Raw genomic sequence first — 72089 nt, 5'->3', positions numbered from 1 at the left:
CGATAAGATCCTGCTTCGGGATCAATTTAACTAGAATATATTCAAATAAATAAATTTGAAAGCAAAATTATTTCAAAACCAGCTTCAAATTTCGGTGTCTCCTTGTTATTCAGTCCAAACATTATCTAACTAAAACAAAAGTCATCTGAATTTCGATTAAACATACATTCTCAAAGTCAAACACATGCAAGAATTTGAACTAATTAAATATTCAATAAAATAAACATCGATAATCAGAAAATTAGAACCCTAATTTCATGTTCAATATTAAGGATGACCAATCACAAACCTTGAGATCAAGGAGAGAGGAGTAGGATTGCCTTCGAGCAAGCTTGAAGGCGCGGAGGAGAATCCCGATACCGACTCTGACGCCGTATGAGAGAAGGAAAGTCTGGCAGAGGTTGCCAATGGCGTGGGCGAAGCAGGACTCATCGGGACCGTGACCGCAGGGCGGGGAGTCAAGGTTGTTATGGTGGTGGAGGTTGTGGTAAGCATGAGCAGCGGCGCGTCGTTGGCGGCGTTGAAGCTCCTCGATAGCGTCTCGGAGACGGTCCTCCGCTTCGCGAAGGCGGTGCTCGGGATCGGTATTGTCGGCGACCGGAGGAGACGGGGGAGAGGAGGGTTCCATGAGGATTGAGTGACTGTCACACTCGAAAGATCATTTCTGAATCTATTCTGTTACGAAGTCAGTTTCATTCATCTTCGATGTCTTTGCATCTTATATTATATAAGCATAAATTGTTTGGAAGAAAAAAAGTTAATTTAATGTATTTAATTGATAAACATATTTTACACATTCAATAAATGGGTTAAAATTTTAAAATTATTTAATTTTTATTTTAATTATCTGTAAAATAATATTTGTTATTATATCATAAAAATTAGAAATTTAGGGTTATAATTTATGAAGGATTGTAATGAGTGGTGTAAAAATTTTATAATCTAAATGTTTACGTGTTATATTATAAAAATCAGAAATTTATAAGTTAGAGGCTAATATTTTTAAAAAAAATTACTACTTTAAGATAATTTAAGATGAGTTTAATGATGTTTTTGATAACATTTTAAAATCTAAATATATCTTTATTTATTGATATTTTTATAAAGAATCACGAATTTTAATTCATTTGAATGATTTAATTCGAAAAATTTTAAATGATATTTTTTTGTTAAATGTTTGAAAAAATATATTAATACTAAAAGATTTTTAATATAAAGATTCAAGATTTTTAATATAAAGATTTAAGAAAGGAAATGCAGCTTTGAGTTGGATATGTGAATTCTAAAGAAAAAAGAATGAAATGTGAATCCCTATTAAAGAATTAAAATCTATTTATATACTATATACATTAATAATTAATAACCGTCAAAAACGGCTATCTCTCTATAATTCGATATGTATCTTACTGCGTGGAGTTTTGTCTTCTGATGTTTTTTTGACGTGTGTTTTTTATCTTTGAATTGTTTGGAATAATTAATGTTGTTGGTACTGTCTTCAAATTACCTAATCATATTTGTCAAAAAAAGTCCATTTGTCAAATTTGTGAAAACTCGACATGTTGTCGGAAATATAACTTAACTATCTACAACTTAGTATTTATGCATATTTCATATCTCATATTCATATCAAATGTTGAACATAAAACTTCAATCTAACAACACTTTACATCATCGTCGAATAAAAATTCATCGTTTAGTTATCTTATAAAAATATTTGTATAATTTGATGAAATACACGGGAATCAGGATTATTAGTTGACAATAAAAAATTATTTTATAGTGCATTTTGTATTTTTCTCATTTAGGGTTAGTTGTGATATGTTGTTAGTTCTATTGTAGAAGAATTAAAATGATTTTAAAATTAATTTTATTTATTTTTTTCTTTAAAATAAAATTAACTTTATATTTATAACTAATTATATTTAAAATTATAAATTATAAATTTTAATTTTAAAACTGATTTTTACACAAAAATCTAGTTAACATTCTTCAATTTGTTATTTTATATTTTACAACTTTAAAATGAAAACAGCTATATAATTTTTTTATAATGTTGATATTTAATATTAGTAGTTTATATTCTATTTTTTTACTTTTAAAAATTGTAGTCAGCTCATTAAAAATAATTCACAATATGGTAGATCAATTCATTTGACTGTACCTAAATTTGATTTAATTCTTTTATATTTAGTTAATTCTTTACAAATAATAATTTGATTTTTTCACGTAATTATTCATCACACGCTTTAGTTCTAGTTGGATCGATCCAAACAATTAAATTATAATTCAGATCTCTTACTAGTTTGATGCCATTTCAATTTATAAAAAATATTTCATTCCATTATCTAATTATAAGCTATTATTTTTTCCTAAAAATACTACTATTGTATTAAAAGGTTATAATATAAATATAATTAAAGATGGTCTAAATTTTGTTTGAGTTCCTTTTAAATTTGATCAAATATTTTTTCTTGGTTAACTTTTTCATTTTCTATACTCTGACTTTTTTTCTAGCCATTCGAAGATTTCTTCATTTTCTATATTTTACTCCCATTCATTCAAAGACTTCTTTCATTTTCTATATGCCATTCAAAGACTTCTTTCATTTTCTATACTTTGCCATTCCAAGACTTCTTTCATTTTCTTTATTAGTATTGTTTTTGCCATTCCAAGACTTGTTTTATTTTCAATACGTTTTTTTTTTACAATTCCAAGACTTTCAAACAATATTTTAAAAATTGAATTGAATCGGTAATTTAATCGGTTAAATCAAAAATCAGAGTTGAATTTGACTCGATTAACTTTTTAAAATCGTTAGTGAGTCAAAATTCGAATAAAATTAAAAATAAATAAATTGTATCATTCAAAATCGTTCGAATCAAAGAATCGAGTCGATTTTGTAAAACCGACCCATTAAAAAAGTACATAAAATCATTTATTTTTTTAATTTTTTGGAAAAATTTTAATACGTTAATATTAAAACTTAAAATGTTTTTCAATTACAAAAAGAATTTCTTATTTATCGTCGTTCAACTTGAATTTGCTTATCGTTGTTAAATTAAGTATTTTGTATTGATTATTTTTATAATTCTATCTTATTTGATTTAGATATTTTTAATCATTTAAATTTTATTTTAATTATTATATTCTATTATTTTAATTTTGATTTGAATTAGTTTAACTTATTTTATTTATAATTAATTTATAAATACCACAACTTGTAAGTATTTCAAGAACTCCTCGATGAAATCAACCTATTGTGATATTTGTTTATTTTGTATTGTTCTGTTTTACTTTATGCATTTATTAGTGTAGTTTAAAAACCATGAAACTTCGTACTTATTCTTTAGAATAGCTAAAGAACTCGTATATAAGGAACATATGCTTTTTTTCAATGTAAACCATTGAAGAAAATAGAATCATAGTTGAGAGCAATCAACCAAATATGTAGCTAATTGTTGATATCATGTTTGATTTTCAAGTTATAACAACAAATTTGGCACACTTGGTGGGACTTTATGATCAAAATCATAGTAAAATTCACTTCGTCACTAGGTGAATGAACTAGCGTTTTGGTAAAAGTTTTAGCAACATAGATCAATTATTTTTGATGTTAAAGAGGTCTTGCCAAAATATACCTAATGACCCACCACAACGTTAGGAATGTCGCCTACTATGATCATGTCCACTGTTTTGAAGATACACTAGTTGATACATCGGAGGCTTCAATGGAAATGACCATTTTGAAAACATTTTACAAAAAGGTTGATTTTAGTTTGGTCAATTTAAAAAAAAATGAAGCAGTTATTTAAGCTTGGAAGAGTAATTTTAATAAAATAAAATAGAGAGATAGGAAAGTTCATACTAGGATTTATATTGAATTGACCTTAAACTGTACGACCTACTTCAACCCTTAAGAGTTTCTCCTTGATAGTTCCAATATCAATTTGAGTTTTTATCACTAGATCAGCTCGCAATCTCCTTACATCAAATTTTTACTCATGTTCAGCTTGCAACTTTTATAGCAACTAAAATGTTACAAGAAAATAAGAATCTTGATTTATAGTTATAACACGATCTGATTCAAATTATAAGCTTTTCTCTATCTCTGTACTAAAATAATGAAAAGTGTATAAAACTCTTTCTAAAAAGAAAGTGAGTAGTAAGATAGAAGAGTATAAATTAGATTTCTTGTGTTTAGAAATGAACACAAGATCTTCTCTATATAGGAGAGAAAATATGGCCAGAAAAGGAAAGAACCATGGATCAGAGCCGCTATCTAACCGACTAGATCTATCTAATTATGAAAGAAACTAGCCAAATTCAAAGTCCAATAGATTAAGAGAGTTCCTAATGGATATGTGTCGATTTTGCTCTATAATCCATTATATACATGTTCTAATTGATTATAGAGTGATTTTTCTCTTTTCTAATTGGTTAGGATGCTTTCTAATCAATTAGTAAATGGTCAGGAGTGATTGCTAAAGAAGTTTTGAAAGAGATGAAATTTGTAAAATTATTTTAAGTGTGCGTGAATTACTTTAGTATCTTGAAAAATATTCACGCTTTTTACACATTATTGATCTTAAACAGATAAAAATACACTAAGGTCAGGGATCATATGTGCTTTCAAAGACTTCAATTCCTTTTATGTTGATTTTAGTATTTTACCTTAATTGCTTTAAATATTTGAATCTTCTCAAATTTTCTATTTGATAAACTCCATTTTTTTCTTCATTGATGATGCTCATGATTATTTTGCTTTAGTCTTTTGTCATCATCAAATATTCAGTTGAATTCAAAGTTACACACACAATATATAGAACCCCATTCTCCCCCCTTTTTTTATTATGGCAACACATCTTTAGATGGTATAACAAAAATATTAAGATGAAAAAGATTGGATTTGTTAACTCCCTCTCACTGATAAAGGGAGTATAATTTATTCCTTCTAAGAGTATATTTCTATCCATTTGACATTATCAAGAAGAAGAAGAAGAAGAAGAAGTAAATAACACATATAACATATATTGCACATTGAGAATATGGAGAAGAAGAAAGAGAAGAAACATACATTAGATTAATCGATGCATGATTAATTAGAATTTCTAACTCGGTTCTTATAAAAAAAGATATTTTATTTAGGAAAATACTTATTAAAAATATTTGTCAATTGATTAGAAGAAGACATAAACTCAATTATACAATTTTATTCTCCGACATGATAATAAACTGGTGTATAATCTCACTGTGTTTCTTCTGATAGTGAAGTATAAGATTCTTAGTGAGGTATAATCGCATTGTGTTTTGTCCGACTTAATCGATATAGTTTAAAGATTAATTTATTAATCACTTAATTGTTGTTTATCCAGATTACTTGCACACAACAACTACTTGAAATAATATATTTTGCTTCAACTATATATAACACATCATTTGTTTCAGAAAATTGGTGTATTGAGTGTCGTTCTTTCTAGAAATAATTTTTTGATTTAATAACTTTAATGCGATCTCTCTTTCTTGTGACTCTCTGTCATTAAATATTATTCTCCATGCATTGCTACTTATTTGGTGTTGTTGGCTTCTCACACCAACTAATTGTTCATGTGTAGTTCAAAAAATTAATAATCTTATTTGGCATAAACTTGAAAATGAATGGTAAAAAAGGATGACATACCTATAAAAAAGTAGGGGTCAAACATTCATACCCATAAAAAAAATCAAAAGAAAATATGATAACTAGTTCTATTTTTTATTGTGAACTTTCAGTTTTACTTCTTAATGTATTTCTTTTAGCGTGAGAGTGGATGAACTTGTGAATGATTATGGATGATATTCTTGACCTTAGGCCTTAGCTTCTATCTTAGGACCAAAGCATTAAGTACAATAAGATGAAGATATATACAACGGTATCGTGTCGAGGAAATGACGTCAGAAGAGAAAAAACATTACGCCACTACTCTTTCCATACTTATTGGTGCTTCCACACCACCATGAAAAGACTTAAATGTCTCTAAAGTTCGAAGATGCATCTCCGGACGCACTTTTTTCACACACATCTCAACGAAATTGTTTAGAAACAATTGTTATGTTTAAATTTTGTCAGGAGATGCCCCTCCCCGTACGTACAAAAGTTTGATTCGACTGATATTTGAATCGTCACATCCACCTTCAATCGGACCTTTTATTGAGTAACGTTAACAGGTACTTCACATAACCTTCAAATCATCATCCGTCTTCAGTTCAAGCATGGTGAACAATATCTTCCATTAATTTTCAATTGAGGGTGAACGATACTCGAGCTTGACAACTTATAGTTTTTTGGATATCGCAATAGAGTATCCAGTTTGGATTTCAGATCAACGAGAAGTATGTCCTCAGAGACCCTAAACTAATGTGATACTTTTGCGCTATTAAAATACACAAATACAAGATGGGGATAAGGATTCATTCTGATTTTTGTAAATAAAATGGAATGATACACTATTTATAGAAGTTGTAAAGCAATAAGAACTGTATAAACTTTATCCTATCTTCAGGAAATAATTTGGAGATACATCTCTGAATCCGCTTTTTTTTTCAAAAAGTAAGAGTTTTCCCGTCTAGTCCCCTATTTTTTTTAAATTACAATGTGTGTTCGGACATCTCTAGAGCCACCCAAAAATTATGCAGAACAAAACCGGTTGATCATGCAGAGCAGAATCTCGAAACACAAAAATTGCCCTAAAAATATCATCCAACTTTATAACATTATGCAGTGCGTTACATACAAAAAACATGTTACATTTTTATATTATAATTAAAATGCATCAAAACATATGTCACTGCCTAAATATATTGGTGGCTTATTCTTCGATATTTTCTTATTTGCTTCTCTCCCAATGCCACTGAACTTGGTGAACTCTTCTATCCTTTCTAAAAAGTGATTCGACCATGTTTCACCGTCTTATGTGAAATGCTTCGTCCACTCCATTGATGTCGTTGGTATATAACATCACGATTTCAAATAAACCTGAACAAAATGTTATGTTTTTGATAGCTAACTTATACACATGATGTGTTTATATGGATTTTGAGGTGGCTTACTCCTAAGGGGAAAGAATGTTTCTGAGAAACCATATCGTGTTAAAGCAATACAAACCATATCATAAGCGCTTGTTATAACGTGTCCCATTTCCAAGAAGCACATCCATTTTTCAAACGGATCCGGACCTGTAAGACAAGGAACCAAAGAATTGATATTTTGCATTATAATTTTCTTTATTCCCATATATCTTTATGTTTTATTCTGTATGCATCTTCATCTCTTGTATAAGGTAGTGACTGACAAATTGGTAGTTATCCTCTTTGTCGTATCTCAAAAAATACGATCCTTCGAGAAGTCGCGGAAAAATGATTTAAGTAGAGTCGCCATCGAACTTTATTTATTCCAAGAAGGAAATGGAAAATATCGATAAAACCCTTAAAAATTGAATATGGTCGTCGCAACCAAATTCGGATTCGGAAGTCGATTATGCATGAGGAAGGTATTAGCACATCTCACGTCCGTTATACTTAACTGGAACCTTTTAGTTAAATTTGGGATTAGATGTTAGCTTGTGTTAATTGTTTTCTTTGAATGATTAAAAGTGCAAAAGAAAAAGAAAAAGGGTCGCAAAAATGTTTCTATTAGGGTGCTTGACGAGATTGCTGGTCTCGCTCCTACGTATCCTCAGGTACAATGAGAAACTCAAAGCTTTATAGTCTGGAGAAAGGTTACGGTTTGTTGGTTTTTGTTTTTTAATGAACAAGTGTTTAGATCGCATTCTAATGGTTAAACATTGGTTTATTTGCTCGCGATGGAGACTTAAGCGCTAGTTTGTACTCACATTAGAATGGGCTAAACAATGTTCTTTTGCAAAAATGTGTTTGATCGCACGGGAGCGAGTAATTAGGTTTGATTGGTTAAATATCTTTTAGGCAGAAGACGATTATTCAAACAGGGAACTCTACAACAATGTCTAAATAATCAGACATTGAGGAAGTTCTAAACCCAATCAATTTTTATTCTCAAATAATATTAAAGAATGTGTGGCGAATTAAGTTATGATTCACTAACGAAAGACGATTATTCGCACAGGGAGCCCAACAGTAATGGCCAAATAATCGGAGACTGGGGAAGGTCTAAACCCAATCAGTCTTTTTCCTTCTATAAGAGAACTAAACTTAATTCTAATAATTAAAATGTTTTAGAATGGAAGACGAATATTCAGACATATTGCTCTACAACATTGCCCAACACATTCGGGGAAAGAGAAAGTTTACACATATCTTTCCTTTTTCGTCCAAGTTATTGCAAAAAAAAAGAGTTTAGTTTATGTTTAATCGGGAAAATATTTGAAATTGTGTTGATGATGAAATTCATCGAGAGAAACGAGTTTGGAAAATTGACTTGGCGTTGGACCAAGGGATTTGATGTGTTTGAAAATACTCCTTAACTATTTATCTATATTTAATATTATTATTATCTATTTATTTAATTAATTGTAGCAATTAAAGAAATAAATAAATAAAAACTAATAATAATAAAATAAATAAAATCAATGGGTTTTGAAAATCCACTTGACGTTGGTGGACGAATGATTTTTACACTTATAAAATATTTTTAACATTGATATAATCATTCATTTAATTTTCAATTTAAACAAATACACCAATAATAATAAATATAAGTCTAAATGAACAAAAATGACAAAGATGAGTGCATGAGTATGAAAGACATAATAATTAAACAATAAGATATAATTAACTAACTAAATATGATTTAAATTAATTACTTATTATAATAATATTAAAAGATTAAAATTAAAAAAATAAATAATAATAATTAAAAAAGTATGAACAAAATAAGTGGCGTTGAAGAAAAATAAAGGAGATATGAGTTTAGCAAACAAAATACAAAATAATAATATAACAAAAAATGGTCAAGACCCAATTAAGCAAACAAAAAAATAGTAAAAAAAGAAACAAGGCAAAATGGGGGAGAAAGCATATTGGACCCATAGCATCAAGTGGTCCGCTCAACATGCATCAGAAAAAAGAGGAATCGATGACTATGATTAATTCTGAATTTCTTCAAGAAAAATAACATTTATCCCTTATTTTGGTCATAACTTACTCAATTTTTCATGAAATTAAGCAAATGAATAATGAAAATTCATCTAATCGATCTCAAGAACAACGTGAAATACTTAAAATTAAAAATAAGTCACACGAAAAACACGAAAATTAAATTTCATTTAATCACTTTTACTCATGGAGGTTCAATGACACTTTAAACTCTTGATTTTGAATCATTGGAGTTTTCATGCAAAATAGTGATGATTAAGGTACTAAATAAATAAAGCAAGAATAAAAATGCAACAGAATTAAATAAATGACAAACATAAGAGTCTATCTAAAATAAAATTCAATAAATAACGAAAGAAATGACTTGAAGAAAAATGAAGAGAGTTTTGACATAGTTTTTGTGAATGATTGGTGGTGTCATTTTTTAATGAAATAAGGTTGATTTATAGGATGTAGAATTAGGTTAAGGGGTAGTTATGAATTATGCAAATAATGTGAGTGTCTTTTAGAAACTTATTTAATTAAATAGTGAATAATTATATAATATATGCATGGAATAATGATGTAATAAATGAGAAATATTTTGAACCTTCTAGAAACATTGATTTTTATTTTATGATGCATGAAAATGATTAATAAAATTCAAATGGATATTTTGATGATAAATCAAATGATCATCAATTTATTTTTCAAAATGCATAATGGAAAAAAACACAATTTTAGTTAATTTTTTCAACATGTAAAGTATTGACTTTATGTTGACTTTTTAACTATATATGCATATATGCATGATTATGGTAACTTTATTTGATGATAAAAATGCATATGACAAAAAATACAAAACTTGACAAATAGACACATATTAGATGAATATAAAATATTGTGACAAAATTGAGGTATACCAATTGCCCCTATTTAAATATCTTCAACCAGAGAATATGAAGAAGGTCACTCTTCATATGATCGCAATGGTAGATAATTAAATACTAAATGACCCAAACTTTGTCCTTCGAAATGTAGAGATGAAATGCAAAGATAAAATATAATGATGAAATACAGGGATGAAATGCAGTGATGAAATGCATTGATGAAATGCAGGGATGAAATGCAGAGACGAAATGCAATAAAGTTAAGAAAAGAAGTTTATGGGATAGGATATCAGATCAATATCAACCCTCGAGTTAATACTAATAAAACTTCACAAACTTCCATCACCAAAAGGATTAGGGTAACATAACCATGAGAAAGATCATCATCACCAAAAGGATGATGGCTAATTCACAATAAAAAACATCACCACCACCAAAAGGATGATGGTTAAACACAATAACAAAGATCGCCATCACCAAAAGGATGATGGTAACAAACCTCAACGATCGTTATCACCAAAAGGATGATGGTAACAAACCTCAACGATCGTTATCACCAAAAGGATGATGATTAGATCAAACTTCAAAGATCACCATCATCAAAAGGATGATGGTAACATAATAATGACAAACATCGCCATCACCAAAAAGATGATGGTAAGATCAAACTTCTAAGATTACCATCACCAAAAGGATGATGGTTAGATCCAAATTACTTCAAAGATCATCATAATTAAAAAGACGTCTGACATCACCAAAAGGATGATGATTATCATAATAAAACTCGCCATCACCAAAAGGACAATGGTTACATTAACAACAAAACTTGTTATCTCTAAAAGGATGACATTTACTCATTAACTTCAACGATCGCCATCACCAAAAGGATGAAGGTTAAATCATAATGACAAATATCTCCATCACCAAAAGGATGACGGTAAAATCAACCACAAGATCTCTAACACCAAAAGAATAACGATAAGATCAACAACAAAGATTTTCCATCACCAAAAGGATGGTGGTTAATTTTAAGGACCGTCGTCACCAAAAGGATGATGGTTAGATCACAACTTCAAGGATTGCTGACACCAAAACGATGACAGTAGTACCACCAACAAATATTTTCCATCACCAAAAGGATTATGGTTATTTTCAAGGACCACCATCACCAATATGATGATGGTTAGATCATAACTTCAAGAATTGCTGACTCTAAAAGGATGAAGGTAATATCAGCAACAAAGATTTTCTATCACCAAAAGGATGATAGCCATCACAAAATGATGATGGCAGCATAATAATGACAAATATTTCCATCACCAAAAGGATGATAATTAGATCGAACTGATTTCAAAGATCGCCATCACCAAAAGGATGATGGTTAGATTAACAACAAAGCTTGATATAATCAAAAGGATGATAGTAAGACCATAATTTTAAAGATCACCATCACCAAAACGATGATAGTTAACTCATAATTTTCAAGATCATTGGCACCAAAAGAATGACGGTAAGATCAAACTGATAAAGGTTTGTCATCATAAAAAGGATGATGGTAACATAATAATGACAAAGATCACCATCACCAAAAGGATTATAGCTAGATCAAAACTTCAAAAAATGTCATCACCAAAAGAATAATGGTAAGATCAAAATGACTTAAAAGATCGTCATCACCAAAAGGAGGATGGTAAGATCAAAAACAACATTGCCATCACCAAAATGATGATGGTAAGATCAAAAACAACATCGCCATCTCTTAAAGGATGATTGTTAAACAAACTTTAAAGATTGCCATTACAAAAAGGATAATGGCCATCACCAAAAGGATGATGTTAATTCACAATGACTTCAACAATTGTTGGCACCAAAAGGATAACGGTAAGATCAAACAACAAAACTTGTTATCACCAAAAGGATGATAGTAAGTGCACAACTTCAATGATCACCATCACCAAAAGGATGAAGGTAAGATCAACAACAAAGCTTGTTATCACCAAAAGAATGATATTAAGACTACAACTTCAATGATCAACATCACCAAAAAGATGAAGGTAAAATCAAACAATAAAAGTTGTTATCACAAAAAGGACGATAGTAAGCACACAACTTCAATGATCACCATCACCAAAAGGATGAAAGTAATACCAAATAATAAAACTTGATATCACCAAAAGTATGATAGTAAGTACGCAACTCCAATGATCATCATCACCAAAAGGGTGAAGGTAAGATCAATCAACAAAACTTTCTATCACTAAAAGGGTGATAGTAAGACCAAAATGATTGCAAAGATCGCCATCACCAAAAGGGTAATGGTTAGACCAAAGCTTCAAGGATCGTCGGCACTAAAAAGATGACGGTAAGATCAAACAGCAAAACTTGTTATCTCCAAAAGGATGATAGTAAGTACATAACTTCAATGATCACCATAACCAAAAGGGTGAAGGTACGATCAACAATAAAGCTTGATATCACCAAAAGGATGATAGTAATACCACAAATTCAACGATCATCATCACCAAAAGGATGAAGGTATGATCAATAAGAAATACTTGATATCGCCAAAAGGATGATAGTAAGACCACAACTTTAACGATTTCCATCACCAAAAGGATGATGGTTGGATAATACAGACAAATATTTACCATCACCAAAAGGATGATGGTGAAACCAAACTTCAAGAATCTCCATCACCAAATGGATGATGGTTAAATTACAATGACACGTATCACCATCACCAAAAGGATGATGGTTAAAACATGACTTCAAAGATCACCATCACCAAAAGGATGATGGTTATCACAATAAAGCTTGCCATTGGATAATGGTAAGCCACAAAGATTTCAAAGACCTCCATCACCAATAGAATGATGGTTAGATCATAACTTCAAAGGTCATCAAAAGAATGATAGGAAATACAAATTCTCAAAAATTTGCCACCATAAAAAAATGATGATTAGATTAATGATTAATGGACTATCATCTAAAGGATTATAGTAAAAGACTTGTTAGGGAATGAGGCTAACAACAAAAGGCCAATAGAACGAACTTATTGGGCTAATATTGAAACATCAATGGGTAAGACTTGCTTTGGGATATCATCAACAAAAGGTTGAAGAAAAATATTTTTACGAAGCACCATCCTTATCAACAAAAGGTTGAAGGGAAATATTCACTGAAAGATATAATTTCCATCAACAAAAGGTTGAAGGAAATAACTCACTAGGGAACGCTCAATGAGAAAACAAGAAAGGTGGGAAATCACTCAGAAAAATATCAATGACTTAGCTGAGGAAAACATAATCAACAACAAAAGGTTGAATGAAGTAACTCAATGGGGAACGTCCAATAAGAAAACAACACAGGGTAGGAACTCACTCAGAGAAAATACCGCTGACTTAATTGAGGATTGACCTGGATACTTATGAGTAACCTTAGATCCTGATTCGTGTTATGTGCGTTTGATTATTATATGGTATTCCACCTTAGTAGAAATATTCTGCATGCAATGAGATACATGTAGGGATACAACTGCTAGGGATATTTTTAAGGCTCATGTAAGAATGCAAATGGTTGACATAATTTTGTATAACGTCTCATCTTAGCATAAATGTTATGTATGCAGTGATGCATGCCATATTTTTTATTTTTTTGAAACTTCCCATTTTGGCGGGAATGTTATGCATGAAGTGATGCATGTGATGCATGTTTGAATGCAAAATAGGTATGTTTGAGATTGGTCTCCCTTTTTTGAAGATGAGATCTTTTCTGGATACCAATGTCAATTGGATTTGGTTTAATGAGGATGCTAACAATGTGGGCTTTAGTTTTTTGGTAGTTGCCAATATGAATTGGACTTTTGTTGGTGAAAGGATTTGACTTCCTGACACTCAGTCTTTGACGATGCGATGATCAAAGGATAGATGAGGATGCTCTTGATGCCCCAAGTTTTGATCCTTTATTGATAAATTATATGTTTGTTCCTCAGAACTTTAACTTTTACGCCTGAGGGCTAGGCTAGTCTGCAAGTGAGCATAGTAACATGATCAATGTATGTTGATTGTGCTCTTGTTCTGCCCTAAGGCTTCTGGTCAAGATATGATATGGTACTAGCGTGATCTTTCGACACTTTCTTAGAAGTCAACAATTACTAGCATCAAGCACAAACTGTTTTGACCAACTTAACAGTATGGGATGAACCGAACCTTTTCAACTTGTCTTGTCCCAGTCTGTAGGGTTTTTGGAGGAATTATCCTCAGAAGGAAGCTTTAAGAGTGATTATATCATGACATGGTCTGAGATGATTTTCCATAGTGTCTTAATCTTGCAGTGGTATACCCCTTATTAACTAGTTTTCGAAAGTGTTCACTTCAGATCGACTAATGTTTGGAAGTTAGGTTTTACTGTACTCTTGGGATGACTTGCCCCTGATTGAGCCTTTAAGGGACTTGTGCCAGATTTTGAAGATAATTGTCTTTAGATAACTGACTCTTTGAGTGGTTGATTTTGTTGTGTTCTCAAAATGAATTTGCCCCTGTTTGACTGAATATTTTAAAATGATTTGTCTCCCTGATCAACTGATGCTTGGGGGTTTGTCTTAGGCTGACCAATTCTTAGGTCAAAATTGTCATCGGATTCCATGTCCTTGATCCATAGGGTAATGAGATAGTCTTCATTTAGGTCAGCACCGATGAACGATCAAGTTCCTCTCCGATTGCCCTTTGTTGGAATTTCCCTGATGTCAAGTACGGACTTGCAGTTAAAATTGTTCATTAAAAATGGTAATTTTAATGTGATGTTCATGTAGGTTTTGGAAAAATCATTTATTGGAATGATATGGTTGTGTGTAACGAGTGGAACATGAGTCCAAATGCGGTGCTGATTTAGCTAGTGTGTGAATGATACAATGAGAATATGATATTAATACAGAAGATTAGAAAATCTCTAGAAGTCAGTTTACGCAAGCTTACTGTAGTATGCTTTCAGAATAAACACTACTTCAATTAAGTCTTTTGAGGGTTGTAACATGGCTTGGTTCACGGTTTCTGAAACAAAGAATATAAGGCTCAAATTTGTTTTAACCCGCCCATTCTCCTTGATGATCTCCAGTTCTACATTCAGTTAATTCCACACACGCATATGTCTTCAAGAGAGTTTGACGGTGTAAAAGTGAAGGTGATGATTCAAGATTTTATTGAAATGGCAGTCACCTTATTTTGCTTTTGTCATGGGTGTTAGTGGCCATTTGATTTTGATATGGTGGTCATCGAATCTTGTTTTACCAGGACCGCTTTTTCAAAGCTTTTAGTCCACCGGGATTGCCCTAATTTTTTTCCTAAGTCTCCTTTTTTGGGTGTTCGACTTAGCGAGATTTTTTCTTTATTATTTTGATTTTACTGAAGGGTTGTGACAACCAAGTCATTGGTCATTGAAGAACAACCGACATAAATTTTGGATTTTATATGATTCTTTTGCCACATTAGGACGTGTACGAATAATGGTACGTGGTTGATCCCCAAATGGGATGTTTTTCATAGTGAGATTAACTGAACATTACTCTGCCCCCGATTAAGCGTAAGGGTTTTTTTAGATCCGAAAGAAACATCTACTTCTAGGCTCGAAGTGGTTAACTAGGGATTAACTCCTTATCTCTCTAGTGTTTAGGGATTTGAAATAATGCATGTACATCATCAGCAGGATCTTATCCAAAAGCATACCGTTAGCAATTATGGGCATTTTGTTTTTGTCATTCTCCATCCACTCTTTGCTAAAACAATAGTATGATAAAGAAAGTGAAGTGGAGAAGTATGTGTTTGTGTTTTGCAATAAATGAGAAAAGATGAGTGGATATGAAAAGAATGATTCAAAACATGCATAATTATTTCATTAATAAGACCAATTATAAATGATAATGCCTAAACCAATCAAGACAAACAAGAAGAAAATACAAGAATGCAAAATGGTAATATGGCCTAATGATTTCCTTCATTGGGGAACTGAGCTTTCCTTTCTTTATTCACTATCGAACTAACTTTGTTGGAAGTCGTTCTGCTTGTTTAAACCTGGTATAATGCTTATCTTTAGCAACCCCTTCAATGGAATTCACTAACGACCCCCATGCACCGACATGGGGTTTATGGCAACATTTGGGCTTGTTGGTGTGAAGGAGATTGCCTTACAATAAATTAGGTCTTGAACTTTGTGTTTCAAAGCCTTGCAATTCTCCACTGTGTGACCTGGGGCACCCATGTGATACTCATAGTGATCATTGGCACCAAATCCTGGTGGATAAGGAAGAATTGTAGAAGGTAATTCCTTTAAGGTAATTGATCCACCTCTTACCAGATAAGGAAGGATCTGGCTATATGGGAGTGGTAGAGGATCAAAATATCTTTCTGGCTTCATCACCCTTTGTTGGTTAAGTTGATGCTGTTGTGGAGCATGTTGCTATTGATTTCGGTGCTGGTGTTGATTCTCGTATGGTTGATATGGTTTTAGATGTTGGTAAGCCGACTATTGATATGGCACTGGCGCAATGGCATCAACTTGATGGTAAGGAACAAAACATATGAATGAGCTTTATTCCCCACATCTCATTATGGCATTGGTCCGGCCTTCTGGCTTCTTCATGAAGTTAGAGTATGGTTTCTTCCCTCCACTTGAGGCATTGGAAGCACGGGGAAACTTTCCCTTCTTCATCTGGATCTCAATTTGTTCCCCAACAAAAATAACCTCGGAGAATGTTAGGAAGCTGGATCCTACCATCTTGTCCATATATTGGGCACGGAGAGTCCCCATAAACATATCAATCAACTCTTTGTTAGGGAGAGGAGGCTGGGCACGAGCTGCAATATCTCTCCACTGTTAGGCATATTCCTTGAATGACTCGTTGTTGTGTTGAGTCATATCTTGCAGTTGAGTGTGATTGGGTGCCAAATCAGTATTATACTGATAATGCCTGAGAAAGGCTTCTACAAGGTCTCTTCATGACTAAACTTGCCTTCTCTATAACTGCATATACAACTCCAAGGATGACCCACTGAGGCTATCCTAGAAATAATGGATTAAGAGTTTATCGTTATTGATATGGGTTACCATCTTGTGACAATAAGCTTTGAGGTGGGTTCTAGAATAGATGATCCCTTTGTACTTGTCAAGATCTAGAACTTTAAATTTCTGAGGAATCACTAGACCTGACACTAGGCACATATCAACAACATCTAATCCAGGAGTAGTATGAACCTCCAAAGACTTGAATTTATCTTCCAAAGCATGGAGTCTGAAAATAATTAGGTCTGGAAGAACTCCAATAACAAGCCTTGTGAGTTGTGGCATGAAGAAAGCATCATATTGATCTTCGTCATCAGTCATAGGTCCATGTTGAGCAGACGCGACAGAATGATTCAAGGTGTCATCGTTGACCACTGGTATATGGATAGGAACTCCTTCAGGACGAACAAAAAGTCCTTCAAGGTTAGTCACCACTGGGATATTGAGCGGAGATGAGTCAAACTGAGCAACAACTCTTCTGGCTTTGGCGTTAGTTTCAACCTCTCTTTCCTTATGGTCTAAGGCTAGCATAGTCTCAAGCAAGAGATTCATCTTCGCCTGCATATAGTCGATGTCTATTCTCATTCTAACCTGGTTGGCCTTAACTTGTTAGAGTGTTATTCTGTAGTCGTGGTGTGTCTCGTACTGGTGTCGAGTAGTCTATTTTTCTGAATGAAAGGGTAGAGTGTGTATAAGTTTTTTGTTTTTGTTTTGGAAAATGATATGCATGCATGCTGATGAAATACGAATGCATGGATTTTTTGCCATTTTTTATGTGCATAGAAAATGAAATGCAATAATCAGGATCACAGGTATATCATGTTCTCAGGGTAATAACAGGAGGAAAGTATAGGTGTCTCTGATTATTGAAATTCCCAAGGGTAGGCTCTATGGTGGTAGATTCCCATAGTTATGGATTCTTCTTATAAGTATATCCATCTTAACGAATAATCGTTAGACAATCATATTTCCAAGAGAATTTACTCCGAGCGAGGTATTCGTATCAACCCAATGAGTCTTAAGTCTCGCAAGCACATACTACTCAACCATCGACTCCAAGGCTCTAAAAGATCCTTAGAATCATGGATCGAGGTTGAAAATATTACCTCCAAAATGACTAATTATAAGACAGTAATACTTCCAAGGGATCTCATCTGAGTGGGGTTCTCGTGTCAACCCATACGAGTCCTAAGTCTCGCAGATCGAACACTACACAACCATTGTCTTAATCACATGGTTTTCCTCATACTTGGGTATAAAGATTATCTCCCATGTTGGCAATAATCAAAGAGCCCCAAGAATATCATAAGAACCAACAACAAATAAGTAATGGCACAAATAATAAAGATAAGAAGATAGGAGAAAACAAATAAACAAAGTTAACTTTCATCGCGAATTGAACTAAGTTAGGCTTGACTCTCTCTTGCTTAGAGCATGTCCCCAACAGAGTCGACAGCTGTCACATCTCGAAAAATACGATCCTTCGTAAAGTCGCAGAAAAAATGAAAGGGAAAATATATTAATTCTAAGAAGGAAAGGGAAAATATCAATAAAACCCTTAAAAACGAAGATGGTTGTCGCAACCAAATTTGGGTTTGGGAGTCGATTATGCAAGAGAAATGTGTTAGCACCCCTTACGTCCATTGTACTCAATGAGAACCTTTTAGTTAAATTTGCGATTGAATATTAGCTTGTGTTAATTGTTTTCTTCGAATGACTAAAAGTGCAAAAGGAAAAGAAAAAGGGTCACAAAAATGTTTTTATGTGCTTGACGAGATTTCGGGTCTCGCTCCTACGTATCCCCGGGTACAATGAGGAACTTAAAGCTTCATAGTTTGGGGGAAGGCTACGGTTTGTTGGTTTGTGTTTTTTAATGAACATGTATTTAGATCACATTCTAACGGTTAAACATTGGTTTGTTTGCTCACTGTGGAGACTTAAGCGCTAGTTTGTATTCACATTAGAAAAGACTAAACAATGTTCTTTTGCAAAAAGGTGTTTGATCGCACGAGGGCGAGTAATTAGGTTTGATTGATTTCGATCACACAAAAGGCGAGAAAATACAGGTTTGATTGATTTAGATCGCACGGGGGCGAGAAAATATATGTTTGATTGGTTGAATATCTTTTAGGAGGAAAACGATTATTTAAACAGGGAGCTCTACAACAGTGTTCAAACAATCGGAGATTGAGGAAGGTCTAAACCTAATCAATCTTTTTTCTTCACAAATATTATTAAAGAATATGTGGCGAATTAAGTCATGATTCATTAACAAAAGATGATTATTCGCACAGGGAGCCCAACAGTAGTGCCCAAATAATCGGAGGCTGAGGAAGGTCTAAACCCAATCAGTCTTTTTCCTTCTATAAGAGAACCAAACTTAATTCTAATGATTAAAGTGTTTTAGAATGGAAGACGAATGTTCAGACATAGAGCTTTACAGCATTGCCCAAACATTCGGGGAAAGAGAAAGTCTACACCCGTCTTTCCTTTTTCGTCCAAGTTATTGCAAAAAAAAAAAAGAGTTTTAGTGTTATGTTTAATCGGGAATATATTTGAAATTGTGTTAATGATGAAATTAATCGAGGAAAACGAGTTTGGAAATTCACTTGGCGTTGGACCAAGAGTTTTGATGTGTTTGAAAACACTCCCTTAATTACTTGTCTGTATTTATTATTATTATCTATTTATTTAATTAATTGTATTAAAGAAATAAACAAATAAAAACCAATAATTATAAAATTAACAAAATCATGATTTTTTGAAAATCCACTTGGCGTTGGACCAATGGTTTTTGCACTTATAAAATATTTTTAACACTGATATAATCATTCATTTAATTTTCAATTTAAACAAATAAACCAATAATAATAAATATAAATCTAAATGAGCAAAAAGGACAAAGATGAGTGCATGAGTGTGATGAGCGTGGTAATTAAATAATACGATATAATTAATTAATTAAACATGATTTAAATTAATTACTTATTATAATAATAATATAAAATTTTAAAAAAAAAAAATAATAATAATAATAGTAATAATAATTAAAAAAACTATGAACAAACTAAACGGGGTGCAAGAGAAATAAATGAGATATGAGTTTAGCAAAAATAAATAAAAAAATAATGGCTTAATTGCAACTATGGTCCCCCTATTTTGCATTTTTTGGGGTTTTGATCCCCTCATTTTAAAAACCATTACTTTGGTTCCTTTTTTAGCTTTTGAGTTTGATTTTAGTCCCCCCTTCCAATTTGAGACCTTTTTTCATGATGTGGCACTATCCAAGATGATGTGGCAATGTCAGGTCAATTTAAAATTAATCATATTCACTAAATATACTTCCACGTATTTCTTGTCCCTTTTAACATCATTTCAATCATCTATTAAAATTTAATTTCAATTAAAAATCAGAGTAATTAAAACGTTTTAGCCACTCACTTAGTCTCTCATAGATACAAACACATGAGCATGAATGAACTTTCTTCCTCTCTCAGTTACGAACACGAACCCTAAGAACGGAATCTGAAATCATTGTTCCAAATCAACTCGTGTTGGTTGCTTTAGGTTGCTCATCTCTGAAATGACAAATCCTACTTACATTTTGAGGTATGTGATTTTCTTTAGGGTTGTTAAATGCGTTAATTTTGTGCCTTGATTTGACAAAATACATAGACACATTAATTCATTTGCCAATACATAGAGAAATTACATCATTTGAAATTACATCATTTGAGTATATGTGTTGCAACTAACAACACAAACATCATAGACAAACTCATAAAATAAGACATAAACTTAATTTTCATCTTCAACAAATCTTTATTTTTCTTGATATCCTTAATCACATCCATAAGCTCTTCATTCTTGTTTTTCAAATATCTAATCACATCTTTTGCACGATTGCTCATGTCTTCACCAAACCATTGAAAATAGTTACATCATTTTTTCCTCATCACCTTAAAATTACCACAACCATGAGATCTTCTTCCGAGATTCTCGTATGTCCATGATGTCATCAATGGTGACTCAAGCTCACACCAACATATATTCCCTCTTCTTCTTATATCGGACTAGTTTGTTAAGGCAAATGAAAAACTTGTTTCAGACATGGGATAATGAAGGACGACAGACTGTTAGGTAACAACGGACTGGATTTGTGAAGAAGGGGATAAACAAAATGAAAGATGAGGTTGGGTTGGGAAAGAAGGCGTCGCCGAAGAAAACGAAAAGGAGGCAGTGATGCAAAAGGATATGTTAGGGTTTGATAACATTGCAATTTTTATATAATGATATTAAATTTTTATTTCTGAAAATTTATCAAAATAAGTTATGTATATATCACATTAAAAAAATGAATAAAATTAATTTTAAATTGACTTGGCATTGCCACATCATCTTGGATAGTGCCACATCATAAAAAAAAGGCCTCAAATTGGAGGGAGGACTAAAATTAAACTCAAAAGTTAAAAAAAAAAGAACCAAAATAGTGGTTTTTAAAATGGGGGAATCAAAACTAAAAAAAATGCAAAATAGGGGGACCATAGTTGCAATTAAACCAAAAATAATATAACAAAAAATCGTTTAATGTCCAACTTAAGCAAACAAAAGGAATATAGTAAAAAAAAACAAATCAAATTGGGGGGAAGTAAACTAGACCCAATTAGGAGCTCATTAGTGCTAGTAACACAACGCCACGTGGCGCACTCAACATACATCAGAAAAAAGAGGAATGAATGACTGTGATTAATTATGTGTTTCTTCAAGAAGAACAACATGCATCCTTATTTTGACCATAACTTGCTCAATTTTTCATGAAATTAAGCATATGAATAATGAAAATTCATCTACTCGATGTTACAAACAACATGGAATGCTCAGAATTAAAAAATAAGCCACGAAATTAAATCTTATTTAATCACTTTTGCTCATGGAGATTCAAGAACACTTTATTTTCTTAATTTTGAATCAATTGAGTTTCCATGCAAAATGGTGATGATTAAGGTACTAAATAAATTAAGCAAGAATAAGAATTCAATAGAATTAAATAAATGACAAGCATAAGAGTCTGCCTAAAATAAAATTCAATAAAGAAATAAAGAAAAGACTTAAAGAAAAATGAAGAGAGTTTTGACTTAGTTTTTTGTGAATGATTGGAGGTATCATTTTTGAATGAAAAAAAGTTGATTTATATGCTCTAGAATTAGGTTAATGGGTGGTTTAAGAATTATGCAAATAGTGTGAGCGTCTTCTAGAAACTTATTTAATTAAATACTCTCTCATTTCTCTTTTATAAGAAAATTTTGGCTTTTAGGTTCACTCAATAAATGATGTATTTTGACTATATATAGACCAGATACATTCACTATTCAATGAACCTAAAAGTCAAAATTTGTTTATAAAATAGAATGGAGGAAGTAGTGAATAATGATGTAATATATGCATAGAATAATGATGTAATATATGAATGTAATAATGATATAATAAATGAGAGATATCTTGGACCTTCTAGAAATATTGATTTTTGTTTTATGATGCATGAAAATGATTAATAAAATTCAAATGAATAATTTGATGATAAATCAAATGATCATGAATTTATTTTTCAAAATGCATACTGAAAAAAATACAATTTTAGTCAATTTCTTCAACATGTAAAATATTGACTTCATGTTGATTTTTTTAAACTATATATGCATGATTATGGTGACTTTATTTGATGATAAAAATGCATATGGATAAAAATGCAAAACTTGATAAATGGATATATATCAAATGAATTTAAAATGGTCGAGCAAAATTGGGGTATGACACTCTCCCTTTGCGAGTAAACCCGAAACAATCAAAAAACACAGTTGTCATCACTTCTAACATTTACAATCTGCTCAATGTATTTGTGCATAAATAAAGACATTTCTTCAATATGGATGATTTTTGGTAATAATGGTGAGGGAGATGGTTTGCTAATGCGAGCACCATTGAAAAATACTCTTTTGGGATTTTGGAGTCGTAGAATCTGGAAAGTGTGAGTCAACATGTTCAAAGTATGAAGGAGACCGTCTTGTGGAGTTCTCACTTTGTGTCGGTTTGACCTTTTTAGGGGCACTCTTTATTTTAACTGGTTCCGAATGTGGTTTCAAATCCATTGTTTCTGGGTAGGAAATCTTCATCAATTACTCTTTGATGTACAATTTCATTATGTCATCAGCTTTCATGAATCTCTCTTGGACCACTTCTCACACGGTCATGATAGAAATGTTTAATTTATCATCCTTCATAACACCATCATCATCAAAACGAAGTCTTTTCTAATGAGTGCAAACTTCACCCATACGTATTGGTTTTTCAAGCTTCATCTTATTTGAAACTAAACAAGCAAATGGAAGATCATAAGTCTTCCTAAGTGTACATCCATACTTTGAGCTATTTGAACCTGTTTTATCCATTCGCTTGGATTCGTGAAAAATAAAATTCAATGCCGCTAGAGATATGTTGCCAACCAACTATGAATAAGGAATGTTGTCTTTGAATCGGTGTTTTAACACAGTAATGCTTCGACCGAAAGTTGTATGTATCTTATTGTGTTGGTTTTGGAGCATTTGGTTAACCGCATCCCAATATCGACAAAAATCACCTTTATTGGTTTCCAATCAATTCTTCAACCTAGCATGCACATATTAAGCTCAGTCAGTTGTTGTATTGCCAAAGTGTCGAACCTGGTTGATCCATCCACAAACAATCTTCTCTTTAATCTGATATAGAATCGTACCCTCAACATATTTTAGAAATTTTGGATATATCGTACACACACTCCTGAAATGTAGAACAAGTTCAGCATATAATTCTTTCGTGGAAGAACTTATTATACCATTTCATGTATCCATTATCTTTTCCACCATCACACCAGGTTTGACCATTTTTCCATCTTCACCCTTGACATGTTTGGTGCCAACCGCAAGTTTTACTCGGCTTCTCACAGTTTTGGTTATATGATACTTACAAATTAATGGTGATGATGTAGGAAACACCATTGCAACCGAATTCATCAACGCGGTATCATGGTCGGTGATTATGAGCGTATTTTCTTAGTTCTTCAACATAGTCTTGCACATTTACAAAGCCCATGTAACGTTGCCCTCTTTTTCGAATTCCAAAAATATAAAACCGACTAAATAAGTCATCTCCATAGAAGTAACACCAACAATTTCCAAGAGTGAAAGTCTATACTTATTTATTTTGTATGTTGAGTGAATTATGAGCGCAGGGGGAAAGGTATTGAACAACTTCACGGAATCGTGATGACTCCAAAATATATCTCAAACGGTGACTTTATCCTCACAAACTCTGTATCTCGAAACTTAGTATTCTTCTTCCAAAAGCTTTAACAGTTGTTGCATCTCAGATTTTGGTCCTCTTACCACTTTGTTGTCTCGAGAACGCTCCTTTTATATTTGCTTGATATTTGAAACATTTAGAGAACTTTTCCATTTCAAAGATGCGAGTATGTTTTTCGGTGCCACCATGTTTAATGTCATGTCTGAACAAATTCTCTTTCCTCCGAAACAATATGACATACAATGGAATGACCGAATAGCTTGTCAAGCAAGACATGATTATGTATACCTAAAATCACATTGAATTTCTATGTCTCATTTGCCATACTGTATCCACTCACTTTAAACAGACACTCACATTTCCTCGATCTCGTATCATCTTGTTTCAAGTTCCTAATCATTGGTTGGCACATGCCACTTCTTTCGAATATCATTGTTACAAATGCTTGTCTTCTTTCCGAATCATTATTGGACCTTTTGATTACAACACCAAACCCCAATTTTCCGACCTCCCTACGGACCCATTGTAGCATATATTCATGAATAATATAGACTTCTTTATTTGTAAATTGTGCACAAATATCTATCTCGACAACAACCGGTCGAGCATCCGGTTTAACATCATCATTCGCTTCATTCAGTTAAACATCATCATTCACTTTATCCGATTTAACATCATGCATCACTTCGATCTGTTTAACATCCACACTCACAATAACTTTGAGAAATATATCCGGGTGCACCATATCTATTACCACCAATAACAGAAAATCAGTGTTACATTTCAAACTATCTGGACAATCCAGAGATGCACATCCGGACCACACCTAACTTCGTCCGGAAATGCATCTTCGGACTCAACATTCATTTTTTCAGCTTAAAACTGAGATTAATGCAAGGAATAAAAGATGAAAATAATTATTGCTCCCTTTGAAGTGATGAAATACAAGATTGATGTTTTGGTGTTGAAAAGTTAATTGAGAATGAGAGAGAAAATTTCAAGGATTTTGGAATAGTTTCTTGTTTTAGCACGAAGAAGAAGCTCATGCAAGGTGGTGTTTTATCAACTTTCCCAGTGGATATTTTCGGAGTTGAATCTCCGGAAATATCACTGAATTGTCATTTAAATCATTTGCGTGAATAACAAAATCACATAAATGAGTATAGGAGTATTTCAGAGATGCGTCTTCGGATCCACTCAAACAGCATACGGCAATGCATCTCTGTACCATATTTTTTTTATTTGGGGTGAAACTCAGAAAAAAGAAGGTTGACGTGATTTTTGGTGCATTCGAAATTACATCTTTATACGTATAAAAGAACAATATTATGCACATATAAGAGTGGAAAGAATCATGCCAAAATCTTTATCCTTTGTCTTATTCATTCAATAACTTAGGCATATGCAGAAACCACCTCTTTCATCTCTTCAAATCAAGAAGAAATCTTAGAAAACAAAATGCCACTGGACATTGGACATTGTCATTTTATCGATCTCTAACCTACCTCTGAAATATTTTGGTCCAGACAAGATCACATTCAATTGTAAAAGTTGGTCAAAATGCAAGTCAATTCACCGGATCAACATAACTTTCCAGTTTAAAAATGAAACTATTTATTTCATTGGTTAAAAAAATTATTTTTCAATAAAGATATTACCTATTTAAAATTATTAATAGAAATTGATTTCATAATGCTGGCCATGACTATTGCCTAGCATAGTTAGAACTACACATAACAGCACAAACTTGAAATAAGTTGAAAATCTCTCTTCCTCTACTACTTTTCTCATATACATTGGACTTCTGTATAAAACAAAAAAGGAAAATGTCTTCCTTAAAAATCAAATCTACTTTCTACCAAGCCCATGAAGTAAAACTATATCAACCACATGGTTATATGTTAAAACATTTAAATCACCTATTTTCACCTATCGCAAGACAGACCCATTAAATCACCTATGCTACAAAATTCTACCAAATTTCCAACGATTCAGACTTCCAATTTTCTGATTCTCAAAGCCTTCCACACTCTTTCTTTCTTATTCTTCTTTGAATTTATTTTTTTCTGAAGCTTCCAATTTCTGTATTTTTTGCGGTTATTCAACCATCTGGAATAATCTTTTCCCTCGCTGCAGTCATGAAAATCTGCAAGTTCAGCATAATCAGGTTCTTTTTTGCCTAACATGCAATCAAGAAACTTTTCTCCATTATAGGTCTTCTCTGATCCATCCGCAACTACGGGATTTGATCTGAAAAACATAAGATGGTTCAGAGTTGTCAGACCACAAGATAGCATCAAAGAGCAATGGCGTTAAAATTCAACATTGAACAGTTTTTCGAGAGTTCTATTTACACAACACTACTGTACTTTATTACAAAAATTTGGATCATGGCCGCTTATTTCCTCGTGGCATTAAAATTCAATATTCAAGGCCTTTTTTAATACAATGAGATGGGTCTAGGCAGCAAGTGAGTTCCTTTCTATGAAGCCGGACTCGGACTCAGACACGAGGATCCCGCTAATGTAAAAATATATATATTTTATATATTAATATAATAATGCAATTTATGGACAAAATTTGTAGAGTTTAAAATGAGAAGTAAAATTTATGTTTATTTAAGATAAAACAATAAAAAATTCAACACTTTCAAACAGGATAATTGATATTCATATATACCTTGTGAAAACCGAAACAATGGTGTACAAAGATAAAAATAACCGAAGAAGATAAAAGGATTTTGTGGAGACAAAGACAGTGAAATATAAAAAAATAAGAAATCCTAATTATGTTGTTTTTATAGTAAAATGGAATATGAAAGCTAAAACACCTATTTATTTTTTAAATTTTGAAAAATTTTGAATTGTTTTTTTTTTATAAAAAAAAATTCTTGGAATTTTTTGAATGAGACCGTGTCCTTTATTTGAAATAAGGTGTCGTATCCGTGTCCGTAGCAATTAATTTTTTTTTCGTTGAACACTTCAAAAACGTGTCGGTGTCCGGCACTGCAACACGCAGTGTGAATGGCGTGTCGGAACTTGATAGGTTCCTTTCTTCTAGGAGAGGTAATATTTCTCGCCACTCTGAATCTACGAGAAGAATGCAAAAATTAAAATTAAAAAGCAGTCTGCTTTGTTTCTATTGCTGCAGCTGCTAGCCTATACCAACTAGGAGAAAGCCAATTCCTGTCTCTCTTTACTATTTCTCATTCCAAATATGCATAAATACCCCATTTTTCAATAACAAAATTCTATTTAAAATTCTTTAACAAGTGTATGCCCCTTTATCATAACAAGGTTTATGTAATTTATATGATTGGTAGCATAATGATGCTTTTCTGCAGGGTAGATAGAAGTTAGGGAATGGAGGTTGCCTTGTTAAGAAGTTACAGCGGTTGCATCAAAGGGACAACTAACAGAAATCAAACTCTAGACCGTCTGTCCAGTTTGATCTTGCTGGAGCTAGCCTCATTAGTTAGTTGTATAATGCTAGTTATGGCAAGCAAATGAGAAAATCTCAAAATCATGGACGACACGGCATAAAAAAGAGATGTAAGTAATTTCAAAATTTAAACATTTCCAGAAGTTCCAAAATTAGTGAATATGATATAATTCAATAAAAAAAAAGTTATACTTCGAATTTCTAAATATATTGTAACTTCATGAAAGAACAAGACTTCAAATTTTAATTAATAGAAGAAAAGAAAATCCAAACCCACAATTGCGTTCCCTTACCACTTACCAGTACCATTTGAGCAAGCCCGAGGGGCTGGAGGGAATTGATGATATGTAGATAGAAAATTAAGAATATGCAACTCACTTAAGACATCATTTGTCAAGGTCATAAAGAGTTAAGACACAACACATACCTTAAATTACATTTTCGGATTTTATGAAACTCTGATGCAATTTTATATATAATTTCTTTACTTCTAGCCCCCTCCTGCAACAATGCATCAATGATTTAGACACGAAATATAACTAAAATTTAATTTAAGTAGTGCATGAGAATTGAAGGCACAACTGACCTTTCCACTTTCATGCAACAAAATTTCAGATGAACAAGAATGCAATGGCGGACCCACAAATGACCCTAAATCAACTAAATCTCCCTCTTCAAAAATAAACATAGACATCAGTGCCATAATTATAGATATACACCCCTTTGCTAACACATCAAAACCATTGTAAAAACTTAGAGATAGTAAGCCTGAAAAGTGCACAAACATTGACTTGGAGACTTGGTAATTTGTTTGCTGATTTTTCATCATATTGTGCAAGAAGTTCTGAATGGGTAAACAAAACTTAAATTGTTGAAAAGGGTTGATGATGCTGATCAAGGAATCATATTCATCATGCACAGAGGAACTTCCTGTGGTTTTCAGACAACCTGAATCACCATTATTACTTAGACACTTAATTGCTTGTAGCAGTGAAATACTCATTAACTTCAATATGGATGCAAGAAGATAAATATCTTGAGTACTAGTGTTTTTCTTTACATGCAACGCATCTCCAACAGCATCGTGAGAGAAAGCTTGATGAATTATGTAATCCAATATTGAGACAGCCTTATCTCGGCATGAATCAACAAATATGTACTGCCTCTCTTTCATATATTTGATGAACTCAGTCAAAATGTCAGCTTTTGTTTTAGATGACATTTCGCAACTGCAAGAGTCCAGTGAACTATTTGATTTTGATAAGAATTGACTTAGTCTGGTACGTGTTCCTTCCTGAATACAAGATTCAAAAGTTGGATGACCTCTCTCAAACATGGTTCTATTAAAGGCACAACTTAATTCAATGCAAAAACTATCCATTTGCAAGCTAGACACATGCCTAGAGTACAAGCTGACAGATTTTTGAAATGCCGTTAAGTAGCAGCTCATATCTAGAGTCAAATTCTCTGAAGATAAGCCCGAATCAATGACTTCAGAAACCAATGAAATTACATGTGCCTGGAACATCTTTGGTGCAGAATACACAACATGGTCAAGCAGCAATGCCACTGCACTAGCAAGTCCAAGTTCATGAAATCTAAAATCTCCATTCCAATGCAAACATAATCTGCTGATGAAATTCTCAAATGCTTTCTCATTAGAAACTGACAGGATAAAATGTGCAGATATCACCTCTAGAACAACAACAATATCTCTATGGTTAAATTGGCACACAAAAGTCTTTTCACAGTCGGAAGATTCTGAATCAGCCAACATAAGATACTCTCTCAATGGTCGATGTCTTAAAAGTTCATCTGCAAATACCTTGAATAACATTTGAGTTTAGAATCATGAATACAAATGAATCCTATACACAGTTCTACCTGGAAGATTATATAAAATACATAAAACTAACTTCTTATTTTCTCACATTTCCCAACTTCTCTCACATTCATTGTAGCTCCAAAAACTAAAAGACTTCAGCAACATAATTCCTCATACATAATGTACTACTTAAACAAACCTAAATCCTAATTGCAAGCTAATAAAATTAATTGAAGCATAATACTCAGAGCACCAACAAAAGAAAGATGATAAACAATACCTCAAGTACCGCACAGAGAAATGGACGGCAAGAATCAGAGAATTCCATTTGAACATCAGAGAGAAAGTTACGACAGAGCAGGACCGTAGTTCCATCATGGAGTTGAGTGACATCGACGAATAGGAACGATTTGAGGATGCGAAGAATGCAGCGGCGCTTGTTGGTGAAGAAATTCTGGTCGGAGTAGGGAAATGTCAGAACAACGAGGGAGCAGCGAAGAATGAGAGAAAGATGTTCAACAAGTGGCCATAACTGTGAATTCGGAGATGGAAGGAATTCAGTCACGGGCACATTGTTGAGCAGAGGGAGCGCGGAGAAGAATTCGTGGAACTTGGCGTTGAGTTGGTCGAAGAGGGTTTCGCAAAGAGTGGCGGTGTCTTTCAGAATTGGGTCTTGAGCGGTGGTGGTGGTTGCGGTGGAGAGGGAGTGGTATAATCTTTTAGTGTCATCCATTAGGGTTCCGTCACCGAAGAGAGAGTGGTGGTTGCACCAGTTGTTTTTTCTTTGACGTTGTTAGGTTGAGTTCAAATCAATGTTTTCAAAACAAAACTGAAGGTATAATTGATTCAACGGACTAAATAATCTAAATTAATTAAGAAAGATAACATCTATAAGGTAATGTAATAGAATGACGATGAATTTACCGTGTGAATGACACTGACATGAATGACACTGAACAATATATATTAATTAATCTTATTAATTAATTAACTAAACTTCATAAATAAATTAGTAGAAGTGTTATTCCTACAATAATTTTTAAATATATATATATATATATATATATATATATAATATATTTTTTAAATAAAAATATATTTATGAGTGCGTGAACAATATCATGAATAATAGTATCGGTTAATATTGACTTTAAGTTGTTAAACAAAGTTGTTTAATAAAAAATAAAAAATGAATTAACTACATATAATAAAGTTGTGTAATAATCGTTCAGATATTATAAATAATTTTTTAATAAAACAAAATTAGCTAATAAAGTATGAAATTGGTTAATAAATATCTTGATAATAAAAATATTTTTTACAACTAAATAAAATTGATTAATAAAGTCTAAAATATTAAATTATAAAGTTGATTCATCACATAATTTTATATTAGTATTCTTTAATATAAAAGTAAAAAATAATAATAATAATAATAATAAATATTTATATATTTTAAAAAGTATTATTATAATATTTTATTAAGTACGGTGTATATGTATGTTTATGGTGTAGGAATATTATTTTTAATAAATTATACACAAAATGATGTTATTTTACACCAATGTGTTTGGGTAAAACAAGGAATGTAGTAATATTTTAAAGAATTTAATTGATATACACTGACAGTGTAAAAGAATTTTACACCGTATGTTAATCATAGACGTTAGATATTGAAACAAGTTCGATTTTTATTTTAAAAACCTATAAAGTAATGCAAACGGGTGATGGTGATGAATTGACAGTGTAAAATTTTTTATACTAACAGTGTATAGTAATTAATCTCTATTTTAAAAGAATTTAAAATGATTTAAATAAATAATATAAAAAATAAATTATTAAAATAATAGAAGTTTATGAAATATTTAATCCAAATTTAATTAGTGATTTTAAAATGACATTTAAATTAAAAATTTTGAAATTTTCTCCTATAAAATAGAATAGAATGTGAATGTCAAATTAAATATTTTATTATTTTAAATTCGTAAGTTGGTTTCTATATTTTCTAAAATTTATAATTTAATCCTTAATATTTTCAAATAAATTGTAAATTGGTCCTTATTAATTTTTAAATTTTACAAATTAGTTTTTTAAAAATTGGTCCTTATTAGTAATGTTATTCCTACACTAATTTTTGACACCAAATATTTATACGATATATACTTTTCATCGTATTTATACGGTGAATAATATATTTTTTAAATAAAAAATATATATTTATGAACAGTCGATGAATAGTATCATGAACAATATGTGAACACTGTCCGTGAATAATACATATGAATAGTAACTTTAAATAGTGAAACAATGTTGGTCAATAAAATATAAAAAGTTGATTAACGAAATAATGAAATTGATTAATAAACAATCCGATATTAAAAATAATTTTTTGTATTAAAACAAAGTTGGTTAATTAAAAGTAAAAAATTGATTAATGAAATTAGGAAATTGGTTAATAAATGTTCAGATATTAAAAATAAATTTTAGCAGTAAATAAAGTTGATTAATAAAATATTAAATGTTGGTTTATCAGTATCATTTAACCTAAAAATAAAAATAAATAAAATTAAAATTAAAATAATTTTTTTAATATTATTATAATATTTTTTATTATTTACCGCGTTGATGAACAGTAAAATACAACATATGTGTATGTTTGTTGTGTATGTGTATGTTTGCTGTGTATGAATATTATTTTTGATAAGTTATACATGAAATGAAATGATGTTATTTTCTACAAATGTGTTTGGATACAACAAGGAATGTAGTAATATTTTGAGATAATTTAAAATAATTTGGATAAAATTTATTTTTGGATAAAGAATATAAAAAATTAATTCTTAAAATAATAGAAATTTGTAAAACGTTTTGTTATTATTATTTAATGAGTGATTTTAAAATGACATTTAAAATTAAAAAATTTGAATTTTTTCTCATTCACTGCATAGAATGTGAATGTCAAATTAAATACTTTATTATTTTAAAATCTGTAAGTTGGTTCCTATATTTTCTAAAATTTATAATTTAACCCTTAATATTTTCAAACAAATTACAAATTGGTCTTTACTAATTTTTAAATTTTTTAAATTAGTTTATTAAAATTTTAAAAATTGCAACCTGATCTCTATTTTTTAAATTTGACCCCAAAATTTTAAAATTTATGAAAATGAGTTTCAAAATTTAATAATGAATAATTGAATACTCTATCCAAAGAAAAAAATTAAAAATGAATAAATTTCAATCCATTTTTTATGGAATTTTTAGTGCACAAAATCAATGAGTTTTATAAATTAAAGTGTGGTGGTGGCTTAGCTTTTAAGACCATTGGTCTTACACACCAAAAAGTTCATGGTTAAAATCTTATTGACTATTCTTTAAAAAAAATCACGACTTTGTCTTTTAAAAAAGACATTCTGTTGGATTAAGGTGTTTGAGTGTTATATATAAATTACATTTATCCTCAATTTTTAAGAAATGTGAAACTATTTTGACAAGTTCATGATAATAATTAAAGAGAAACATATAATAAAGCTATTTTAGGATATCAACCTATGAATAATGATAAATCCTTTTTAAAAAATTGACATGGTAATAAGATCAATAATTGCAATATGCCTAAATTTACTAATTATGGTAAAAATGTCCATGTCTCAATACCTTATTTATAAAATGAAATCATAAGTTTAATATAAAATGGACTTCTTCTTCTTCATATTGCTTCTATAAGAAGATTCATGAACATGGTTCAAATTGGACTCTTAGAAATACCTTGCATTTCACTTACGCTAGGGACCCATAATGATTTAGATACATACAATAAAAAATTTAAGTTTATAATGCAGGTATGCTTTACAATCTCAGATGATAAATGATATCTTACTACGGGTTGTTCAAAGTTTATGACCGAAGACAAAAGTGTTTTTCTCTTCTCTATTCTTAAAAAGAGAGTTTTTGTTCCATATGATGATAATAATAAAGGAAGAATCATAAGTTCTCATACAGTTGGTAACTATCTGTATCCAACGATTATGAATGATTTATTAGAAATACCTTGCATTTCACTTACGCTAGGGACCCATAATGATTTAGATACATACAATAAAAAATTTAAGTTTATAATGCAGGTATGCTTTACAATCTCAAATGATAAATGATATCTTACTATGGGTTGTTCAAAGTTTATGACCGAAGACAAAAGTGTTTTCTCTTTCTCTATTCTTAAAAAGAGAGTTTTTGTTCCATATGATGATAATAACAAAGGAAGAATCATAAGTTCTCATACAGTTTGGTAACTATCTGTATCCAACGATTATGAATGATTTATTAGTTTAAAGTTTAAAGCATAATTTGCTTGGTATTAGCCAGTTATGCGAACTTATGCGAGTTTATTAGCCAGTTTAAAGCATACAGTTTTGTTCCATATGATGATAATAATAAAGGAAGAATCATAAGTTCTCATAAGTTCTCATATAGTGTTCTCATAAGTTCTCATACAGTGGGGGTGTAAAAACTGAAACCCAAACTATATTTACCAGCCAAAGAAGTGAGAACACTTATTTTGTTAGTTTTAATAAATTACATTCAAATGATATATGTATAATAAGTGAAGAGGATGATTTGTCGCTACAACGTGTGAGAATAACATGTATATGCATGAATCATTTAAACATTTTTGTCTGCGAGAAAATACCAAACGGTCTTTCAAACTTGTGTTTTAAAAAGATTCAATCATGTAATGTATGTCAAAAAGGTAACTAAGTAAAAGTCTCGTTTAAATATAAAAAATGTTATTTCTACAAATAAGTCTTTATAATATTTACACATGAATTTTTTCAGTGCATCCAAAATCGTGAGTTTTAGTGGTAATTATTAGATTTTTTTAAAAAATCACTTTTTTTCAATTTAAATACCAAAATAACCAATTTTTTAAATAAATTACCAAAATAACCATTTTCCCTATTGATGTGCTAGTTGAACTGACGCATCCAATAAATATTCAAAGGAGGAGCCACTGGAGTTGGTGCATGCTTGCAATGGCATTGAACTTAGGCGCCATTGGAGATGACGCATGCATGTGTGGTTGAGTGTGTGCGCCCATGCATATGGCGCATGCATGTGTGCTTGTGTCATATGTGTGTGGTGCCTATGACATTGACGCATGCATGCATGAGTTCGTCTATAAATACCATGCGCATCTTCCATATTTTTTCAGACAACTTCTTACCCTCCTTCCATTTTCCTTTAATCTCCTTCAATTTTGTGTTCTTTAACCATATCTGAATACATTCACAAGAGAAATATCGATTTAATCTTTTCAGCAGTGCAACCTCCGATAAAGATTCGACTTTGGAATATAGAATCGTTTGAACGTCTTAATAGGACGTTGAACCGTTGGTTAGATGGAGAAATTGCAGAGGGTGAAAGGATTAGAAGAACTCAATGGCTTGAGTCCATGTTCAACCAAAATGGAGAAGTGCGTGTATGGGTGGATATTAAGACTGACAAATACGTTTACAGGATCATGTATAATATGTTCAAAGTTGTTTTGATGGTTGTAATCGCGTAGTTATAGTAATGGTATTTTATTTGTTGTAGTCTGTTGTGTTGTTGTTTATGTGTTACTTGTGTGTTGAATGTGTTGTATTTGTTTGTGATGGTATTTTCTTACAAAGTTATCATATAAAATAAATGTTGTTTTTAATATAAAGCAAAAGAGGTACAATTAAAATTATCTTGTTGTACTTGTTCCAACACTGGGACAGTTAGTACGACTGTGATCGGGATGGTAACATGAACTACATAATCGAACCATTTTGTTCGATGTATCCATTTGGGTTCGAATACGAGTGATGTTTGGGTGACCCTTTTTCTTTCTTCATATTACTCCAATGTGCCAGAGAATGTGCCCTTGATATTCAAGTCAATATTGTAAACATCGGATAGTAAGTAGGATGGATTCCGTCGAACCTTTGAACATGCCGTTATGACATGGGAGCAGGGCATAAGAAAGGCTTGTAGCTTTTCGCAGTCGCACCAACCTCTATCTAGTTCCACTTTATATTGTCCCCTTGGCATGCCTTCATTGTGATCCATGGACTCAACAACATTGTACCAACCTTTAGTACGGTCAAACACCGTGACCACATGTGTGTTAGCTTTGGTAGCTTCGTGTCTAATGAATTTCATTAAAGCATCACTGAACAACTCTCCAGATTGCAACACTGAACTCCATTTGGAATGTCTAGTCTCAAACAGCGCCCCTAAAGCGGTTATAGGTAGGTTTCAGATGCCTTTGAAGACAAAGTTCATTGATTCCACAAGATTTGTTGTCATGTGGCCCCAATGTTGACCGTTGTCATATGCCCTAGTCCACTTCTCTAATGGAATATTGTCGATCCACCGTACTGCATCTGTGTTTGATAATCTTATGTCTTTGCGGTAGTGTTTGAAAGAAGGTTCAGTTAATGCAAAACCTACATTGACAACCTTCTTCCGCAACGTTTTGTCTTTGATCTCCCGCATAAAATTTCGAGCGATATGTCTAATGTAATAGACATGCGTCGACGGAGGATCTTTCTAACCATTATCAATGTTTTTGTAGGCACTCACTATTGAAGGGTGTCGATCAGAGATCAAACATAAGTTAGGTTGAGGAGCAATGTGCAATCGAAGATTTTTTAGGAAAAAACTTCATCCCTCAGCAATCTCCCCTTCAACTAGGGCAAAGGTGACTGGAAAAATGTTGTTGTTGCCATCTTGTGCCACTACCATTAGTAGCATTCCTTTATATTTCCCGTACAACCATGTACCATCAATTTGTATAACAGGTTTACAGAAAGCAAAACCTTTGATGCATGGTTGATACGCCCAAAAGAGACGGTGAGTGTACCGTCACACTTGAGGACGTCTATATGTTGTTAGGTCAACGTATCAATGGTAAGATCGTAAATGGTAGAGTTAACCAAGATAACTTTATATGTAATGAATTTTTGGGTGCCCTTTTGTGTGACGACACAACCACAGGAGAGACTTCTGGTCAAGTTAGGGGTCAAGATATTAACTCAAAATATCTCAAACAATATTATGCAAGTATAACATTAACCGAAGAATCTACCGAGTATGAAAAAATAATTAAAGCTTGATGTTATATTATGATTCTATATAGTATTTTTTTTTTATTTCTTGAAAGTACTGGTAATACGGTAAATATTATGTATTTGTCGTTGTCACGAAACATAAATAAGGTAAGCACATATAGTTGGGGTCCAGCTGTTTTGGCTCATCTATATAGTGCATTGTGTAAAAATGCCCAAAAAAATACTTGTACGTTTTATTCATGCGCGTATTTGCCACAAGTATGGGGTTGGTCAAGAATGTCGTCACTCGTCCCAGTAAACGAGAAGCCATTCATACTCCCCTTTGCAACAAAGTAAGTTTACAACTTTACCATCTAATTTATTAGACATTATATTACAACTAACTGTAAATAATATTTTTCAAATCTTTTCGATCTAGGTGGTCAGTTGAAGGGATAAACTACAACAAGAGTCTGAAACACGTTGTAGTAGTCTATCGCAATCTATTGGACCACATTGGACCAGGCGATGTACTACTACTACTACACAACTCTATATTTGATTTAAAAAACATTATCCAATTACATATCATTTAATCACGTCATATTCTTGTACAATTTATATGGAGGCCATATTTGGGTCTTGATCATCAGGTTAACCATGATGATGTTGTAGTTTGGACAACAAAAACACCAATTACCTGGTTCAATATTGTGGAGATGCATCAGAGTGACCGTATAAAATTGCAGTTCGGCATGCAGCAACAAATTCAATAACCTTCGACGTGTTTGGGAGATTGGCATCAACAAAGAGTCGATGCCTAATGGGATTATTCCAACTGGAGAGACTTTGGAAAAGATATGTGTCATCATTGGAGGAATCAACGATAACACATCTTAAACGAACCAGTCATACAGGATACTAGACCAACTCAACATTATATGGCAGGGTTTAGGTCGGTTACAACGCCACAATTTGTGTATGAGTCATAGTAGTTGATTGATCCACACCAACTAGCTTCGTCATCATACGTCCAACAACAAATCCCCGTCCAAGAACAATGTCAACCCACCCAAACCCAACGACCAACCTCACACCATGACCCTACCATATACACCCAACAACCAAACATTCAACCTCGCAACCCATTCATGCCACACATCCAAACTCAAAACCAAGAATCAAACTCTAACCACCAACAACCATACGCAGCTACCACAACAGTCTATAGCCCAGATTCATACGATTCAGCATCATGCCATCGTAGCCCCCCACCAATGACCACCCAAACATCTCATCGCCACAACACCCAACCATTGTTTGACTATAGTACACCCCAAGAACCATTGATTCGTTTCCGAACCGATTCAATGTCCAATTCGGTTAACCATACCGTCCATAATTCACCCAACCACAATGACCCAACTACGACAACATGGGCACTGAACTCAATTACGGAAGCGTCGTTGGCGACAACCCCCCAAGCTATTAGGGACAAATGATGACACATTTATCAAATACCGTTAGACCTCTCACTGGACCTTCACACCAGCCATTATTGGATCATGTCAACACTCAAAGACCCCAAACACCTTAGGAAAATCATGGGAGACCTCGCAGACAGGCTAAAGCACCTAGATGGGGAACATGGAGCGTTTCAATCGGACGGGTCATTGAATTTCTTATCAATTCTATATAATTTTTCATTATAATGTAATATAATTTTTATTTTCAATATTTCATTTAATTAATTATAAATTTTATATTTAAATTTTTTATAAAAAAAGTGAAAGGAGCATGCGCCACATGCATTGCGCATACACTACATAGTGTATGCATGCGCCAATGCATGTGGCATAATGGTATGCATGCGCCAATGCATTGGCTTTGCATGCATGCGCCATGACTCTGGGCGCCTCCTCTATAGGTTAGCTTGTACTGGCGCATCAGTAGAAAAAAATGGTTATTTTGGTATATTTTTTGAAATTTTGGTTATTTTAGGATTTTATTTGAAAATATTGGTTATTTTTAAAAAATCTAATTATTATTGTGCCTTTGTTATAATGGATAATTATTATCGCTATACGAGAACACTTTTTTTTTTAATTTATAAAAAGGACAATTTTTGTTGCCTTTCAAAAGTTATTCAAAATGAAATGTTGTATTTCATCTATCTGAAGTAATCACGATGATGAATTTCAAAATGTAGAATTCAAAAAAATTGTATTAGGAGTGACATATTGCACACTTTTTTTGCTGTAGGAACTCCATAACAAAACAAGGTAGTGGAACAGAAAAGTATATCCCTTGAAGAGATAGCAAGGTGATGCTCAATGAAACCAATTTTTCTAAGTATTTCTGGCCTGATGCAGTAAGCAATATTTGTTTTGTTATGAATAGTATCTTGATAAGATCAATTCTAAAGTTAACGTCATATGAAATATATAAAGGAAGGAAGCCAAACAAATTTTCACCTTCATGTATCTTTCTTTGATATTTTACTTACAAACAAATTTGGCCTGATGCAGTAAGCAAATGCGTTTTCCTTAGTAACAAGAAGGATGCCCTTCATAGATTTGACGTTAAAGTTGATGAAGGTATCTTTCTTTGATATTTTACTTCTAGTAAAGCTTTTTCGTATTTTTAACAAACAAATCCTAACTACATAAGAATACATATATGTTACATTTGATGAAACTAATCTCAAGTATGTGGATGTATAAGTATTTGATTGTGTAGATATTTTAGAGAAAAATATTTTAAAAGACAAAGATTCAAGGAAATAAATAAAGATAATTATCATTAGCTACCTAAGGAATTAAGTACAACTAGAGACCATCCAATTCAAATTATAATATGAGACATCTCAAAACGGTAACTACTCGTTACTCCATTTTGAAGAGTAATATAATTCTGCAGAGTTTCTCTCTGCCCACAAACTGTGGAAAACTTCTTATTCACTTTGCAACTGCAAAATACTGTGAATACAATGTTATGAATTCTCTATTCACTTTTGTTACAAAATAAGGGTTACTCCCTCTATTTATAGATTTAGGTTAACTTGGACCTCAAGTCAAAGCCCAAAACTATAAAAGCCCAAAATTATAAAAGCCCGAAATAGCTAACACTACTCAACACACTAGGTGGTTCAACACTTCCTTGCTTTTGTCGAGCAATATGCTTCGACATAAGGAATTACAATTCAACACATCACCTAATCCATTGTGTCTAAGCTATCTACATTCATCATAGCTCTTAGTCTTCTGAACACTTCGACCTGCACTCCCTTCGTCATGATGTTTTCAATCTGATTCTCAGTTCTGCAGTGTTCCACATTAATCTTCCCATCTGCTACCTGCTCTCGAAGATAATGGAACCTTATCTCGATGTGCTTGCTTCGACCATGTTTCACAAACCCAGCTGGTTGTGCAACATAAACTTTTTCTTCTAAAGGATCATTCAGAAATGCATATTTCACGTCCATCTGAGACATATGCCGGTTGTTCATGTTTGCTAGACCAACAACCAACCTGATTGTTTCGATCCTAGCAACATGTATAAAGACTTCATCGAAGACGATTCCTCCTTTCTGAAGAAATCCTTTCGCCATAAGTCTCGCCTTGTGTCGAGTCACTTCTCCTTTGGGATTCAACTTCACCTTGTATACCCACTTAACATCGATTGCCTTCTTGTCTTGAGGCAATTCGACAAGTGACCAAGTGTTGTTGACTTCGATTGACTTCAGTTCTTCGTCCATTACTTTCATCCACTTCGAATCTTTCAATGCCTCAACTGCATTGACAGGTTCGACATCTGCGTAGAAAGCATAATGTACCAGCTCACCTTCTTCATCGACCATATCATCTGATGTAATCACACATTCTTGCAACCTTGTAGGCATGTGTCTTGTTCTTTGAGGTCTTTTTGTGCTTGCTTCACCTCTAACTTCTTCCCGTCGAACTTCTATTTCGACTCCACTAGCCGGTTCATCATAAAAGATTCTCACTGAATCTTTCTTGACATTCTCAATCCAATCCCACTCCTTAAGCTCATCTATGGTCACGTCCCTGCTGATCACCACTTGCTTATTCACTAGGTCGAACAACTTGTATCCTTCAGTCGAATGATATCCTATTAGAATCACCTGACTCAACTTGTCATCAAGTTTTCTTCTCAACTGATCTGGCACATGTCTATGTGCTATAGATCCAAACACCCTCAGATGACTCAAGCTAGGCTTGACACCAGATCAACATCTTTTGGCGTGATTCCTTCTAGCTTCTTCGTCGGACATCTGTTCAGGATATATGTCGCAGTTGACACAACTTCTCCCCATAATTCTTTGGGAAGATGCTTTCCTTTCAACATAATTTTAACCATATTCATAATGGTTCTATTCTTCCTTTCTGCGACTCCATTCTACTGTGGAGTTTAGAGTGACACCACCTCATGCACAATCCCTTCTTTCACGCGTAATGCATCAAAGTATTTCGACACATATTCTCCACCACCAACAGTCCTCAAAATCTTAATCTTTTGATTGCTCTGTCTTTCGACCATATATTTAAACTTGGCAAATATCTTGATCACTTCACTTTTCTTCTAGATCAAGTAAGACCATAATTTTCGACTAAAATCATCTATGAATGTAACAAAGTATTTGTTACCTCCAATCGAATCCACCTGTAGAGGGCCACATACATCAGAGTATATGGCTTCAAGAATTGCCTTCGACCTACTTCCTGCATCCTTACTGAAGTTGTTCTTATGTTGCTTCTCATGCATGCATTCTTCACACACTTCGTTTGAGGGCTTTATGGTAATCCTGAAACTATATTTCTTCTCTTCAAATATATGATGTCTTTGAAATTGAGATGACCAAGACTATAATGCCATATCCATTCATCTTTGTTGGTTGCTGTTGCAAGGCACTTATGCTCCATCACATTAAGCTCAATCTTGAAGGTTATATTCTGAGACATTGGAGCCTTCAAGATCAACCTTCCATTTGAGTCGAGAACTCTCATCATCTTGTCTTTGATTGACACTTTGTAGTTCTTTTCGACTAACTGCCATATGCTGAGAAAATTACTCTTCATGCCTGGTATGTACAACACATTTGAAATTACTGACCTCTTGCCATCTTTCCTCATAATCAGAACATCACCAACACCTTCAGCTGCTAAAGTGTTGTCATTTGCAATTTTCACCATGTTCTTCATTGAGGGCTTTATGTTGACAAACCAATCTTTCCTTCCAGACATGTGTGATGAGCATCCTGAGTCCAAGTACCATTGGTCCTTGAATCTCTCTTCTTCTCTTGTTGTAACCATCAGTAACATCTCTTCTTCTTCTTCATGTTTCGCCAGTTTTGCATAAGTTTCTTGATTCTTCTGCTTTTCTGGACAATCACTAGAATAGTGACCATACCTTTGACAATTGTAACACTAAATGTGACTATTGTCTAACTATTGACCACCACCTCTTCCTCTAATTGGAACACCACCTCTTTGGCTGCCTTGGTTCCAGAGTTTTCTCTGATTCGACTAGTTTCCTTCTTGCTGATTTCGACCAGTCGAATTGTTATAACCTCCTCTTCCTTTGTTGCCATTCCAGTTTCCTTTGCCTTTTCTTTCTTTTGCTGATTGAGCCTGCAAAGCGATATCACTCTTCGACTTTCTTGTAGCTCTTTCAGCCATTCTTTGTTCACGAGATTCAAGCGTCCCTTGAAGCTCTTCCTTTGTCAATTTTGACAAATCTTTCGAATTTTCTATGGATACTACCACGTGGTTGAACTTTGGAGCCAACGACCTCAAGATCTTTCCAACAATAGCTCTTGATGTCAACACTTCTTCACATACCTTAATTTGATTCACCAGTTTCGTAACCTTCGTGAAAAAATCAATTATGCTTTCATTGTCTTCCATCTGAAGCAATTCATACGTTCTTTTGTGAGTTTGTAACCTCACCTCTTTCACCTTCTCCGCGCCTTCAAACGATTTCTCCAAAATTTCTCATGCTTCTTTCACCGACTCTGCATCACTAACCTTTTTAAAGTTATCTGCATCAACACATTGATGGATTATAAAGATAGCTTTATAATCTTTCTTTTTCAATTCTTTATGTGCAGCCTTTTCTTGATCTGTCGCGGCTTCTGCAAGCATTACTACTCATTCCTTCACAAGATCCTAAAGATCTTGATAACAGAATACAACATTTATCTGCTTGCACTAATTCTCATAATTGTTATTCTTGAGAATCAGAAGATTTGTTGGAAAATGCCCGTTTGGATGATTCGTTGCCATGGTGATTTTCTTCCCACGAATCGATTAAATCGGAGCTCTGATACCAGATGTTGGAAATTCCCCAAAATCTATGGAGAATTTCAATCAATCTTGATGAACAAGATTATTATCACCCACACAATAACAACGAAAAGAAAGGAACAATGGAGAAAGAGAGAATGTATAAAACGATAAAGGAGAAGAGTAATATAATTCTGCAGAGTTTCTCTCTGCCCACAAACTGTGGAAAACTTCTTATTCACTTCGCAACTGCAAAATACTGTGAATACAATGTTATGAATGCTCTATTCACTTCTGTTACAAAATAAGAGTTACTCCCTTTATTTATAGATTTAGGTTAACTTGGACCTCAAGTCAAAGTCCAAAAATATAAAAGCCCAAAATAGTTAACACTACTCAACACACTAGGTGGTTCGACACTTCCTTGCTTCTGTCGAGCAACCTGCTTCGACACAAGAAATTACAATTCAACATAAAATTTGCAAAGATATATTCATATTTTGCTTTTCCTTAAAAGGGAAATACGAACATACATCTTCCATTGGTTGAATTTTAGCCATTTATATGATGAGAAGAGATGAGATATATAATGAGCTGGTTAGAATCACACTGGTCTCTATTTTGGATGAACTCTAAATTTTTAACTCTCCATGTTAAAATCGGCGTTAGGTTAAAGAGATAGTGTGTGTTGTTATTTATGTGTAAAATAAGTTTAAAATGATTATGTGGTCACTTTTATGTGTTTGTATTTTTTTTACAATGTTTAACTCATTTGTTAGTTTTGTTTGACATTTTTAAAATTACAAGTTTCAGTTTGTCATTTGGTGATCAATGCTCTAATAGGTGATACCATATGAGATTTTTTTTAATATCGTGTAGAATCTTTAACTGATTTATACCTTGTATCATTATTGGCTTAAAGTATGATTTTTAATTCATTATTTTTTCTAAAAGACGAAATTCAATTGTCTCTAAATTTTGTTAAAGTCTTCATCAGTGTTTAATAAATGTTTTTATTAAAATTTTAAGAGATTTTAGAATGAGCATATTTGTACAAGTGTTATGTGAAATGCTAGAATGTTACATATCTAATCCTTATATTTAAAAAAGTACTTTTCATATTTTACTTTAAATCATTGCAAATTTTAGTTAAAATTAATGTATTTTGTTTATATTTTAAATTGGAATTTAGGGCGAATAACAACACCTTTGGAGTTGCTTTCCTATAACCAGTTTAGGCTTCTATAAATTTAACCTCTCAACAATCAATTTGCCCTTTCACCACCCTGAGTTATCACTACATTTTCTTTCTCTAAGTTTGAAAAAAAATTCTTTTTCAAGACCATCACATTGTTACTTGATTTTTCAATGTTCATCTTTGATTTCGAAGGAACGACTAGGTTAATTTCCTACTATGTTGTGTGTTTCCTTTTGCAAATGAAGTGTTTCAATGACTTAACAAATTATATTTTAAAATTAAATTTCATTATTATCAATACAACCATAGAAAACTCATATTAATCTATTTGATTAGGGATTCAATGGAAGTTTTAGGAGAGGGTGATACATAATTTACCTCTATCGCTCTTGTTATTATTTTTCTTTCAATTATTTTCGCTGCATCTTTCATTGGGTTGAATGGTTCCTTAATTACTCTCCTTTTTGTTTTTCCTATGTTATTTTCAGTCCTATTTATTCTACACAATTCTTGTGTGACACTTAGGTATCAAATCTAAAGACTTTCAATTTGAAATTGTCATCAAGGTCTTAAAATTCATGTACTAAACTAACCACATTTGAAATTGGTCACTATTCAATTTCCATTTCTATTTAAAATCCTTGTTATTGTTTTTGTTTGGATCGACTATATTATAAATAAATTTGGTCGAATTCTAAATTGAATATGTTTTTTCAATTTTATTTCTCTACATTTAATTTTTTACCGACACTTTTGAATATTGGAGCACTTGGAAGATTTTTTTATGAGCTTAATTATATTTTTAGTCCCCATAGTTATGTTGATTTTTAAATTTTAGTCCCCCATTTTAAAAACCGCTTTTTGGTTCTTCAACTTTACATCACTTGAGATTTCGTTGGTTCCCATTCAGTTTTGTATGTGTTATTGATGATTAGTAAAAATTATATATTTTTTAATGACGTGACATTGATGAGCGAGAAACAATATTTCATTAATATTTTTATAAATTTAATTAACTAATATCTTTACTTGAATTTTTTTAAAATTTATTCTTAAATATTTTATTTATTAAAAGAATTTTTTTAGGCTTAAGGTCCAAATTCTTACAAGATCCTTTCAATCCAAGACATTTGTTTTCATTTGAATGAGCTATATAAAGATTAAAATTAGTCATTAGAAAGCGACCTGGGACAAATAAAACTTACTTCTTGTGTATTTAGCTAAAGCTTTTTTTTTTTTTACATTCTGAAGTCTCAGACTACCTATAATCTCATTATATGTTTCAATTCATTTTGAAAACACCATCATGTTCTCTATTATCACCGTCAAGGGTGAATCTTGCAATTGGTTGTCATTGTGTTGATGTGCAAAGCTAAAGTTCACAGCAACTTATTAGATGAGGACAATGATCTAGAAGAGGATGAATAGACCGCAAATAAAAAAAAATTGATTAAAAAATTGATTTTAAATTTTTTTTTACTATAGCAAGTGGAAGCAATTCCGAATCGACACTCTTCTATATCGAACCGTTATTGGAAGAATAAGATATACGTATAAACCGTAACAAAACGTAAAATAATGATGAGAACCAAATCAATATGTTTTTCAAAATAAAATTTGAACAAATGACACTTTGTAATTAATTTTCAATGAAATGGGAAGCAAAAGTTAACTAAGAAAAAAATATCAAATACATTGTGCGCAATAAACATCAAGCTGATTTTCCTTTATGTTGATGATATGAAAAATCAATTGCAATTGTTTAGATTGCAATTATCTTACAAAATAATTTGAATTACTTCAACACAAACAAAATTATCAGTTTATCAAATTGCAAACTAAGTGTATTATCAAATTCTAGAGAGAGAGAGAGATTTGTTTAGGCAATTCTCTAATTGTCCTCGTTATGGGTACGTCTACCCCTAATTCTAAATAGAATTGAGATATGTAATTAACCTTCGCAAGAGTTATTTACAAGAGAAAAAGTAGCAATCCAAAACCCCAAATCCTATATTTGATGTTGATTCAAACTTCTTCTCTCCCCTTGATCTTAAGCAAGATCAATTGACTCAAGATTTCCAATTTGATCATCGGTTACCGCTACTCCTTTGACATAAACTTCATTCTTCAAAGCTTTCACTCGGTTGAATCCTTGTTGCTACCTTGTATAAAAAAAACCAAATCAACCTTAATATTGGAGGGAAAATCCTACATGGTTATCAATGAACCCCCCAAAGAATACTCAATCCAATTTGATTACAAAAATTATAAATTTGACCTTATCAATCTTACCTAGATGACACCTAATAAAAATGATCATGTGTAATTGTTGTGTGTAAGCATAGAAGAAGATTGAAAATGATGAGCAATGCTTTGTATGTTCTTGGTTTATATATATATATATATATATATATATATATATATATATATATATATATATATATATATATATATATATATATATATATATATATATATATATATATATATATATATATATATATATATATATATATATATATGTGTGTGTGTTGTGCGCGCGCGCGTGTGCGAGAGAGAGAGAAGGAAAGTATCAGAAAAACATATTTTTTGAAATTTACAAGTTTGGAAATTTAAAAATAAATAATGTATTAGTCTTAATAATGTTGGAGTCGACCCATAGAAGTATTTCATCTTATATGTGTCAACCCATGCAGCCTAGAAGTTGACCCAAACAAGGTAGAGCCATTTGCCTTGCCAATGCTTCAGCTGGAGTAAACCTCAACTAATCACGTGTCGACTCACCATGTTAGTCATTTAGTTCTGTCAGTTAAATTTTGTCAAATTCTGTTAATTTATGTATGTGTGACATTCCAACTAATATTATATTAGATGATGTGACATTATTTTATTTTATATTGATTTAAATTTAAAATTTAAAAACAAAAGAAGTTAAACATATTTGTTTCTTGTGTTTTCATTTTAATAGAGAAGGAAAAAAATCCTAGTGGCCACCACTTCTTTCTCTCCTCAATCTCTATTTCTCTCTTCTCCTTCTTTTTGTATTTTATCTCTTCAGTTAACTCTTCTTATCTAATCCCTTTCACATTCTCTTTCCCTCTCTCTTCAACCCTAATAACAACCTCAAATCCCTAGATATAGTTGAAACAGTTCAACAACCTAATGAAACTGTTCAGGAAGAACTGCCGAGCAAGATCTGTAACATTTCATCTTCTCCTTAGGACATAATCTCTAAATTGAAGGAACGAGTTCGACAACTGAAGAAGAAACCATCTAGTTTCGATCCGAGTGAAGTTGCTTGCTGGGAGAAAGATAAGCTTACGTTGTTTTTGTTACTATGTTTGTCATTTGACGTGATTGCAGTAGAGAGACCAAGTCATATGTGAATTTGATGTGATGTTCTCAGGGTTTACGAGAAACAATAAAAAATGGTGATTGTTGTTGTAAAAAAACTTCTTAAAAATGTATTATTCTTTCAAATGATGCACCTATATAATTTCCTTTTTTGAAAGAAGTATTATTCATGAATTATATATGTGTAGGATATGGATACAAATTACAGAGATAAATCAGGTTTGTCTGTATTGTAACTGGTATCTTTCTCATTCTCTAGTGTGTTTATGTTCATACCTGAATGTAATGTAATTCTGTTCATACCTGCAATTTTCAATCAAACTGATATAGTTTTCATTCTCATGGATCTGGGGACAAACCTGGCGTATAAGAATGCACAAGGTAATACTTTCCCTTCCTATAATTTATCCAGATTAAATTTGTTTATGTATGACATATTGCACATTTTTTTAACAAAGTTTGAATTAAAAGTGATTTTGTGTGTATATCCTCAGTATTTGGAAGTAACGCTAAATTTGAGTCAGAGTCAGATGTAAACAAAGCTTTTAGAATTCTCATTTTCTCTATTTACAACAAGTAAATTCTAGATCTCATTTAAGGAAAACCAATTTTTGCATACGCTGATAATAAAAAGTGAGTTTGAAAACTTGGAGGTTTTTGATGCTTTTTTTTTTGCAAAGTTCAACAATTGAAGAGATTGTTCAGGATCAGTAATAGAAGAGTTCGACAATTGAAGAAATTATTCATTCAATAGAGATTGAGCCAACCAAGATCAGCTGAATGAGGTCCAGGATGAATGAGATTTTTGTGATTTTTTAGACATTAGAAAATAATAGATTGTGCACGATGTATTTTAGACATTAGAGCTTGTGACTGAAGTTATTTCATTCTAGTTATTTTGCTATATGTTTTTATATTCATTATTCATGTGTTTCTCTTAAGGAAGAAAAACAAATATTTTTTTTATACATTATTAACATTTTGTGTGAATTTTTAATCTCTGAAAAACAAACTCCTCTGACTTAAACAAGATATTATTTTTTTAATATATATCTTGACTCAATTTTTTGACAATTGTTTTGTTGTCATTTCACATAATCAGTTAACGTTTTTTTTTCACAATTTAAGGAAAAATATTAAGTTGATTAACGAACCTGTTTTTAAGGGATTAAAATGCAATTTTTATTAGATAAGAGACTAAAGTGAAATCTGAAATTAAGTTAAAAGACTTCTACATTAATTAAACCATGTTTAAATTATTATAATCTAATCTCAACAAAAAAAAATTTGTAACCCAGATCTCAAATGTTGAAAGAAATTTGTCTTGTCGTACACTATCTATTTTAATTTTCATTGAACATAAGGTGTTCGAAAAAATATCATAGTTAAAATGTAAAGTTGGAGAAAGACAAAAAAAAAAAAAAAAAAAAAAAAAGTGTTTTGTCGGATGATGGGGTTTGGCAGTAAATAGAGATATTTGCAAGGTTGTGCATATGATGATGATTGATGATGGTGGATGAATGATGAGTATGTGCGCAAACCTCTAAGACTGTTGGGTGGTTGTTGGAGTTGGGAAGGTGATGATGTGTGTTCAGTACATGGTATGGTATTGTTGTATGGGTGTCAATCTAACAACAAATAATGATATTTCTATATTATATACTATTTTTCAGTCAATATTATGTAGTAATTTATAAATTGAATATGTTTTTTTTAATTAAAATGCTAAATGCCGAACTGAAAAAATCATATGTGAAACTTTCTTCTTATATCAAATGTTATCAAATATTTGGATGTGTATATGTGTGAGGATGTTTATCAAAGTCCACCTAAAGAAATTAAACTCAATAATTCTTTTGGCATGATTAGGGATGATATGGTATTCTATAAGTGCTCTTAAATCTAGCACATCTTCTATAATAGTGTATATAATACAAATATTAATGCCACCTAGGAATCCATATGTGTTTCTCTTTCTCACTTATCATGGTACTAGACTCTCGGTTCTAAAATTTATAGGAGGATTCAATATTAAGAATAATAAATTGAGTGTGAGTTGGAGTCTCAAATTGATTATAAATATGAAGATTTGAATATTTATAAGTGGAAGAATCCACACACCTATTATCTTAAGGTTTTGGATTGATATGTTGTGTCTATCTCACTTGTGTGTTGCTCTTACCTCAATGTTGATGCTTCTCCTCATGATCCAACAAATGGTATCATGAGTCTTTGGTTTGAATAAAGGGATCAAGTTACTTGTATCGAAATACTCATCTCAGGAAAATGTGTCTCATTAAAATCGAAATGTCCAGAAAGAGGTGTCAACGGCGATACAAGTATGTACGGATAAAAAAGTTGTCACTTGAGATAGAGCATTGTGGATTTATACTTGAGAGAAAGTGTTAAGAATAATAAGTCAAGTGTGAGTTAGAGTCTCATATTGGTTATAAATGTGGAGACTTCAACATTTATAAGTGAGAAAACACATATACATATCACCTTAAGGTTTTGAATGTATATATGGTTTCTCACACTTATTTATTGCTCTGAACCCAATATTGATACTTACCCAATACTTAAAATTGATGGCAGATGCTAATACACAAATGATTATTTCTATGACACTAATAGTTCTATTAACATTTAACTTGTATATATTATTCTCTTGTTTACTTTACGTTTTGATGTTGAATACATTGTCAATTTTTTTTTTCTGTTTATTCTTTTTTTTTCTAAATATACGTAAATTATTGAGGTAAAAAATATTTGATGTTTACTGTGCCAAATGGTTTATAGGTATTATAACATAAGGCAATATTTGTTGACTTGCACTTTCTTTCTGCAAAAAACAAATCTTTCTCTATCTTTAAATGCAGAAGAAGAAATAACAAAAGTAATTTAGATAATGATAAAATATAAGGTAGTTATGTCATGTTTGTTAAGAGTCTCACATCAGACAATATATAACCTGAACATGAGTTTATAAATAGAGACAATCCTCACTTTACCAATTGATTTTGTAGGGTTGAATTATTTTTGTTTATCTTTGCTCCAAGATTATGTATCATTTTGTTGTTTCTATCACTATAACATTATTCTTGCTTAATGATTATTCTTACAATCAAGAGTTGCAATATTGTTAAATGTTTTAGGAAACCCACTTCTATCTTTGTTTATTTCTCAATTCAAAAATGACTTGAAGGATTCAATTCATAGTCATCCTTACCCTTGACATTGTTGAATTTCAATTAAGATTTCATATTTATCTCGATACCTTAAAGATGCCTTTTATTATTCAAAATTTCCATAAAACTCTGGTAAGAACTTGCGATAGGATTTGTTTCATGTTGTATAAATATACTCTTGCGAACATACATTTTGGAAAATGAACATTTTTATGGCAGAGTGACATTCCCATGAGAATGTTAATATATGATGACAATCGTCGTTACGTGATTTTTATGAGAAAATTCAGATGAATTACGAAGACTATTGATCAAAAGCAAAACCAAAGTGTTAAAAAAGAAGAAAAAATCCAAAACAACAAAGAAATAGGTACTTGGTGAAATTTGTAAAGAAAAAATAAGCAACATGTGTGGTTTTGCCACTAGAACTCTTGCGTTTGTGACGCATCCCATCACGGCGCGATACTAACTATCGCAGACGTGAGGGAGCTTTTTGAGATGACACGCTTTTTTCTATTTAAAGTATCTTTTGTTCACTTTTTTTAATTAATGTTCCGACCTTAGAATGTGAAGTTGATGGAGAAAAGACCATTGGATACATATACTCGGTACTCGTGCGGATGCACGTGTATTCCACTAGGTTTACGTTGAGGCCACGGATATGCTGTGATACTTGATAACATAACTAAATGGGGTTGCAATTGTGATTGCAATACTTCTGCATATACGTCAAACATTTAAATTGCAGACACAACTGCTTTAGGTTTAGGTTCTACTGTGTGTGATTCTCACTATATTTTTTTAAGTTTTGCAATCTCAGCAGTTTTGCCTTCCGATCTATTCCTGATCACAGTTGTGATTCTGTCAAACTCAAACCCTTTTTATTTTGTTAGACTTGTCTTAATTTTAGTCAAGATGTTGAATAAGGTATCTGTCAGATTTTGGCACACATGTTGGTTCTATGTGTTGGCAACAATTTTGGTAAAACCTAGAGTGTTCACAAGTTGTCACAGGTGTTGTCTTGACATGAGATAACATGTTCCTGCAGGGTGTTTAAAATGTGGTTGTGCAGGATTTTCCTGAGATGTCAGACCATATGTCATGACATATGTATACAGAACATTCAGTCTGAATGTTATGTATTGTGTGATTGCGCTTTTTATGCTAATCTCTGTGTATGATTATTGTGATGATTGAACGCGCCATTCAATCTGTAATTAAAACCAAATTGACTTATTTTCCAACGAGATATAATCAGCTGTCATGAGAAGATATGAATGGAAAATAGTTTTAGGGTTTTGTGATGTCCAAGCCCAGCCAAACGCTTCTATAAAAAGGGCATGGAATACCTGGTTTTAACACACAAGAAATAACGAACGAAATATTGAGAGAGAATAAGGGTTTTAGTCTTGTGTGGTCGTGTGTATTATGAGCCATTCATTCATCCATAGATGATTGAATTGGACTGACTTTTGAGTTGTAATTTGTCCACTCTAAGCTTTGAAGCATGAGTGTGTGTCTACTTGGTTAAAGCTTTTAAGCAAGATCAAGTATGTGTTCTTGAAGAGTATCTTCTTTTCATTGTAATATTTGTTTTTACATCACTGCTGTGATTGAGGGGGAGTGAGTAGGATCTCATATCTAAGAGTTCTTAGATAGAAGTTACACGGGTAGAGATTAGGTGAAAAGACTGTAACTTGAAGTTGTTTACTGAGAGTCTTTGAACTAATTCTGTTTAGTGGATTTCCTTCTTGGCTTGGTAGCCCTCAGACGTAGGTGAGTTTGCACCAAACTGGGTTAACAATTGCTTATGTCACTTGTATTACTGTTCTTTATCTTTTATCCTGTTTATATTGTTCAGATATTAGTGTCGTAACATTATCTTCGACATCTCATATCTGATACCAGAATTTCAATTGGTATCAGAGTAGGCATCCTGCTCTGGTTCTGGGTGAGATCTAGGGACGTTACTTTCTGGTACTATGGATAGAGACGGAGGATCTGTTCACAGACCACCAATTCTGGATGGATCTAACTATGACTACTAGAAACCTCGAATGGTAGCCTTCCTGAAATCTTTGGATAATAAGGCTTGGAAGGCTGTTCTAATAGGCTGGGAACATCCAGTTATTACTAAGGAAGGAGAAGTTACTATTGATAAGAAGGCTGAGGAACAATGGACCAAGGAGGAGGATGAACTAGCCCTTGGAAACTCTAAAACATTGAATGCTATATTCAATGGGGTTGATAATAATATCTTCAGACTGGTGAACAACTGTGAGGTGGCTAAAGATGCTTGGAATATTCTCAAAACCACTCATGAAGGCACCTCTAGAGTGAAGATGTCTAGATTGCAGCTACTCACTACCAAGTTTAAAAATTTGAGAATGAAAGAAGATGAAAATATTCATGACTTTCATATGAATATCCTTGAAATTGCCAATGCCTCAGGAGCCCTGGGTGAGAAGATGTCAGATGAAAAACTAGTGAGGAAAATACTCAGGTCACTTCCTAAGAGATTTGCCATGAAAGTGACAGCCATAGAAGAATCTCAAGACATTTGCAATATGAGAGTGGATGAGCTAATTGGATCCCTCCAAACATTTGAGTTGGGAATGTGTGATGGATCTGAAAAGAAAGTCAAAAGCATAGCCTTCATGTCAAACACTGAAGAGAAAGGGGGAGAAAGTGGTGAAGATACTGATGAAGATCTGGCAAATGATGTAGCATTACTGGGAAGACACTTCAACAAACTTATGAAAAAGATGGATGTAAGGTCTAAGGCTAATGTCAAGAACATCTCATATGATATCAGTAGGTCCAATAATGCTGGAAGAAGAACAATATCTGATGAAAAGTCCAAAGAAGGAAAAGGAGTTTAGTGCCATGAATGTGATGGGTATGGACACATTAGAGATGAATGTGGGACCTACCTCAAGAAACAGAAGAAGAGTCTTACTGCTACTTGGTCTGATGAAAGTGAAACAGAAGGAGAGTCTGCAAATCTTGTGACTGCCTTGACTGGAAGATGGGGTTCTGATGAAGACTCAAGTGATGATGAAGTAACCTTTGATGAGTTAGCCACTACCTATAGAAAGTTGTGTCATAGAAGTGAAGAAGTGTGTCAACAAGTGGAAAGTCAGAAGAAATTGATAACACAACTGGATAATGAGAAGACATAACACTTGGAAACCATATCTAAGTTGAAGATTGAAGCAGTTTTCTTGAACTCCAAACTGGATGAGATGACAAAATATGTCAGAATGCTAAACAATGGATCTGACACCTTAGACAAAATTCTCCAGACTGGAAAAATAGCAGGAGACAAGTCTGGCCTTGGGTTCAATGAATCCAAACCTGAGTGTAGTCACACTGGTAGAAAACCAAAGATGTCACATCATGTGTCACAACATCATAAGGGAAGACAACATAAAGGAAAACACCAAAGATGGAGATGCCATTACCGTGGAAAATTTGGACACATAAAACCATTCTGCTATAAGTTGTATGGCTATCCTAGTCCTTCTCATCATCAACCTAGACCCAAACATCACATCCCTGTCAATAGAAAACAATGGGTTCTTAGGACTGGTGTTACTAACCTGATAGCTCGTACTTCCTTCAGAGTTTCAGCCAAAGAAGACTGGTATTTTGACAGTGGATGCTCCAGACACATGTCTGGAAGCAAAAACCTACTAATTGATCTTCATCCTCATGCCACCGGCTATGTAACCTTTGGTGATGGAGCAAAGGGTGAAATTAAGGGGATTGGAAATCTAAACTTCACTGGAGTCCCTAACCTTGACAATGTCTTACTTGTTAAAGGACTGACTACAAACCTAATCAGCATCAGTCAACTATGTGACCAAGGTCTAACTGTAAACTTCACAAAAACTGAATGTCTGATTACTAATAGAGAAAATGAAGTGATCATGAAAGGAATCAGGTCTAAGGACAACTGCTATATGTGGAGTTCTCAAGAAACTGGTTATTCATCAATGTGTACTCTAGCCAAAGAAGAAGAAGTGAAGATATGGCATCAAAAATTGGGCCATCTGCATCTTAAAGGAATGAAGAGGATTATATCTGTTGAAGCTGTCAGAGAAATCCCAAACTTAAAGATTGATGAAGAAAGAGTTTGTGGGGAGTGTCAGATTGGAAAACAGACAAAGATGTCACATCAGAAGCTCAGACATGACACCACTTCCAGAGTGCTAGAACTTCTCCACATGGACTTGATGGGACCTATGCAGGTGGAAAGTCTTGGTGGGAAAAAGTATGCTTATGTGGTGGTGGATGACTTCTCCAGATACACCTGGGTCAATTTTATAAGGGGAAAATCTGATGTATTTGAGGTATTCAAAGATCTTTGCCTAAGACTTCAAAGAGAAAAAGAAAGTCAGGTTATAAGAATCAGAAGTGATCATGGGAAAGAATTTGAGAACAACAAATTTGCTGGATTCTGTGCATCTGAAGGAATTAGTCATGAGTTCTCATCTCCCATTACTCCTTAGCAAAATGGTGTGGTAGAAAGGAAAAATAGAACTCTCCAAGAATCTGCCAGAGCTATGATTCATGCTAAGAAATTGCCCTACCACTTCTGGGCTGAAGCTATGAACACAACCTTCTATGTTCACAACAGAGTAACCTTGAAGAAATGGACTCCTACTACTTTATATGAAGTCTGGAAAGGAAGAAGACCTATTGTCAAATACTTCCATGTGTTTGGTAGTAAATTCTATATCTTGACTGATCGTGAACAAAGAAGGAAGATGGATCCCAAGAGTGATGAAGGAATATTTCTAGGCTACTCAACAAATAGCAGAGCATTTAGAGTCTTTAATTCCAGAATAAAAGTGATGATGGAATCTATCAATGTTGTGGTTGATGATCAACAGACTGATGTCACAGACGATGTTGAGACATCTCTAAATGATGCCCTAGCTGATTTCCCAGACAAAAGTAATGAGAGTGAACTCACTAAAGCTGAACCTGAAGCTGACCAAATTAATAAAGGACCCTCTATCAGAATTCAGAAGGATCATCCTAAAGATCTCATTATAGGAGATCCAAATAAAGGGGTCACAACTAGATCAAGGGAAGTGATCTCACATGGCTGTTTTGTGTCCAAGATTGAGCCTAGGAATGTCAAGGAAGCCTTGACTGATGAATTCTGGATCAATTCCATGCAGGAAGAGTTAGGCCAATTCAAGAGAAATGAAGTATGGGAACTGGTTCCAAGACCTGAAGGAATAAATGTTATTGGAACAAAGTGGGTTTACAAGAATAAATCTGATGAACAAGGGGTGGTTACTAAAAATAAAGCAAGATTAGTAGCACAAGGATACACTCAAGTTTAAGGAGTTGACTTTGATGAAACATTTGCCCCTGTAGCTCGCCTTGAGTCCATTAGACTATTGCTTGGAGTGACATGTATTCTGAAGTTTAAACTGTTCCAAATGGATGTAAAAAGTGCCTTCTTGAATGGCTACTTAAATGAGAAAGTGTATGTTGAACAAACTAAAGGGTTTATAGATCCAAATCTTCCAAAGCATGTGTACAAGTTGAGGAAAGCCCTCTATGGTTTGAAACAAGCTCCTAGGGCTTGGTATGATAGACTCACAGTGTTTCTCATTAACAATGGATACAGGAAGGGAGGCATTGATAAGACCTTATTTGTTAAGAATGAAGGAGGAAAACTCATGGTGGCTCAAATGTATGTAGATGATATTGTGTTTGGTGGGATGTCAGATCAGATGGTCGAACATTTTGTTAAACAAATGCAGTCTGAATTTGAAATAAGCCTTGTTGGAGAGCTGACCTATTTTCTTGGGCTACAAGTCAAGCAGATGGAAGATTCTATCTTTATATCTCAAAGCAAAAATGCCAAAAACATTGTTAAGAAGTTTGGCATGGAGAATGCAAGTCATAAAAGAACACCTGCTCCTACTCATCTGAAGGTCTCTAAAGATGAAAATGGTGTTTGTGTAGATCAAAGTCTCTACAGAAGCATGATAGGGAGTCTGCTATATCTCACAGCAAGCAGACCTGACATTGCTTTTGCTGTAGGTGTTTGTGCTAGATATCAAGCTGAACCAAAAGTCAGTCACATAAACCAAGTGAAAAGGATACTAAAATATGTCCATGGCACCAGTGACTATGGGATGTTGTACACTCATGGATCTGGATCTATGCTGACTGGATACTGTGATGCTGATTGGGCTGGAAGTGTTGATGATAGGAAAAGCACACCAGGAGGATGCTTCTTCTTAGGGAACAACTTAATATCATGGTTTAGTAAGAAACAAAATTGTGTGTCTCTGTCCACTGCTGAAGCTGAATACATAGCAGTTGGAAGTAGTTGTTCTCAACTGGTTTGGATGAAACAGATGCTGACTGAATACAATGTCACGCAAGATGTCATGACATTGTACTGTGACAACCTGAGTGCTATAAATATCTCTAAGAATCCTATTCAGCACAGCAGGACAAAACATATTGATATTCGTTATCATTTCATTAGAGAACTAGTGGAAGATAAAATCATAGCCATGGAGCATGTTGCTACAGAAATGCAGTTAGCTAATATATTTACAAAGGCTTTGGATGCTAATCAATTTGAATGTCTAAGAGGGAAATTAGGGATTTGTATCTATGAGAATTTGTAGCAATTAATTTGGAGTGGAAAAGGTAATAAAAGTATATTCTGTCCACTTAAAATAAAGTGCCCCATTTATGGTAAATCATCACCTAGTATTGGAACTTCCATCTATTGCCTTTTCACACACAACCTCTACTCAAACATTTCCACCTTCCTTCAACTTCATCAACTTTCTCTGCTAGGGCAACATAAACCTTTCCACAAGAACAACAAGATGTCACAACATCCTTCACCGCCTGGTTCTAAAACTACGAAACCTGCGCACAAAGATAGAACGCCCTCTATGAACTTTCTTAATGAAGATATTTTGGACGTGATTCCCCTGTCTGTCATTCCCGGCGACGGTCCTGGTTCATCCTCCACTGCATGCCCTACTCAAGGTAACAGTTCCAATATCCCCTCCAGCTTTACTTATACTCTTAGTTCTAAGGACGACATGCATCATACTGATTGTGTTATAAGGAACCTTGTCACGAGAATCCTCAATGAAGGACACTCTGTAAAGGGAGTTTCTACACCTCTATCAAGAAGGGACCCATCTCCTAAGGTTGGACCTCACAATGAGAAGGGGGATAATTCCTCTAGGTCTGAAAAAGATATAGCTGCTGAAGGATTATGCTCTTTAGGGCAAACTTTATCTAGTAAAAAATCTGTGGCATCACCTACTGCCAATGCTTCACAGTCTAAGAAGCATGATTCTACAAAGAAGGTGATTGACCTAGAAGATGAGAGTTCGGATGATGAAGATGATAGCTTGCTTCATCACTTGAAGCCTAGTGTGGCTAAGAGGATGAGGACCAGAAAGGGTAGGTCTGTGGCTGAAATGATGACAACCAAAACTGCTAAGAAGGCTACTGTTGTAGGCCCCTCAAAGTCTTTGAGCAAAGTGGAGGTGAAAAAGAGAAAAGTAAGAGAAAGTTCTTACTCAGATGAAGATGTTGAAGAAGATGTCCCTGAAATCTCTCCTGTAAAGAGGACAAATGTTAGGAAATCCCCTACAAAAGTTGTTGTTGTACACTTGGATAATATTTCCTTCCATCTTGAAGATGGAGCAGCAAAATGGAAGTTTGTAATCCAAAGACGGGTGGCTGTGGAAAGAGAACTGGGCAAGGATGTTGTGGAGGTCAAAGAGGTCATGGACCTGATTAAAACTTTTGGATTAATGAATACTATTGCTGGGTTAGCTCAGTGTTATGAAGGACTGGTGAAAGAATTTGTGGTGAACATCCCCGAGGACGTTACTGACAAAAACAACAAAGAGTTTTGTAAAGTATTTGTAAGAGGAAAGTGTATCACTTTTTCTCCAACTGTGATTAACAAGTTTTTAGGAAGAGGAACATAAGGTGCATGTGAACTAGAAGCCACAGACAATGAGGTCTGTAGGGAAATAACTACTAGCCAGGTCAAGGAGTGGCCTAGCAAGAAGCATCTCCCTGCTGGAAAGCTAACTGGAAACATGCTATCTTGCACAAATTTGATTATGGTAGATTCGTGTTTGAACAAATTGTCAAACATGCTTCTACAAATGCAGTGAAGCTGTCCATAGCTTTTCCCTCAATGATTTGTGGGATAATCCTGAGCCAGCAACCTGGAATTCTGAGCATAAATGATCTTCCTAGTATAAGAAAACCTCCTCTACCAGTTCATTACAAATTATTTTAAGGCAGTCATGTCAATGACATTGTCATGACATCTGGTGTGAAGAAGCCAGCCTCAAAAGGTGGTCTTATTGTTGAACTGAAAGAAACTTGTAAAGAATTGGATACAGGGATAAGGGTGGCAAAAGCCAGAAAAGAAGCTTTGGAGGCTCTGATTGAAAGCTTAGAGCAAGGTGATAGAGATAATTTTGGACAGGCCAAGGAAACAAAAGCCCAAACCTCTAGTGAGAGGTCTGAATCTCAAGATGAATCAAGTGGCAGTTCTGGTTCTGAAGCTGATGAAGATGCAAACTCCTCTGATTAGTTTTGTTGAAGTTGTCCCCCACTGTTCTGATGGTGTGCTATGATGGATTTGGTGGTTCTTTTGGCAGTCATGTTCTGATGCCTTGATGTATTTTTTTGGGTTCTTTTTGGTTTTTCTGGATTTTTATCTCAGCTTATCTAGTTGTGTATGTTTATGGATCTGTAACACCTAACAATATGCTTTGACATTCTGTGTGACATTCTGTGTGACTAATAGACATTTATTTTGTCTCATTGGTCTCTTTGATCTCTTTTGGCTAAAAAGGGGGAGAAGTAGCTAAAGTAGCTATAAACAGATGACAGATGATGTTGAAGAGGATGTAATCTGTTGATGACAGATGATATTGAAGAGGATGTAATTTGTTGATGAAAAATGATGTTGAAGAGGATGTAATATGTTGATGACAGATGATGTTGAAGAGGATGTAATATGTTGATGACAGATGATGTTGAAGAGGAGATAATCTGTTTAGTACAGGTAATGTTGAAGGTGATGTCAGATGGGGAGGAGATAATCTGTTTAGTACAGGTAATGTTGAAGGTGATGTCAGATGGGGAGGTGTATGTTACAGGTGATGTCTGTGTTGAGTAGAATGAGGGGGGGGGGAGCACAAGCGCATGTGTGTTTAATATGTGTTTACTAGTTGCTATTTTAGCTAGTAATGTGTGTTTTAATACTTCTGCTGCTAAACTGCTGATGTGATTATTCTCTTGTGAACAAATGGTCTGATGTATGTTTTAGCCAAAATTTGCCAAAGGGGGAGTTTGTTGGTTCTATGTGTTGGCAGCAATTTTGGTAAAACCTAGAGTGTTCACAAGTTGTCACAAGTGTTGTCTTGACATGAGATAACATGTTCCTGCAGGGTGTTTAAAATGTGGTTGTGCATGATTTTGCTGAGATGTCAGACCCGATGTCATGACATCTGTATACAGAACATTCAGTCTGAATGTTATGTATTGTGTGATTGCGCTTTTTATGCTAATCTCTGTGTATGATTGTTGTGATGATTGAACGCGCCATTCAATCAGTAATTAAAACCAGATTGACTTATTTTCCAACGAGATATAATCAGCTGTCATGAGAAGATATGAATGGAAAATAGTTTTAGGGTTTTGTGATGTCCAAGCCCAGCCAAACGCTTCTATAAAAAGGGCATGGAATACCTGGTTTTAACATACAAGAAATAACGAACGAAATATTGAGAGAGAATAAGGGTTTTAGTCTTGTGTGGTCGTGTGTATTATGAGCCATTCATTCATCCATAGATGATTGAATTAGACTGACTTTTGAGTTGTAATTTGTCCACTCTAAGCTTTGAAGCACGAATGTGTGTCTACTTGGTTGAAGCTTTTAAGCAAGATCAAGTATGTGTTCTTGAAGAGTGTCTTCTTTTCATTGTAATATTTGTTTTTACATCACTGCTGTGATTGAGGGGGAGTGAGTAGGATCTCATATCTAAGAGTTCTTAGATAGAAGTTACACGGGTAGAGATTAGGTGAAAAGACTGTAACTTGAAGTTGTTTACTGAGAGTCTTTGAACTAATTCTGTTTAGTGGATTTTCTTCCTGGCTTGGTAGCCCCCAGACGTAGGTGAGTTTGCACCGAACTGGGTTAACAATTGCTTGTGTCACTTGTATTACTGTTCTTTATCTTTTATCCTGTTTATATTGTTCAGATACTAGTGTCGTGACATTACCTTCGACATCTCACATCTGATACCAGAATTTCAAGGAGCAATATGCAATCGGAGATTTTTTAGGAAAAAACTCCATCCCTCAGCAGTCTCCCCTTTAACTAGGGCAAAGGCGATTGGAAAAATGTTGTTGTTGTCATCTTGTGCCACTGCCATCGGTAGCGTTCCTTTATATTTCCCGTACAACCATGTATCATCAATTTGTATAATAGGTTTACAGAAAGCAAAACCTTTGATGTATGGTTGATACGCCCAGAAGAGACGGTGGAATATTCCATTTCCAATAGCATAAGTCCCGTCTGGGGTATACACTGATAACATTTCCAACTTGACAATAGTCCTTGGAGCATACTGTTAAAGAGCCACCAAGTATTTTGGAAGTTATTTGTAAGACTCCTCCCAATTGTCATACACTTTTTCAACCGCCTTGTCCTAACTATACAAGCCTTCCTACATGATGAAATATAGTTGTATTGTGTTACAATATGAGAGATTATTGTACTCACCTTTAATGACGGATTGTCGCTAATGACAGACAAAATTTTATCGCATATTAACTGAGAGCTAATTTTGCGATGGTCTTGCATTGGGTTCGTGAGCATGCATGTGTGAACTGGACCCATGGATCCAATCTCCCAAGAATCACTCATTTTCCGATAAGAAGCTGACAACCGGAAAAGGAAGCGCTCATTTCGACAATAAATCTTGTACCTCATTGTATTAGTTCGATCAACTATGTAATCAACTGATAGTTCCATGTGATACTTTTTAATACATTTTACACAATCTTCTTTTATGCGAAATGTGTTTCCTTCTTTCAATGATCCTTGAATTTGCACATAAGGATGGTAAAATATATCCGATGAAGGTTCATCAGTTTGTCATGTGTTGAGGTGGACAATATACATGACTAGCTGGTAATGACTCCTCTTCTTCTTCATCGCTCACCATTGAATCAACCAATAACTCAACTTCTTCTTCTTCCTTATCAACAACATTGACTTCAGCTTGTTCGTCATCAGTTTCCCAAAACACTCGTGACTAATCAATAAACTGAGACACTTGTTGTTGTTGTGGTAATATATATAATTCTATATTGTTGTATCCAAATTATTCATGACTGACAAACATATGATGAACATCGTCATCATCTCAAATCTTCAACTGATAAAACTTTACTTGGTTGTCTGCAAACCACACCAGACTTTTATAGATGATTTGGCCCATCTGAGTACACTACAATCTCGTACTTATTTCTTACTTATGTTTTTATTGTTTATTACTTCTTCTTACTTTATTTCTTACTTATGTTTTATTAGGATCCAAAATGATTTTGATGTCGTGTACATGAATATGTACCCCACGATCCTTTGATAGAACCATATATTCGAGAACGCGGTTTTGGTAATCTCCTCAACACAGTCTCATACTCGGTTGACTATAAATTTATTCTTACTTTGTTGGAGAGATGGAGACCCGAGACCCACACATTTCACCTCCCTTTCGGTGAGTATATCGTCACACTTGAGGATGTCTACATGTTGTTGGGTCTATGTATCGATGGTAAGGTCGTAAATGGTAGAGTTAACCAGGATAACTCTATTTTTAATGAATTGTTGTGAGCCCATTTGTGTGACGACCAAGCTACGGGAGAGACTTATGATCAAGCTAGGGGTCAAGGTATTAACTTAAAATATATCAAACAATATTATGCGAGTATAACATTGACCGAAGGATCTACCGAGTATGAAAAACTAATTAAAGCTCGGTATTATATTATGATTTTATTCGGTAATTTTTTATTTCCTGAAAGTATTGGTAATACGGTAAATATTATGTATTTACCGTTGTTACGAAACATAAGTAAGGTAAGCAGATATAGTTTGGATTCAGTTGTTTTGGCCCATCTATATAATGCGTTGTGTAAAAATGCCAAAAAAAATACTTGTACTTTTTATTCATGCGCATATTTGCTACAAGCACGTGGTTAGTCAAGAAAGTCGTCACTCGCCCCGGTAAGCGAGAAGTCATTCATATTCCCCTTTGCAACAAAATATGTTTACAACTTTACCATCTAATTTATTAGACTTTATATTATAACTAACTGTAAATAATATTTTTCAAATGTTTTTGATCTAGGTGGTCAGTTAAAGGGATGAACTACAACAAGTGTCTGAAACACGTTGTAGTAGCCTATCGCAATCTATTGGACCAGACGGTGCAATACTCCTACGCAACTCTACTTTTGATTTAAAAATAATTATCAAATTACATATCATTTAATCATTTCATATTCTTGTACAATTTATCTGGAGGTCATATCTAGGTCTTTATCATCAGGTTAACCATGATGATGCTGCAGCTTGGACAGCAAAAACACCAATTATCTAGTTCACTACTATGGAGATGCACAAAACTGATCGGGTAAAACTACAGTTCGGCATGCAACAACAAATTCCAGAACCTCCGACGTGTTTGGGATATTGGCATCAACAAAGAGTCGATGCCCAATGGGATTATTCCGACTGGAGAGACTTCGCAAAAGAGATGTGTCATCATTGGAGGAATCGACAATAATACATCTTAAACGAATCATTCATACAGGGTGCTAGACCAACTCAATAGTATATGACATGGTTTAGGTTGGTTACAACGCCACAATTTGTGTTTGAGCCAAGGTATTTGATTGATCCACGCCAACTAATTTCGTCATCATACACCCAACAACAAATCGCCATCCAAGAACAATGTCAATCCACCCAAATCCAACAACCAACCTCACACCATCACCCTACCATATACACATAACAATCAAACACCCAACCTCGCAACCCATTCATGCCACACACTCAACCTCAAAACCAAGAATCAAACCTTACCCACCAACAACCATACACAACCACCACAACAGTCTATGGCCCAGATGATTCATACGATTCATGCCATCGTAGTCCCCCACCAATGACCACCCAAACATCCCATTGCTATAACATCCAATCATTGTTTGACTATAGTACACCCCAGGAACCATTGATTCGTTTCCAAACTGATTCAATGTCTCAATTCAAGCAATCATATCATTCACAATTCACCCAATCACAACGATCCAACTACGACAACATGGGCACCGAACTCAATTACGGAAGTGCCGTAGGCGACAATCCTCCCAGCTATTGGGGACAAATGATGACACATCTATCAAATACCGCTGAACCTTCCACCAGACCTTCACACCAACCACCATTGGATCATGTCAGCATTCAAAGACCCCAAACACCTCAGGAAAATCGTGGGAGACCTCGAAGACAGACTAACGCACCTGAATATGGAACATGTGGGCGTTTCAATCAGGCGGGTCATTGAATTTCTTGTCAATTCCGTGTAATTTTTCATTATAATATAAATATAATTTTTATTTTCAGTAATTTTTTTAATTAATTATAAATTTAACATTTAAAATTAAAAAAAAAATTAAAGGTGCATGCGCCACATGCATTGACGCGTACACTATGTAGTGTATGCATGCGCCAAGAAGCATGGCTCTACATGCATTAAGCTCTGGGTGTAACACCCTTCTAAAATACCCCAAATATTTAATTAAAATAGCAACATATAAAATCAGAGTAATTATGCCCTGAAGGGTGTCACACAATCATTTCACACCAATCATCAACCTATCCTGTCATGCTCATTTATTTAATCAAAATAAGACACTTTTGCATAATTCGCAGCGGATACAAAATATCGACATTCAAATCATGTACTACATTACATGTAAAGTTGTTCAACAACTAAAAGAAAACACAGTAAAACATCCCATCCCGATGTTACATCTACCAGAGCATGACCCACTAAGGACTACACTAGACTCCAAGTACTAGCTTCTATTCAATCACTGCTCGTTACCTGAAAACATAGTTGTAAGGGTGAGTTCCTCAATCGATATAATAAGCATTATAAAATATCATATCATGTTAAGTAATTTAACACATTCAGCACCCAATTCAGATTACACATTCAGCAACGGCAATATCAACTCAATCATACTCAACAAACACACAACACACAACCCACGTATAATACTGGAATACATCCATTCATATTATACGCCATACATACATTATGCAATGAGACTCCACACATGCGGTACCGACTATTCTTGAACATATAGTTCAAGCTCACCGATCAAATCCAGATACGGCTACTAAGCTCACTAGTCCCACTCAGTTGAGACCTAGTGACTCACTCACTAATTCCTCACCATGGGAATTAGCTACAGCCCCAAAGGCTATGCTATGCACACTAATCACCTAGCATGCAACATCAACAACAAATCCACAATGATTCACTCACTAATTCCTCACCATGGGAATTAGCTACCACCATAAAGGCCACAAATATGCATGCTAATCACCTAGCAATGCAAAGTCATCAACAATAATTCACAATGGACATATGCTCACACTCTAAGCCATAAACAGTCCATTCACAATTGCATACATAACATATACATTCATAGCATTATGCATACCATCATACATTATCAACACATGTATCAAACATCATATCATGTCAAATAATTAATCACAGTATTAGCACTCTCTACTAATACCTATACCGCTCAAAACAGCGGAAAATGATCCCTAATACATCATACATCAGCTAGATTACGTCACTCAGCTGAAACAGCCAAAAACTGCACAACAACAGCTCAGAAAAATCACAATTCTGCCCATACGCGTATTGCCTATGCCCATACGCGTATCGCCCAATTCCTGGCCAAGTCCATACGCGTATTGCCCACCTCATACGCGTATGCTACGCGTACCAATCTCCCATACGCGTACCAACAGAGACAAATCTACGTTCAAAACATCATCCCCTTCACCCATACGCGTAAGGCCTCATCCATACGCGTACCAGCCATCTCATACGCGTATTGCCTAGTGCCATACGCGTATGACTAGAAACCAGAATTTCCAGATCTGCTATGGCTTTCTCTGCTACGAGATCTATCCAATTCCACCTTCTACAGTCCAATTTTACACAATAATCGTTCATATCATCTAACACGAATTATAACCTATTCGATCTCACAAATCCTAACACTATTGCATCTAATTCCTACGAATTTCCTCTCAATTGTAACCCAATTTCGTTCATCCAAAGAGTTCACAATTTCATCATGCATCATTCAAATCAGAGGCAATTCAATGGTTTATCACTACCCATTACATATTATCCCATAATACCCATTAAACGATGATAAACCCCCCTTACCTGAGTTAATCCGGCGAATCTTGTAGCTTCAAGCCCTTCCTCTCTTCAACCCTCGTTCTCTGGCTCTCTTTGCCCTTTTTCCACTTTTCTGTCCCTTTTTCCTTTTCACGTGAAAAATAAACCTTTTTACTAAATGGGACCTTTTCTAAATTCCAACTTTTATTCCAATAAAATAATAACCCAATAATAAAAATTCCAATAATAAAATCCAATTAATCAATTAAATTAATAAATATTATATTAATTTAAATTAATTAATTATCCTTATTTCATCGGGGTGTTACAACTCTCCCCCACTAAAAGAGTTTTCGTCCTCGAAAACATACCTCAAGCGAATAACTCCGGATAAGACTCCTTCATCTGACTCTCAAGTTCCCAAGTCACATTGCCACCTGCTGGTCCTCCCCAAGCTACCTTCACCAAGGCAATCTCTTTATCCCGCAACTGCTTCAACTCTCGATCCTCGATCTTCATAGGTGATGTGTCAACAGTCAGGTTATCTCTCACCTGTACATCATCTACTTGGACCACATGCGACGGATCAGGAATGTACCTCCTCAACTGAGACACATGAAAAACCTCATGCAAATTCGCAAGCGACGGCGGTAAAGCGATACGATAGGCTACCTCCCCTATCCTCTCCAAAATCTGATAAGGACCAATAAATCGAGGTGTCAACTTCTTCGACTTCAAAGCTCGACCAACCCCAGTTATCGGAGTGACACGAAGAAACACATGATCTCCCTCTTGGAACTCAAGTGACTTCCTCCTCTTGTCGTGATAACTCTTCTGACGACTCTGAGCAATTCTCATCTTCTCCTGAATCATCTTAATCTTTTCCGTAGTTTGTTGAACAATCTCCGGTCCAACCACAACACTCTCACCGGACTCATACCAACATAAAGGTGTCCGACATCTCCTACCATACAAAGCTTCAAACGGTGCCATACCAATGCTCGAATGAAAACTATTGTTGTAGGTAAACTCAATCAAAGGTAAATAACAATCCCAAGCACCTCCCTTTTCCAAAACACAAGCTCTCAAAAGGTCCTCTAATGACTGCATCGTCCTCTCAGTCTGACCATCAGTCTGCGGATGATATGCAGAACTCAATCTCAGCTTAGTTCCCAAAGCCCTCTGCAAACCTTCCCAGAACTTCGATGTAAATCTAGGATCTCTGTCCGAAACAATACTCGACGGAATACCATGCAAACTTACGATCTTCTCAATATACAACTCGGCTAATCTCTCTAACGGATAATCCATTCTGATCGGAATGAAATGAGCCGATTTTGTCAATCTATCAACAATCACCCAAATAGCTTCAAAATTCTTAGTTGTCCTCGGTAAACCAGAAACAAAATCCATACTGATACTATCCCACTTCCACTCTGGAATAGCCAACGGTTGCATTAGCCCAGACGGCTTCTGATGCTCAATCTTTGACTTCTGACAAGTCAAACAGGAATAAACAAAACTCGCAATTTCTCTTTTCATTCCCGGCCACCAAAATAACTTTTTCAAATCATGATACATCTTCGTAGCTCCAGGATGAATACTCAGGCCACTACGATGTCCTTCCTCCAGGATACTCTTCTTAAGTTCGGTAACATCCGGAATACATACCCGATTACCAAATTTCAAGACACCATTCTCATCAACTATGAATTCACCACCTTGACCTTGATTCACTAGAGTCAACTTATCAACCAAAAGCATATCGGATTTCTGACCCTCTCTAATCTCATCCAGAATACCACTTGTTAACTTCAACATGCCCAATTTAACACTATTGTGAGTACTCTCACACACTAAACTCAAGTCTCTAAACTGCTCAATTAAATCCAATTCTTTAACCATTAACATAGACATATGCAATGATTTCCGACTCAATGCATCAGCCACTACGTTTGCTTTACCCGGATGGTAATTCAAACCAAAGTCATAATCCTTCAGAAACTCTAACCATCTCCTCTGTCTCATATTCAGCTCTTTCTGATCAAACAAATACTTTAAACTTTTATGGTCACTGAAAACCTCAAATCTTGACCCGTACAAGTAATGTCTCCATAACTTCAGAACAAATACCACTGCTGCCAACTCTAAATCGTGCGTCGGATAATTCCTCTCATGAACCCTTAGTTGTCTCGAAGCATAAGCTATAACCTGCTTATTCTGCATCAACACACCACCCAAACCCAACAATGAAGCATCACAGTAAACCTCAAATGGTTCTGACGAACTCGGTAATATCAGAATAGGAGCAGTAGTTAACCTTCTCTTTAACTCTTGAAAACCTTCTTCACATTTTGAGTCCCAAACAAACGCTTGCCCCTTTCTAGTCAACATCGTCAACGGCAACGCCAACTTAGAAAATCCCTCAATAAATTTCCTATAATAACCTGCAAGTCCAAGAAAACTCCTTATCTCAGAAACTGACTTTGGAGCTTCCCACTTAGATACAGCTTCTATCTTAGAAGGATCAACAGCAACACCATCCCTTGAAATCACATGACCAAGAAAACTAACCTCTTCTAACCAAAATTCACATTTGGATAGTTTAGCAAATAACTTCTTTTCTCGCAGAACTCCTAACACCACTCTCAATTGTTCAGCATGCTCTTCTTCAGATTTCGAATACACCAAAATATCGTCAATAAACACCACAACAAACTGATCTAGGTACGGATGGAAAATCCTATTCATATACTCCATAAATACTCCAGGCGCATTAGTCACACCAAAAGGCATCACAGAATACTCATAATGTCCATACCTTGTTCTGAAAGCAGTCTTCTGAATATCCTCAGTTTTCACACGTATCTGATGATACCCAGATCTCAAATCTATTTTGCTGAACACACTCGCACCAACCAACTGATCCATCAAATCATCAATCCTAGGCAAAGGATACCGATTCTTGATCGTCACTTTATTCAGTTGCCTGTAGTCCACACACAACCTCATAGTACCTTCTTTCTTCTTAACTAATAACACTGGTGCACCCCACGGTGACACACTCGGACGAATGAATTTCTTATCCAACAGATCTTCCAACTGACTCTTCAATTCAGTTAACTCAACAGCAGACATACGGTACGGAGCCATTGATATCGGCCTAGTACCAGGTACCAAATCAATCGAGAACTCAACTTCACGCTCTGGCGGTAATTCATTCACTTCTTCCGGAAACACATCAGGAAAATCACACACCACAGCTAGATCGCCAATCACCAGTTTCTCTTTAGCCTCCAAAGTCGCTAACAGCATAAACAACTCTGCCCCATCGGCTACTTCCTCATTCACCTGCCTTGCTGATAGAAACAAACTCTTTCCTTCCTCAATCTCAGGAAAGATCACAGTCTTATCAAAACAGTTGATAGAAACTCGGTTAAACACCAACCAGTTCATACCCAAGATAACATCAACCTGCACTAGTGGAAGACACACGAGGTCCATCCCAAAGTCTCTACCAAAAATACTCAAAGGACAATTTAAACAAACTGAAGTAGTAGTCACTGAACCCTTCGCAGGAGTATCAATCACCATACTACCATGCATCTCAGATATCTCTAATTTAAGTTTCACAGCACAATCCAAAGATATAAAGGAATGAGTCGCACCTGTGTCAATAATAGCTACAAGAGGAAAGCCATTAATATAACACGTACCTCGGATCAAACGATTATCGGCAGAAGTCTCAGAACCCGATAAGGCAAAGACCTTGCCTCCTGACTGATTCTCTTTCTTCGGTTTAGTACACTGTGGACTGATATGACCCACTTCTCCACAGTTGAAACAAGTCACAGTCTTCAACCGGCACTCTGCAGCCAAATGACCACCTTTGCCACACTTGAAACACTTCATCTCAGCACTGGTACACTCATGGACACGATGTCCAGCCCGACCACATCTATAACACTTAGCAGGGGCACTAGAGTCTCCCCCACTAGGCCTCTTCATCCCACTCTGCTTCTGGAAACCTTTGCCAGCTGCATACGGTTTTCCACGATCATTCTGATTCTTGCCTTTTCTATCAACCCTCTGCTGATAGCTCTCCGCTCTGGCTTTGGAATCCTGTTCAAAAATCCTGCAACAGTCAACCAAGTTAGAAAACACTCTGATCCGCTGATATCCAATAGCCTGCTTGATCTCGGGACGTAACCCGTTCTCAAACTTCACACACTTCGAAAATTCCCCAGTAGCCTCATTATATGGAGTGTAATACTTTGACAGCTCTGTGAACTTAGCAGCATACTCAGTAACAGACCTGTTACCCTGCTTCAATTCTAAGAACTCTATCTCTTTCTTTCCTCTGACATCCTCTGGAAAGTACTTCCTCAGAAATCTCTCTCTGAATACAGCCCAAGTGATCTCAGTATTCCCAGCAGATTCCAACTCAGTGCGGGTAGCAACCCACCAATCATCAGCCTCTTCTGACAGCATATGCGTACCGAACCTGACCTTCTGGTTATCGGCACACTCAGTCACTCGGAAGATTCTCTCGATCTCCTTCAACCACTTCTGAGCACCATCTGGATCGTATGCTCCCTTGAACATTGGAGGATTGTTCTTCTGGAACTCACTCAGTTGACGAGCAGATCCCATTCCCACAACATTCGGATTCCCTCCAAGTACTCCAGCTAGCATACCCAGAGCCTCAGCAATCGCAGCATCGTCTCTACCTCTTCCAGCCATCTCTATTCTGAAAACCCAACAAGCTAAAACAATAAGTACTGATAGGGTTACACAACACCTATCCCGTACAGGGAAACAGAATAATTACGACTCGACTCGACCGACTATGCTCTGATACCACTAATGTAACACCCTTCTAAAATACCCCAAATATTTAATTAAAATAGCAACATATAAAATCAGAGTAATTATGCCCTGAAGGGTGTCACACAATCATTTCACACCAATCATCAACCTATCCTGTCATGCTCATTTATTTAATCAAAATAAGACACTTTTGCATAATTCGCAGCGGATACAAAATATCGACATTCAAATCATGTACTACATTACATGTAAAGTTGTTCAACAACTAAAAGAAAACACAGTAAAACATCCCATCCCGATGTTACATCTACCAGAGCATGACCCACTAAGGACTACACTAGACTCCAAGTACTAGCTTCTATTCAATCACTGCTCGTTACCTGAAAACATAGTTGTAAGGGTGAGTTCCTCAATCGATATAATAAGCATTATAAAATATCATGTCATGTTAAGTAATTTAACACATTCAGCACCCAATTCAGATTACACATTCAGTAACGGCAATATCAACTCAATCATACTCAACAAACACACAACACACAACCCACGTATAATACTGGAATACATCCATTCATATTATACGCCATACATACATTATGCAATGAGACTCCACACATGCGGTACCGACTATTCTTGAACATATAGTTCAAGCTCACCGATCAAATCCAGATACGGCTACTAAGCTCACTAGTCCCACTCAGTTGAGACCTAGTGACTCACTCACTAATTCCTCACCATGGGAATTAGCTACAGCCCCAAAGGCTATGCTATGCACACTAATCACCTAGCATGCAACATCAACAACAAATCCACAATGATTCACTCACTAATTCCTCACCATGGGAATTAGCTACCACCATAAAGGCCACAAATATGCATGCTAATCACCTAGCAATGCAAAGTCATCAACAATAATTCACAATGGACATATGCTCACACTCTAAGCCATAAACAGT

General features: G+C 34.2%; 2 protein-coding genes across 2 annotated transcripts in view; both read right to left on the bottom strand.

The window, feature by feature from the left end:
* The window catches only part of LOC127092573 (uncharacterized), a 5918-nt gene extending 5199 nt beyond the window's left edge, over nt 1–719 (bottom strand). Inside the window, exon 1 of the mRNA XM_051031470.1 lies at nt 290–719. Coding sequence (XP_050887427.1) covers nt 290–628 — 339 coding nt within the window. The 5' untranslated portion in view covers nt 629–719. The remainder of the gene's footprint in view (nt 1–289) is intronic.
* Nucleotides 720–26026: 25307 nt separating this feature from the next.
* On the bottom strand, nt 26027–30494 carry LOC127094312 (uncharacterized). Its single transcript, XM_051033163.1, has 4 exons — nt 29912–30494; nt 28393–29631; nt 28234–28307; nt 26027–26615 (listed from the first exon to the last, which is right to left on the bottom strand). The coding sequence occupies exons 1-4, from the start codon at nt 30362–30364 to the stop codon at nt 26357–26359; spliced, it is 2025 nt and encodes a 674-aa protein (XP_050889120.1). The 5' UTR covers nt 30365–30494; the 3' UTR covers nt 26027–26356.
* Nucleotides 30495–72089: the final 41595 nt, after the last annotated feature.

The sequence above is a fragment of the Lathyrus oleraceus genome, chromosome 6 (genome assembly GCF_024323335.1).
Source record: "Lathyrus oleraceus cultivar Zhongwan6 chromosome 6, CAAS_Psat_ZW6_1.0, whole genome shotgun sequence".
NCBI lineage: Eukaryota > Viridiplantae > Streptophyta > Magnoliopsida > Fabales > Fabaceae > Lathyrus > Lathyrus oleraceus.
Note: the sequence above shows the minus strand (reverse complement) of the source record. Positions and strands in the feature narration are given on the sequence as shown.

Coding starts and splice junctions, on each gene's coding strand:
- LOC127094312 (XM_051033163.1), bottom strand. CDS start 30,364: ATGGATGACACTAAAAGATTATACCACTCCCTCTCCACCGCAACCACC. Junction 28,308..28,392: donor TGTTGCATGAAAGTGGAAAG/GTCAGTTGTGCC, acceptor GCATTGTTGCAG/GAGGGGGCTAGAAGTAAAGA. Junction 26,616..28,233: donor ATCCGAAAATGTAATTTAAG/GTATGTGTTGTG, acceptor TATGTTTTTCAG/ATCAAATCCCGTAGTTGCGG.